The following is a 70,280-nucleotide window of genomic DNA, read 5'->3' as shown; positions in this document are numbered from 1 at the left end:
CTTAAGCAACATAATGAGACCCCGTGTCAACAGGAAAACAAAAAACAAGAACATGTAACAGTGTTTTAGACCATCTTGTGTATTCTCTGAATCTAGTGATTTCTCCAGACATAGATAACTTCCCTTTGTTTGGAAGATTCTATGTATTTGAAAAGCAACATTAAAAATGGCATTGCAGGGGCTGGGGATTTAGCTCAGTGGTAGAGCGCTTACCTAGGAAGCGCAAGGCCCTGGGTTCGGTCCCCAGCTCCGAAAAAAAGAAAAAAAAAAAAAAAAAAAATGGCATTGCAGTCCCTGCCTGTAATCCCACCATCAAGAGGTGGATGCAGGAGAATCAGAATTCAAGATGATCCCCCATCTACGTAGTAAATTGGAAACCAGCTTGAGATAAATGCGATTCTTTCTCAAAAGAACCAGAGCGAAAGGGCAGGGATCAGAAATAATAGATTCAAAGTTCGAACACCTGTACTATTTTCCCCATTAAAACTAACATCGGGGGTTGGGGATTTAGCTCAGTGGTAGAGCACTTGCCTAGCAAGCGCAAGGCCCTGGGTTCAGTCCCCAGCTCCTAAAAAAAAGAAAAGAAAAAAAAAAAAAACTAACATCGACACCAGGCAGTGGTGGTGCAATCCTTTAATCCCAGCACTCAGGAGGCAGAGGCAGACGAATCTCTGTGAGTTCAAGGACAGCCTGGTCTACATAGTGAGTTCCTGGAGAGCCAGGGCTACACCGAAAAACCCTGTTTTGGGGGAAAAAACAAAGATAAAAAATTCCCCCATATTGATAAGCAAACAGGTCCTCACTCTGTGCCTGACTGTAGGTGCTTACCTCAGTGACAAATGGTATTTTGCTCTGAGTGAAATCACCCTAATAATAATAATTCACCCCTATAGGCCTCGGGAGGACACCTCACTGCACTGTAGCAAGGATGTAATTAGTCACACAAGATTTTACACTTCCAGTCATCGTTCTTTGAAAAAAAAAAAAAAGAGGAAAAGGAAAAGGTGAGATTAATTTCAGCAATGTATTTTACTTTAACAAAAAGACTATTTCTATGTATCTAGTGTGAAAATTTGAGATGTTTTACATCCTTTTTGCATACTATTTTCATATTTACACCTTTCGTACCTCTCGCTGGGTTCTGACGGTCATAGTCCAAACTCATCAGCTATGACCAGTTTCTGCTACATCAAAATGGTCTTAAAGACTTTCTCTGTGTTTCTCTTTCGACCTTCACAACACTCAGCCATGGGGTTATCACTCATATTTACAGATAACATTTTTTCCCCAGAGGTAACCCTAAGACACATGGCCGTAAAGGAAGAGCCGGGCTGGAACCCAACTCTCCTACCAGTGTTCCCCAGCCCACAGGCCAGTGTCCAGGTATGGAGTCAAACAGAGCTGGTTTAGAATCCTGTTTACGACATCTGCCAGCTGGCTTACTTGGAACACACGCTGTCACACTGACGCTTGGTTCCACCGCATGAAAAATGGTGATAATAAGAACCCTGGTAGATTATTGCAGGATTACGTGAGGTACTGCATGCAAAGTGCTCAGCAAGTACCCATCCCGGCAAGTGCTCCTCAGAACACGATGGTTATTACCGTGACAACCAGCCCGAACTCGCTCCATCTTCCACACAGCTTGCCAGGAGTTTTCCCCACCACGGTAACAAGGTTTATTGTTGATGTGTGACTTTTTACAGAAAAACCAGCGACCTGGCTCATTGTTCCGACTCCCAGGCCAGTCTTGTCCCTCCTACACACCATTGTTATCTCCCAACACCAGAGTGTGAGACGTGACCAACCACAAAGCAAGCCTGGAAATGTTTGAAGTCAGACTACACAGTTCCATTCTGAGACCCCTCTCAAATCTGCCTCACTTGGTGATGGGTTGGCTATCCCTCTGTCCCCTCTGAAACCTTCTGAGGCAGAGCATGCAGAATGTCCCCAAGCAGGAGCTGGGTGTCCTTGCAGCCTACTCCCTGCCTGCCACCAGTATCCTCACTTCTCTGTACTGCTGGTAACATGACCTCTTCCCCCAGTGCCAGGCTGAATGCCCACAAGCCAGTAACAGAGTGTGTTTACCACCCTGAAAGAAATACTTTAATAAAATATGTAGTGGGAGTATCAAACCCTCAAGTAGAAAAATTTGGGCACTCCTTTCTGTAGTAACTGTCCTGTCCCTCAAAGTATTTTATCCTATGTACCTTCGGATGATAAATGGGTTATCATAGTGAATCAATTATAGTTTCAGTGGCACATTCGACAAACGTCTGCTGAACCCAGATGTGAGACCTGCTGATCCACAGCCCAGGGTTAGGAAGAGTTTGGGCCAAAGGAGAAGGACAGAATTGCTGCTTTCCTTGTTCTTATCCTCTGGGGGGATTGTAGTTAGCCATCATACATAGAACTACAAGCTGCAGTTAGAGCTACAGAGGAGAGGAGCTCCATGATGGGGCACACGGTACAGATGTCTGATCTGCGGGAGAGAGGAGGAAGGCTGTTCTGAGAACCCTGCGAGCAGCTGAGGGACACAACACCTGCGGTGCGGTGGCCAGAGGGGCAGGGGAGTGATATCGAAAGGAGGATCAAGTCAGTTACCTTGGGTCCTGAATTAGTTGGCAAATGACAACATTTTTCTCCCCAAGACAAGGTTTCTCTGTATTGCCCTGGCAGTCCTGGAACTCACTCTGTAGGCCAGGCTGTCCTTGAACTCAGAGATCTATCTGCCTCTGCCTCCCAGAGTACCGGGATTAAAAGTGTGTACCACCACAACATGGTTTTATTTTGTTAATTATTAGCTTGTGTGCATGTGTGTATTTTGTGTGTGGCTTGTATATATGGTATGTGTATTCAGGGCTCTGTGTGTGTGTGTGTGTGTGTGTGGCATGTGTGTGAAGTATGTGTGTATATTTTGTGTATGGCTTGTATATATAGTATGTGTATTCAGGGCTCTGTGTGTATGTGTGTGAAGTATGTGTGTATATTTTGTGTATGGCTTGTATATATAGTATGTGTATTCAGGGCTCTGTGTGTATGTGTGTGAAGTATGTGTGTATATTTTGTGTGTGACTTGTATGTGTGGTATGGGGGCAGTGTGTGTGTGTGTGTGTGCATGTGGTGTGGCTTGTGTGTGTGTGTGGCATGTATGTCAAATATGTATTTTGGGTGTGACTTGTATGTGTGGTATATGGGGGATTTTGTGTGTGTGTGTGTGTGTGTGTGTGTTACAAGTGTGAAAGATAACTTCTAGGAGCCAGTTCTCTAGCTTTCCCCCTCCATCCAGGAATTGATCCTGGGCCAACAGGTTTGTACAGAAAGCATCTTTACCCACTAAGGCTTAGGGACAAAGCCACCGCTTCCTCCTGGAAATAGCACTGAGACAACTCAGAGGTGTGATCAGAGAGGCAGGGTGTGGTTTTAACCCAATGTAGCCATAGCCCTACTCCCAAGCACAGGGATTTCAACAGATGTGGCCAACAGAGAGGTCAAACATGAAGCCTACAGGTGCCCAGTGGAAGGAGTGAGTCAGAGATCATTGGCGACCCAGGGAATAGATGTTTGGCTGGGAGGCTGGAGTCAAAGACTGAATAGAGAGTTAAGAAATGGGGACACTGAGTGTAAAGCCACTCCTTTCAGAAGCTTGGTTAGCAGAGCATGCGACTGAGATGCTAAAGCCTCCGCACTATAATCCACTGAAGCAAGTGTCATATTTCAATGGGAGGAGAGCCATCGTTTGTCAATGAAAACCCACAGACGAAAACAGAATTGCTGCCCCTCCCAGAAAGAGCAGAGGAGCTCCGATTCTGGGAGGACTGCTGCGTATGTATATCAAGGAGGCAACAAGACAAATGTTCTTCGTTTTGGGTATGCACCTATGAACCTAAACAGCATGATCTGTGTGTGCAGATGGTTTGGGAGACATTTACTGAGCCAGGGCTTGTTTTAGCCTGCTGATCTACTAGGAGGAAGTGGTAGGAAAGCAGACTAATCACCGTGATGGATGCCTGCATCAGAACTTGTGACTCACAGCATGCATCAGCACCCGGGGCTCCTAACACTGCCTGTGACACTTCAAACTGTGCTGAGGCCACCAGAAAGCCAAGAGGCAGAGTCTGCTCTGGAGGCACAGGCACATGATGCTCAACCTAAGAACTTAGGGGGTTGGAACACACACTAACGTCATGGCTTTGACGTCCTTTGCCAGAGCAGGCTATGTTGTTAGTCTTAATAGATCTCTAACCTCAGACATTTTGACCCATTTGGAGACACAGATGTCATTCACTTGGCATGAAACAGAAACCAACACATTTTTTTTTCTGATCTGTGTATATATGTCCAAATTTAACCCTAATGTTTGACGTCTAAAACCTTCATTCTGGGGGCCTGGGCTGTAGCTTGGTAGAGTGCTTCCCCAGCATGCCTGAAGTTCTGGGCTCTATCTGTGGCATGCTGTTTTGATCCCCAGTACCACAGAATATCATACTGGTGTTCATATTTATGGAATCAGGAGGCTAAGAAATTCAAGTTCATCCTCAGCTACCCAGTGGTTGGGGGCAGCCTGGGCTAAATGAAACAAACAAACCAAACACACACACACACACACACACACACGCACACACACACACACACACACACACACAAAATCAGATCCAGATAAGTTGATACAATTGTTGGGAGGATAAAGGCTGTCTGAAAGTTTCCCTTTTTTGTTTTGTTTTGTCTTGTCTTGTCTTGTTTTGTTTGGTTTGGTTTGGTTTGGTTTTCCCCAGACAGTGTTTCTCCGTGTAGCCCTGGTTGTCCTAGAGCTCACTCTGTAGGCCAGGCCAAGGCCTCAGACTTGCAGAGATCCACCTACCTCTGTCTCCTGAGTGCTATTAAGGGTAAGTATATCACATATGAGACACCCCAACAAGAGCAAGATTACTGGTGTTTCCTTAAAAACAACTTTAATCACAGCTCAAAGGCAGAGGCAGGTGGATCTCTGTGGATTCGAGGCCAACCTGATCTACATATCAAATTCTAGGGCAGCCAACGCTACATAACGGGACCTTGTCTTAAAACAAAACAAAACCAAAAACTTCACTTTGGACATACTTAAAATGCTCTGCTCCCTACAGCATGTGGCTGTCAGAGAGGGTATTCTGATCTGAGGGTTAGTTGGTGCCTTATCTATGATCAGACATCTGGTGCTTGCTTGCATCACCCCACTTGTGAGCTCCTCCTTCAGCTTACGAAAGACCCCAGGCTCTGGCACACAGCATGGTAACTGCCGTTATCAACAAGGATAACGTCCATGTATTCTACGTTTGAAAGTAGATCTTGTGTTCTTACCACACACACACACTCACACACACACTCACACACACACACTCACACACACACACTCACACACACACACACAAAGGTATATGAGATGGTGAATATGTTAATTAGTTTGATTGTGGTAATAGTGTATATATAGTTCAGGCATCTGTAGATCAAACCATCATGTCATGCTACACATACATATACACAGGAGCATATGGCTTTTTGAGGCAGTATCTCGATTTGTAGCAAGCTGGCTTCCAAATCCTGATCTTCTTGCCTCTGCCTCCAAACTGCCAAGGTCACAGGCGTACACTACCACCCTGCTCTACAGACAACTTCCATTTGTCAGTGACACCGCAGTATAACTGGGGTTGGGAAGATACCAGCATTTGCATATCTCTGGAGGAGAACAGGGAGTACAGACCAACAAAGCAGGCTGTCCATGTGTGGGCTGGAGCAGATGACCTGGACTCTTCTGGGAGAGCCATTCCTTACCTGGGGAAGACAGCAAGCTCTAATCAGGCAAGGGGCTAGCCTGGGAGCAGAGTCAAGACTACCTGACTAGAGAGGGGGACAAAACAAATTACACCCACAAAAGTCCCCCAGAGGACTGCAAAGGGAAAATACCCTAGCTAAGGAACTAAAGATAAGGTCAGGAAAAAAAGAGGCAATTCTGCCTTCGAGGAGTGTTTTTCCTCAGGGATAGAGGATGTTTCCAGAAACCTGCCTGGGCCTGAGGGGCCGAATGAAAGACCGGTGGGGAAGCAAAAGGGGACACAGCAGAAGCATAACCCATGTTTCGGCTTTGGCTCCTGGCTGTGTCTGAGAAGTAGAGAGGGGGAGAGCAAGCATGGGTCTGGGGTAGGTAGTTCTTCCTGCCTGGCTGCTTTGTTAGGGAGGAGCCTGGGGAGCTGTTGGTCCGTGGCTCTCCGTGTTGCTAGCTACAGGCTCTGGTTTAAACCACGTCCAGCGTCTCTGTGGAGACAATTGTGTTAACATCTTGAGACAAAGCTCACATTTAACATAATTTTAGAACTCTCTTTACTTTCTCAGTCAGTTCTTCCTCCCACCGCTTGGGTTACCGGACAAGGACTAAGATTCTATAGAACAGGATCCTACCGGTTTAACAGCAAATGCCTCCACCCACTGAGACATCTTGATGGCCTCCTATGGCTTTTTATGAAAGAGACAATATAATCAATCCAGTGTTTTAAGACAGAAGGTCCTGGAGCTGCAAGACCAGGATTTAAATTCCGGCTCCTCTGTTTCCTAGCTTTGTGACCTTGGGCGGGAGTTACTAAACCCCTGGGTGTTCCACTCTCCTTGCCTGTAAAACAGTTGTGGTGATTGCGTTTGCTTCAGGAGTTTTTATGAAGAGGAAGGGAGATCGCCACAATAGGCGAGGACCACCCCTGGCATGTAGTAACACACGGTAAACGTTGGCCATTTCATATCTCCCCGGCTCCCTGGGATGGTCTGTGCTGATCTTTCCTGCAAGTTGGTGGCCGATCAGTCAGGTGGGGATGTGGACAGGCCCTGCTCCAGGCTGGATGAGATCAGTGGCTGCTGGGTTAGGGTTCAGCTCCATTCACTCCATCCATTTCTGTCCCTCTTTTCTTTTGGCTGTGCGGTGATTGACCTCAGGGCCTGGGCTACACCCTCAGCTCCGTCCTTTCTATTTGCTTCACTAGTTGGGGTGCCTTGTTTAAAACATGCTTCGTCTTCTGTTTGACTGCAAAGATAAAACTCTAAGCTTGAGTCTTCTTTCATTTACTTGCTTTCAAGCTGTGAAGACCAAACAGACTGCTCTCATAGTCCCATCCAGTCACTCTCCTGTCTTGATTACAGCTGTCCTGTCTGGCTAGTGGGAGCCTTTTCTGGTAGTTCCTGCATTGTTTTCAAGACTTTGGCCAGTAAAATAGCATTCAGGCTTATATTGTGCATGGATTATGGAAGGGAGCAGAGGCAACCTGGGTGTTTTTGGTATTTTGGTTTCCCTTCCAAATTAGACCCCCTCCCATTTTTCCCTCCCCAACTTTACCCCCCTGGAAGGGGCTGATTTCTCTCTCACAGTTGCATTTGAATTTGTTCTAGCTTTTGTCACAAAGCTTTGTTTAAACACAAAGATCATCATGGGCACAGTAGGGAGGAAATCAGAGGCCTTCCTGCCCCACCCCCTTGTTTATCCAAACTGTAAATAATCCCCTTTCCTTTACCAATTTTTCTTTCCAACAGTGACTTTGTGGCCTTACCTCAGCAAGTGTAACTGAGCTGCTCCTTCTGGAAGTTCTGATTTCTATGATAGGAAGTGGAATCTCAGGACCACAATTTGGGTGGTGCACTTACTGCTTCCTTGCTGGGATGCTGCTTCTAATCTCTTCAAGTGACTGGATAGCAGACAGATGTGTATATCAATTGATCTACTGATAGATTCAAAATAGCTTGTGAATTCCTATGGATACGAATCCAGATCTAAAGGGGAGTTTCTGTTTGTTACTTGAGGCAGGGCCTCCTGCAGTCCAGGCTGGCTTTGAGCTAAGGATGGCATTGAATTCGTCCTTTAAGCTTCCGTCTCCTATGTCCTGGGATTACAGGCAGGCTACATCCAGGTACAGTTGCTATGTACATATGTGTGTGGGTACATGTGACACAGTACACATAAGGAGGTCAGAGAACTTTTGAAGTCAGTTCTATTTTTCCTTCCTTCTTTACACGGGATCTGGGGCTGGAACTCACATCATCAGAGTTGTGTGGCAAGGGCCTTTATCTGCTGAGTTATTCTCTCTGGTTTCTATAGTCATGCCATATGAGTCTTTGGTCTTTAAAGACAAATTTTCTTTTTTGATCCCCATGTTTAGTTCTGTGTGCCACTGTGTATTTAATACTTCCCACCAGTCCTCAGCTTGACATTTCTCTAATAATTTTGACAGTCTTAATGAGTTTTTAGGACTGTCTATTAAGGTTATACTAGTCAGTGTTCTCCAGAGAAGCAGGATCAGTCTGATACAGGTATAGTATAGGCAGGCTTAGCACAGCAAATCAGCCCATGTGGTCATGAAGCCAAGAATCTTCGAGATCTGGATGCGCTGGAGACTCCAAAGCTGAAACTACAGCTCTGGACCAGGTCCAAAGTCTTGGCATGTGGAGGAGGAGCGGGAAGTCCAAGTGCCAGCCAGCCCAGAGGGAACAGAGCTGGTGGAGTCTGAAAGCAGGCAGACTCACTTCTCTGAGGGTAAGACCACAGTTCTGTCCATTTGGGCCTCCCACTGATTGGCTCAGAGCCCCACCCACCCACCAGCTACTCAGGTACAAGGGTTAATGTCCTCCCAAAACATCCTGCAGACCTGCCCAGTGTGATGTTTGACCACTCCAGCCAAGGTGGCACACAAAATTGGCCAGAATTGAGTTTGTAATTCACTGATAAGAATGTTTGGCTAGCAAGCATGAAGCCTTGGGTTCAATTCCAAGTACCAGCCCCTCAAAAATAATATATATTAATATATATATCACAAAATAATAAATATGTGTGCATATATATATTTATATATGTCATAAAAGTAGAAGCAAGAAAACTTTGATGCTGCCCAAATCAAGCTGTCATTAACCCCACCTGCTAGGTTAGAAGGTCTGCCATGGAGCTGGTAAACAGTCCACACAAATGGCTCACCTCCGTCTCTCACTGTCTATATGCCATTGGCATCACTGGCCGCTGAAACTTGCCATCGTGGGAGCTGCAGGAAGTGAGGGAACCTGAAGGACAAATGTGAACGTGGGTCTACTGGCTCAGCCCCCACTCCCCTCCACTCTGCTGCAAATTCTGGGAGGACAAGGTCCACAGCAAGAGGAAGGCGTTATCTACTCTGTAGTCTATGATTCGCAGAGAGATCTGTACAGACATTCCAGGCCCTGCAATCTCTGTGGATGCTTTGGTAGGGTAAATCCTCAGATGTAGGATGGCAGATAAGGGAGAGAAGAATAGAGCAATTTAAAACTTCAAGATGCTAGTTTTTCCATTTCTTTTTTTTTTTTTTTTTTTACTTTTTTCTATTTTTTCGGAGCTGGGGACCAAACCCAGGGCCTTGCGCTTCCCAGGCAAGCGCTCTACCACTGAGCTAAATCCCCAACCCCAGTTTTTCCATTTCTTGAACCAACAAATGATGGCATTGGGATTGTCAGTGCCATGGTACATAACATCAAAGAAAAATGTAATAGAAAAAATTGTGCAAGCAAAAGATCCATACAGCGAAAACACAAAGCTCCAGCTGTTTGAGATGCTGAGGTAGGAGGAGCCATTGAGGCAGGAGTTTGAACGCCGCTCCCCTGACAGCAAAGTCTACTTCTTTGTTGTGGTTGTTCTTAACAGACATGGCCTGACTTTGTAGCCCCTGGCTGGTCTGGAGCTCACTATGTCAACTAAGCTGGCCTTGAACTCATACAGATCTATCTATTTTACCACCAAGTAGTGAAATTATAGGTGTTTGCCCTACTCCAAGAGCAACTCTACCTGTGAGCCTGTAACGAGGGATGTGGGGCATGGGGGAGGTGGAATTAAAAAGGGAAGAAAAGGGTTGGGGATTTAGCTCAGTGGTAGAGCACTTGCCTAGCAAGCGCAAGGCCCTGGGTTCGGTCCCCAGCTCCGGGGGGGAAAAAAAGGGAAGAAAAGAAAGGCAGGAGCAGTGGTTCACATAATTCCAACACTTGAGTTGCTGAGGCAGGAGGATTACTGGGACTACCCAGTAGTCCTGACTACCTAGTTGGCTACAAGCCAACCTGAGGTACAAAATGAAACCTTGTCTTGAACAAATGAAACACCGAAAACCAAAACAGTGAGAGAGAGAGAAAAGCTGAACTCAACTCCCAAAAAAGTAGAAAAGAAAGAAAATAAATAGTAAATGTTTGAGGAAATAGATATATTAAACCTGGCATACATGTATATAAATGTGTGTGTATTCATCAAAACATGACATGTTACCTCAACACTTTGGAGGCTGAGGCAGAAGGATTATGAGTTTGAAGCCAGTTTGGGATGCATAGCAAATTCTAGGCCAGGCTGTGCTATGAGAACTCGTCTAAACAAACAAGCACATTTTAATCTTTTCATGTACGAATTTAAACTTTTTTTTTTAATGTATGAGTGCTCTATCTGCATGTAAACTCTCATGACAGAAGAGGGCATCAGATCCCATTACAGATGGTTGTGAGCCATGATGTGGTTGCTGGGAATTGAACTCAGAACCTCGGGAAGAGCAGTCAGTGCTCCTAACTTCAGAGCCATCTCTCCAGCCCCTAGTTTAAACTTTAAATTTTTTAATTTTTTTTTATTTTTATTTATTTATTTTTTTTACTTATTGGAAGAGGACATCAGATCCCATTCCAGGTAGTTATGAGCCACCACGTGGTTGCTAGGAATTGAATGCAGAGCCTCTAGGGGAGCAGCCAGTGCTCTTAACTGCTGAGCCATCTCTCCAGCCCCTCAAACTTTTAATTAAAAAACAAAAACAAAAACAAAAAAACCAAAAACCACAAAACAGACAGGCATAGTGGTACATGCCTTTATCCCAGCAACTGGAAGGAAGAGACAGAAAGATCTCTGTCTGCTAGCCTTGTCTACACAGTGAGTTATAAGTTAGCCAGGGCTACATAGGCAGACCCTGTTTCAAAAAACAAAACCAACAAAAAGAGCAAGTGAGCCCCCCTGGTCTCCCAGACCCATGCAGAAGGAATTCTGTAGCCAAGTCATGAATGTTCATTTTTTTTTCCTTTATCTTTTATTTTACTAAAGCATTTTATTAGCATACAAAGAAGTAGGTTTTATTATGGTATTATCAATACATAATTGGCTTATTTGTTATTATTTTATTTTGTGTGTATGTGTTATGTATGTGAGGTGCAGCTGTATGTGTACATATGTGTGGAGGCCAGAGGAAACCCTGAATATTGTTCCTCAGGACCTATCCATCTTATTCATTTGTTTTTGGAACAGGGTCTCACTATGTCGCTCTGGCTGGTCTTGAACTCATAGAGCTCCACCCGCCTCTGCCTCCCCAAATGCTGGGATTGAAGATGTGTGTCACAGTACCTTGCCTGTCTATTTTGTTCTTTGAGACAGAACCTCTCACTGGTTCGTGGGGTTTACCAATTACACTAGGCTACCTGGCCAGTGAGCCCCAAGAATCCTTCTATCTTTGCCTCCCTAACACCAGGATCGAAAGCACAAATCACTATGCCCAGTTGGGTGGTTGTTTTGTTCTCTTTGTTGTTGTTGGTTTGTTTTTCTGAGATGGTGTCTCACTGTGTAGTTCTATCTGTCACGGAGCTTACTAAGTAGACTAGGCTGACCTTGAACTCACAGAGATCCGTCAGTCTCTGTCATTCAAGAGCTGATGTTAAAGGTGTTCATCACCATACCTGGCCCACGACCAGCTTTTTACATATGTGTTAGGGATTGAATTTACGTCTTTATGTTTGTGCTCCAAGTATGCTACCCACTGAGCCATATCCCTGGTTCAATCAGTTATTTTTGTTGATCCTCCTCCCCTCCCCCAACCACCTTTCCTTCTGTTTATGCCCTTCCACTCCTCCCCCCAGAGTAGAGTATGTTTTACCCAAATGTGTATGACATATTAGCATATCTGAAAAACTTCAAGCAGTAATCTCCTAAATTCAGTGTGACTCTGAGTTTGTCCTGTGTCTCTGACCCCTGAAACTTGTCACTAAGCAGGTCACTAGATTGCAGCTCACTTCTCTGGAGAAATCGAGTGGATTCCTCCCTGATCCCATATTACAGCTGCAGTCATGACCCAGATAACCTAGTCTGTTGATAAAAAGTATCTCTAGCCACCTGAGTAAAGTGTGACTCAAGGGAAGGGACAGGGACAAAGCCATAGTTACTGTTACCAAAGCGAGGGCACAAGACAGAGTCAACACATGCTGAGCAAAATCTGCTTTGTTGGCCCAAAGAAACATTAACTTCATGTTTGCAACTCATGTGAAGGTTTCCAGAAAGCAAGGTGTGGTGGTGGTTTCAATATGCTTGGCCCAGGGGAAGTGGCACTATTGAGAGGTGTGGCCTTGTTGGAATAGGTGTGGTCTTGTTGGAAGAAATGTGTCACTGGGTAGGTGGGCTTTGAGGGCTCCTAGTGCTCAAGCTCCACCCGGTGTGAAATGAGACTCTCCTCTTGGCTGCCTGCAGAAGAAGGTCGTCTTCTGCTGTCGTTGGATCAAGACGTAGAACTCTCAGCTCCTTCTCCAGTACTAAGTCTGCCTGCATGATCCTATGCTTCCCACCATGATGATAGCGGGCTGAACCTCTGAAACTGTAGGCCAGCCTCAACTAAATGTTTACTTTTAAAAGAGTTGCCTTAGTCATGGTGTCTCTTCACAGCAATAAAACCCTAATTATGTCAGAAGTATCAGGTGGATTAGGAAAAATAAAATCTAAAATTATGTTACTTGACACTTAAAAAATAGATCATATTAATTAATTAATTTTTAGACAGGGTTTTTCTGCGTAGCCCTGGCTATCTTGAAACCTACTCTGTAGACCAGGCCAGCCTCAAACTCACCGAAATCTGCCTGACTCTGCCTCCCGAGTGCTTGGATTAAAGATGTGCACCACCATCCTCAGCTTATTTTTAATTTATGTGTGTCTGGGTACATGAATTCTGGCGCTGGCACAGGAAGTGTGTGACCTACACATGCCCTGGAGCTGGATTTACAGGTAGTTGTGGGTTGTCTGACCTGGGTGCTTGGAATCCAGCTCAGTTCCTCTGCTAGACAGTACGTATTCCTAACCACTGGGCCATCTCTCCAGCCCTTGACTCATGTTTCCACAGGCGGAATCTCATCTGCGACTATTATGTTAGCAATTATTTTTTTATGTATTTGTTATCTCATTAGCTGATTAAGATGCTGGGGAGATGTGTGAACAGGTTGTATGGGACAGTGTGGTAATACATGTTTGCAGTTCCAGCACTCAGAGGTAAAGGAGTATTGCTTTGTGTCTGAGGCCAGTCATTGCTACATTGTGAGTTAGAGGCCAGCCTGAGCTGCATAGTAAGATACTCTTTAAAGAGAGAAAGAGAGAGAGAAAGATGTGTCAACAGATTGTGAAATTGTCCCCTAGGTGTTGCTAGCTTGCCTGCCATCTGTTTCTTGTTAAGATGTAAGGAGCTGAGAACTGTTCCTCATTCCTCAGCCATGCCTACCTTGCCCTGATGAACTGCACCCCCAAATGGGAGTGTGATAGTCAAGTCCTTCCTGCTAGAATGGCCTAAGAATATCTGAGAAGACAGCAGACTAATCCTTGCACTTTTAAAATCTTATTTTCTTTTTATTATTACTTTGTGTGTTCACAATGTACGTATGAGAGATGCCTTCCACAGTACACATGTAGAGGTTAGAGGACAACTTTGTGGAATAATTTCTTTCCTTTTACATTTTCAAGGGTTTGAGGGCTCAAACTCAGGTCTCCAAGGCTTGCAGAGCAAACACCTTTGCCTGCTGAGCAATCTTGCCAGCTTCTGGAAGCTGCTCTTCTTAGATATTTTGTAACAGCAACGAGAAAGGTAATAATTAATGCCACTGTCAAAGAAACACAAAACAAGAGTTGCAAAAGCTGAGGAGGAAGCAGAAACCTTCTGCACTCTTTGTTGACGGGACTGTAAAATAATGCAGTTGCTCTGGAGACCAGGCTGGCCTTGAACTCACAGAGCTCTGCCTGTCCTGCCTCTAGAGTGCTAGGTGTGTGCCTCCATGCCATCTACATTCACTGGAGTATTATCTATTCCCATGGCCGATGTGGAGACCCCTATTGAGTGACTTGATAGGAGAATATGGTGTGCACATCCATAAGAAGGTTATTGAGCCCAACCAAGAGGCCCTCGCGATGGCACACATCTGTAATCGCAGCACTTGGGAGCTTGCAGGAGGAAGAATGCAAGTTTGAGGCCACCCTGGGCTACCTAGGGAGACCTTAGCTCAGAAACAAAACAAAAACCAAACCAAAACACAGAAATCCCATCAAATGCTACTTTGATGACATTCTGCAAAGCGAAATGAGCCAGCTACAAAAAGATAAATACAGTGTGACTCCATTAACATGAAGAGGTCTCAAGTAATCAAAGTTACAGAAACAGAAAGTAGGGCGGTAGATTCCAAGGACTGGGGACTGCGAGGGGGGGCTGGGGCACAAATATAGGGGGGCAGTGAGAGTAGGGCCAGTGGTAGGGAGGGGAGTAGGAGATGTGCAATGAGATTAGAATTTCGTTTGTGCAAAATGAGGCCATTATGGAGTCAACTCTGTAACAGTGGCCTACAGTTAACACTCTGCTGAACGTTTATTGTGTTGCAGGCTTTTTTGTTTGGACAGGGTCTCCTGTAGCCCAGGCTGGTTTTGAACTCCCTATGTAATTGACGATGGCCTTGAACTTCTGATGCGTCCTCATGCCGAGTGCTGGGATTACAGCTATGCATCACCATAGCCTTGTGGTTTTTACAATAATAGCCATGGGAAGAAGAGACAGCAGTTCTGGGAAGATCGCCGCAGCTGCCTTGTGCTTCTCCAGCAGTGTCCTCCTGTCAGACCCCTGAGAGACTTGTTTTCTAAGCTCCTTCTAGGAAAGGAATGTAAAGCTGCGATTTCTGGGCCCTTTGGATGCTGAAAGGCAGAGGAGAGCCAACCAACTTTGAAGGGTGGTACCTCAGGGCCTTGCAGGTACAGTCAGGTCCTGGCAGGGCCAGGGAAGAAGGCACTCAAGCCAATGGGAGGAAAGAATAGCGGGGAAAAGTACTGTCAGGTTCCCAGAGACACTGCCCTCAGAGTCATAATTTCCAGGGCTGAAGTCCCAAAGGATCAAAACTCAGAAAGTAACCTGGAAGGATGGCACAGGCCTTTAATCCCAGCACTTGGGAAGAGGAGACAAGCAGGTTTCTGTGGGTTCAAGGCCAACCAGGTCTACATAGTGAATTCTAGGCTAGCTAAGGCTACATAGTGAAACACTGTCAAAAAAAAAAAAAAAAAAAAAAAAAAGAATAAGAAAAAGAAAAAGAAAAAAGAAAAAAGAAAGAAATGAAAAATCACATGTGCTTTGTGCATGCGTGTACATTTGTGGAGGTAAGTGTGCATGTGTGTACAGAGGTAAAAGTCCATATGTCCTCCCAAATCACTCTTCTCCCTGTACTTTGAGACAGGGTCTTTCACTGAGCCTGTAGTGTACGAGTTCCATGAGACTAGCTGTCCCCCAAGCCCCAGGGATCCATTGGTATTACAGATTGTCCCACTGTGTCCAGTGATTCTTTTTTCTTATAATTTTTCTTTTAAAATAATTTTACTAGTTTTTTGAGAATTTTATGCAATGTTTTGATCAATCATAATCACACACGTTTTCCAGCTCTTCCCAGACCCTACTATGTTCTGCCCCGCTTCCCCATTCTGATCTTTTAGAACCTAATTGAATCCACTTTGTGTTGCCCAGATACTTGTGGGTGTGAGGCCTGCCTTGGAGCTTAGAAGATTTATCAGGGATCACACATCCTTAAAGAAACTGACTGTCCCTCACACTACAGCTATCGGATGCTAATAGCCCCTCAGCTGGGGACTTGGTGTTCACCTCCCCTTCCCCATGCTGAAATTTGTTTACTGGGCAGGCAAGTTTTATGTCAACCGGACCCAAGCTAGAATCATCAGAGAGGAGGGGGCCTTAATTGAAACGATGTCTCCATACAATCTGGCTATAAGTCATCTACCTTTCTTTCTTCCTTTCCTTCCATTCTCTTGTTTTTTTTTCTTTAACTTAACTTTCTATCGATTCTTTGTGAATTTCATGTTATGCATCCAAATCCCACTTAACCCAACCCCTCCCACACCCACCCTCACAACCTCCCTCCCAAAAGAAAAAAAAGCATCATTGTAGAAGTTGTAGTATGTCTCATACTTTTTATCCACACTTCTTTGCTTGCAAATACTCATTGAAATTAACCATTCTGGTTTGAGGCCTCTGGCTTCTACTACATTACCGCTACTGGATCCTCACCAGGACTCCTCTCAGATTTCTTGTTGTTGCCCTGTATCCTGGATATCCTGTAGCTTTGGACCTGTAGAACTGGCCCCATAAACAGGCTCCAGCAGTTGAAGGATGGGTTAGATATTGGACTGGACCTACTCAAAGCCCTGGATCTGGGTGGTAGTTGAGCCGGCCAGCGTGGCAGCTCTCCCGAGCCCGCACCACCAGGCGAGCTCTCTAGCACTCCTTGCTCATCCAGCGCCACAGCTGGCAAGGAGCGGAGCCAGCTCTCCCTATCTCCTGCCTTCGGGGGCTGGCTCACCTACAACCCTCACAACCAGGGCTAATTCTACCTTGCTGCCCTGGCAAAGTGTGGAGCCAGCTTTCTGGAGTGCTGCAGCAGGTGAGGGGTGGTGGAAGGGCATCTTTCCCTTGTTCATGACATTCCATGTTATTGCCCAGGCTCACACCTTCCGGAAAACCCACAAGCAGGGCCAGCTCCTACTTTGCTTCCCAGGCAAGGTGCATGCCCTCTGCTCCCCACTCCCGAACCTTCTGTCTCACCCTCCCTCCCCTGAGTGTTGGAGACAGTGAGGAGCGGTGCCAGCTAGCTTACTCTCGTGACCTAGGGCCTGCTCTCCTGCCTGCCATAGGTAGCAAAGGGCGACATCTCTCCCTCTCCCACACTGCCACATAGCATACAAAGTGGTGAGGCCAGCTCTCCCACACTCACACCCTTGGAGCTGGCTCACCCACAACTCGGGCAATCAGGCCAGCTCTACTGCCCTTCCTTGGAGAGGTTTGGGGCACTCTCAGGAGTCCTGTAGCTGGCGAGGGGTGGGGCTGGCTCTCCTGCTGTCATGGGTAAGGCATTTTCTTAATTAGGGACCTATGGGTCATTGCCCAGCCCATTGCAGGCGGTTCTATATCTAGGTGGGTTGTTTTGGTTCTGTAAGAAAGCAGACTGAGCAAGCAAGCCATGAGGAGTAAGCCTCTAAGCAGCATCCCTCCATGTCCTCTGCATCAACCCCTGCCTCCAGGTTCGTGTGCTTCTTGAGGTCTTGTCTTGCTGACTTCTTTCAGTAATGGACTAAAATGTGGAAGTGAAAGCCAAATAAAGCCTTTCCTCCCCAACTTACATGTTTGCAGTGTATCGTAGCAGCAGTAATCATAACTAGGACAGAAATTGGCACTCAGATAGTGGAGTATTGCTGTGACTGGCCTGTCTGTGTTGTTTTGGGGAGGATTGTGGAAGGACTTTGGGCTAGAAAAGCCATTGAGTATTGAAGCTTAGTGAGCTGTTTTATGGGAGCCTGGAAGATAAGAATGTTGACAGCAGTGCAGGCGATAGAGGTCTGGCTTGTGACGTTTCAGAGGAAGCAAAGATTGTATCAGGCCATTCAAGTGAAGAATCTGTGGTGCCTGGTCAACTGGAATTGAAGAATCATCTATGATTAACAAGAGACCAGAACCACTAAAGTAAAACCTTTGTTTTAATGGGACAAATAATTCTGGGTTAGCCGGAGCTGAGAAACAAGGGATGATTAAGAAGAGACCAGCATCACTGAGATGACATCTTCCAGGAAGTGTTTCCTGAGAGTCAGCACATAGAAGCTGTGGTTCTATGCAGAGGTCACCATGGTTTACTTGTCTGGCGGTGGAACGAGGTGATGTAAGAGTCACCCAGGTGGTGCTGGTTTTAAAGGTATAAAGAGGTCTTGGAGAGCAACCGAGGCTTGGCACTGCTCGCATGGAGCAAGTCAGTAAGCAGCCTCCAGCCTGTGCATCAGCTCCTGCCTCCTGACCTGTTTGAGTTCCTATCCTGGCTTCCTTCAGTGATGAACAATGATGCAGAAGTGAAAGCCCAATAAGCCCTTTCCTCCCAACTTGCTTTTGGTTATGGTGTTTCAGCACAGCAACGGTGTGACCTGAGACATCTGGCAGGTCTTGTGCCCGCTGTCACCACTGCTGTGAGTTCATATGTGCATCTGTCTCGTGGTATCCAGGAAACCGACTTCTTGTATTTTTTTCTGCCAGGCTCTTCCTTGACGATCCCTGAGCCGTGGGAGAGGGATATGCGTTAGAATCCTATGCAGGATGGAGCACCCTGCAATCTCTCATTCTCTTCACACTGACAAGTTGTAGGTCCGTGTTAATTGCCATCTAATGGAAGAAGCAGCTTCTCTGATGAGGGGTGAGAGACGCGCTGATCTACGGGCGCAGCGATAAGTCATTAGTGGTTTAAAACTGTGTCCATCTGGGAGAGTAATGGCTTCTCCCTAGGGCTTATGAGCTCTCTAATCACCGGTTCGTGGCCCTGATAATGGGGGCAGGTATGGATTCCATCTGGTGGAAGTTTGCTTTTCTGTGGGTGCTAGGGATCTGAACCTCAGATTCTTCTGTTTGCACAGCAAGACTTTACTGACTGAGCCATCTCCCCAGTCTCCCCCACCCCTGCCTTTTAAAAAAAAAAAGGTAACTATTTCCGGGGCTTGAGAGACGGCTCAGCAGTTAAGAACACTGCCTGCTCTTCCGGAGGTCCTGAGTCCGATCCCCAACAACCACATGGTGGCTCACAACCATCTGGAATGGGACCCAATGCTCTTTTCTGTGTGCCTGAAGACAGCGACAGCGTACTCACATATAAACTAAATAAGTCTTTTAAAAGGGGTATCTATTACATTTGCAAAGAGGATTTGCTCAAGATACACAAAATTAAAAGAGAAGCAACAACAACAACAGTAACAAAGCCCACTCTCCAGGGCATTTTGTACAATAAAACAGATAATAATAACGCCCACCATAAGCACCGGACAGCTACAAGGATACGGGCTATGAGCATATAAATGGTACTCAGAAAGAAATTCCGAGACTCGAAATGTACAGACTCCTATACATCACCATGGTTGGTAACCGTGTGCACCAGCCTTGTGCTTTTGTTTGTTCTCAAGACAGGGTCTCACTGTAGTCCTGGCTGGCCTCAAACTCAGAGATCCAGCTGCCTCTGCCTCCTGGGTGCAGGCATTTAAGACTTGAACCAGCATGCCTGTTTTAACTGCACTCATTTGAAACACCATGATAGACAGTTTTATAGTCTTTTGATGAGATCAGCCGAAAAGAACTTTCACAAATGCAGACCTGCAAAAAGAACATCTCTATTTACTGAGGAATTTTCACAAGATCAACACTGTCGTGATGCATCTTTGGAGACAATTTTGAAAAAAAAATGGTATATGATATATTAGAATACCATATATGACTTATGCCTTCAGGGTTGGAAATGAGGTATGATGACCTGTAAAAACATGCTGACTTCAGCCATACTGTATACTTACCTGCAGTGCTAATTATCAGGAAGGAGGCTGAGGCAGGAGAATTATCCAAGTTCAGTTGTTCAAGGCTCGTCTGTGTAATACTGCAACCCTGTCTTAAAAGAACAGCAAATAGGACTGGAAAGGTGGCCCAGTGGTTAGGACTTATCAGCTGCTCTGCCAGAGGTCCTGGGCTCGATTTCCAGCAGGTACCTGGCAGCTCACAGCCATCTGTAATTCCAGTTCCAAAGGATACGAAGGACTCTCCTGGACTCTGTGAGCAACGTGTGTATGTGGTGCAGCATGCAGGCAAAACATCCATACATGTAAAAATAAAAAGAAGACAGAAGAAAAGTGTGTGTATGTTGTGGGGGTGGGGGTGGGGGTGGGAGCAGACAAACAAAAAACTTCTAATACAGTATCCGAAAAAGTATAAGACTAGATTGTAATCAGTCACCTGGAGGTGACCCACCAGCTCTGCTTTTAGTCAGTAATTAACTGTATTTGGAAGTCCCTCGTCAGAGTGGAATAGCTGCTTTTTCCTGTTAGGGCGGGGCTCTCTTTGGAAAACGCACTTACATTCCTTTTCCATGTGGCGCTGCTCCTTGAGACATTTTTCTCGTTTGACACACGGGCACAGGAGCGTTCCCAGTTAGACTTCCCCTTCTTCCAAGCTGGGCTGCTGTGTCGTCGTTGTGGGTGTGCAGAAATTCATTCCTTGTGCATGCAGATGCAGACCACAAACTTGGCATAAACAGTCCGGGTGGTGGGAGAGCAGTGCCCGCTGCTTAAGTGTTTTCTTAACCTACTGCATGCACGATTATTTTTCAAGGTATACAGTGATTTTACCGATTTCTGTGGGCAAACGTGGCTTTCATTTATTAAAAGCCCCTGGAATGTCACCAGCCAACGGAATGCCAACCCAGGAACAGGACACATTTTTAAACTGAAGTTTTTCTCATTGCCGCATCGCATGGTTCACCCAGTCATCTGAATTTCCTCTCAAAAATATTGGGCTGGGTGGGGGAAGAGCTTGCTGATAACTAACATTGACCTTTAGGAGCCTTGTTTGCACTTAATTACAAGCATATCATCATAGTCTGGGGTTCAGGTGGCACACATTTTCTTCTGCAGAGTCTATAAACATTCAAATGAGTGCTTATAAACGGTTTTGGTTTACTCAGTCATTAACCAGCTCTTAAACGATCAGATAAGTCGCCGAACTTTCAACTGGGCATTGTGATGCCACCTTCAATGCCAGCATTCAGGAGAGCTGAAGCAGGTGGACCTCTATGAGTGTAAGGCCAGCTAGGGTTACATAAGAGTTTCAGGACAGCCAGGGCTACATAGTGAGACCCTATCTAAAAAAAGAAAGAAAGAGAGGGAGACAGAGACAGACAAAAAACAAACAACAAACAGAAAAACAAACAAACAAACAAACACACACACACAACAGACTGAGCTTTCTGATACATTGTGGAGTTTCTGATTTTCTTTTTTCTCTTTCTTTCAATTTTTGTTTTGTTTTGTTTTTAATACAATTTTGTAACTTTAATTTTTTCTAAACCTATTTTTAATGATGGTTCTTAAACGCTTTAACCTCCCTTTTAGCCCCACCTACCAGAAGTAGTGGGAAAGTAAGGATACAAGGGTGGGGGGAAGTGGACCTATTTAGGAAGGTTCTTTGGAGCAACTCCCAACTGTGTTGTCTGTAAATCTGCAGTTTGGTTCTCAGGTTAGCAGCAGCAGCTCGATCCACTAGCTAACACTTCACAGATACACCAGCCGTCCAGTTTGGTAGAGCCGGGATAGCAAACACAAATCAGCAGCGGTGGCACGACCTAGCAGAGGCAGCCAGGCCTCAGCCTCAGCACAAGTCAGCAGCAGGAGGGGCCCTGAGGAAGCCAGAAGCTCTTGGCTGTGCCTCTCTCTGCGAAGACAGCAGACCTACAAACATTGCTAGCTCTGTAAGCAAGCTGAACTCAGCCCCATCACTGTTGAGTCCTATTTATATCCTCCTAACATCATGTGTCCTCCATGTATCTTGCCTAAGCATATGTCTTGCTCCAGCACCCTGAGTCTGTATCAGTTGACATCACTCTGACAATCAGCCAGAGTCCCAGGAAGTGACAAGGAACGGCAGCACACCACCAGAAGTTTTTGGTATGCTTCTCTCTATGGAGTCTTAACAAATGCAGCTCAACTATGCAATGTTAGGCAGACCAGTACATACATGCTTGTTGTTGGCAAAGAGTCCTTCCTCACATGTCCTTTCACATGCTTGCTTTAGCAGAACATCCTTTCTTTTCTTTTCTTTTTTTAAGATTTATTTATTATATGTATATTAGTACACTGTAGCTGTCTTCAGACACACCAGAAGAGAGCATCACATCCCATTACAGATGGTTTTTAGCCACCCTGTGGTTGCTAGGAATTGAACTCAGGACCTCAGGGAGAGCAGTCGGTGCTCTTAACCACTGAGCCATCTCCAGCCCCCAGAACATCCTTTCATCTGTTTCTGCTTCAGCTAAATGTTCCTTTACCTGTTTGCCCCAGCAAAACACCATTCAATTGACTTTCCAAAGAACCCTTAAGTTTCTACTTCAAGGTTTCATTGTGTAGCCCTGACTGTCCTAGAACTCACTTTGTAGACCAGGCTGGCTTCAAACTCAAAGATCTGCCTGCCTCTGCCTCCCAAGTACCAGGGTTGAAGCCACCACTGCCTGGCTCTGGCTTTCGTTGTAACAGTTAAAAGCACTACTATGAACTAAAAAACATATATGTGACCACGTAACTATAGGAAACATGATTTAAATACTTCCCAGAAGTGGAAAGGAAGAGAGAATACTTCATGAACACCGTATGTAGTCCAGATTGTTCTCTTGACCACATGGCAGTGTGTACCCACTTCATGGTTAGTGCCACAAAGACTCTGCATTGTGAGGAAGTCAAATAGTCTAGCGGCCCTCGCTGGTGTTACACTGCCTTGAGGCTTCCATTCTTGAAGTCTGAAAACCCAGCTTTTGATAAATCAAGAAACCACATACTTGACATCTCCAGAAATGATCTAACCTTGCATCGGAGAAGTTTTTGAAACAGCCACCAAATGCTCAAGACCCTAACTCTTTCCTTCTTCAAAAGGAAAAGAGGGTGGAGTGCAGAGGCGGCTCGGCAGTTAAGAGCCCCTACTGTTCTTGCAGAGGCCTTGAGTTCAGTTTCCAGCACCCATATGAAGACGGTCACAGCAGCCTGTGACGACGATTTCAGGGACTAGATAGATACCTTTGGCCCCTGCAGGTGAGCATGTATGCACACACATACAGACATACACACTTTAATTAATAAAAATAAATACTTTAAAAAGAAAGCTAGGTGTCATGATTCAATTCCATAATCCCAACACCTGGGAGATTTAAGATTGTCATGAGTTTGAGCTAGACTAAGATCCTGTCTCAACCTCCAAAAGGGGGCAGGGATCGGCACAGAGACACAAGCTTGTAGTCCTACTTATTTTGGAGATCCAGTCTCCTATTGAAGAGAAAGATAAATTTAAAAGTAATTTCAGGCTGGGTGATGGTGGTGCACACCTTTAATCCCAGCACTCAGGAGGCAGGGCCAGGGGCAGGGGCATCTCTATGAGTTTGAGGCCAGCCTTGTCTACAGAGTGAGTTCTAGAACAGCAAGGACTATATGGAGAAACCTTGTCTTCATAAATAAACAAAACAACAACAAAGAATATCTGTTGGTATTCTAAAAGTAGCTTCAATATTCCAGAGGCAGTATAGGAAACACACACACACACACACACACACACACACACACACACACACACACACACACACACACACAAAACCAAAAGCAGAAACTAAAATTATAAAGGTGATGGGCAGCAGAAAGAGACAGAGAAACACCAAGAGTCGTGGGTAAATGGCCCAGCCCAGCACTTCACCCTCAGTGAGCACAGTTCCAGATCTCTGCTGTAGGCTTGTTTTCCAAGTAACAATAAACATGAAACTAAGAATATGTATGCGGCAGGGTGATGCGGTACATGCCTGTTACCTCAGCCCTAGAGACTCTGGGGCAGCAGAATCAGAAGTTCAAGGTCGCCCTTGAGGCCAGCCTAAGCTATGTAAGATGCTTTCTCAAAAAACCCACCAGTGAAGTAAACAACAGAAATACTGTATGTATTCCATCATGAACGCAGTAGAATTGAGCGTCAGTCCTAATAGCTGCCGTAGTTCCTGGGCTGAAAGTGTGGCTCAGGTGTAGACTACCTGCCTAGCTTATGTGAAGCCTGCAGTTTAATCTCCAGCACTGTAAAACTAATTCCCACAATGTCTATGTAGTGGTCAGCATAATTGGTATTTTTTTAAATTAATTTTATCATTTTTTTTTTTACTTATTTACTTTACATCCCGCTCACTGTCCCCCTCCTGGTCACCCCTTCCCACAATCCTCCCCCCATCTCCCCTCCCCCTCTCCTCTGACAGGGTAGGGCCCCCCACCCTGGCACTTCAAGTCTGCAAAGCTGAGTGCTTCCTCCCTCACTGAGGCCAGAAAGGCAGGCCAGAGAGAAGAACATATCCCACACACAGGCAAACAGCTTTTGGGATAGCCCTTGTTCCGGTTGTTTGGGACCCACATGAAGACCAAGCTGCACATCTGCTACTTATGTGCGGGGAGGCCTAGGTCTAGCCTGTGTATGTTCTTTCGAGTGTGGTTCTGAGAGCCCCAAGGGTCCAGGTTAGTTGATTCTGTTGGTCTTCCTGTGGAGTTCCTATCCCCTTCAGGGCATAATTGATATTTTATCAACTGTAAAGTGGTATAGAAATTCGGTGGTAACCATAGATGACAGCCATGGATTTTACGAATATTCGCAAAACCATGAATTTACTAACATCTCAGAAATGTATAAAAATTGTGTAGCTTTCTTTGAAATTTACCCCTTTGATTATTTCCAAATCTCCTAAGGGGTCCTGAGGACCCCAGCTGAAAAACCATCGACCCTAATCCTAAAATAGGTAAAGTTTTCGACACACAGTCAAGATTAGCTGATTCTCTGCTTCTGTGCTAAGACCAGGGAAGGACCTGTTCTGTGAGTTTGGATAATTGGTACAGCAAGCTTGGGTGATTAAGGATGTACCCAGGTCTCCCACAGAGGAGCATGGCGGAGACCCAAACCCTGAACCCTAGGCAGCCTCCAAGGATGGCTAACTGAGCCTGTCCCTGCATGGTGCAATTGACATCTGCACCTTCCCCTGTAGGAATGCTGCTTCTTCACTGCAGGAATGCTTCACCGCCTCCTCCATGTTCTCAGACTCCCGTCCCCAGGAGGAGCCCACATTCCAAAGTGCTGTGTGTCTCTCAGGCCACAAGGAAGGACCCCGAAGACACTGCTTGCCCCTTGCGAGGAGGAGGAGAGCTCCCCTTAATGCAAGAACCTCCCTGTTTGTTAGATTGCTGGCCCTGTGGAGACCCCCAGAGCAAGGAGGACCTAGCCACTCATATTATCACCCCCTCCACCCACCCTGTGGCTGGAAAGGGCTGAAATGTCCTGGAGTTGCTAAGCAACAGGACAGAATTCAGTGATGACTGTACCCAGAGGATTGCTACACCCTCAGCGTGGTGCGGTATGTAATATAGCGTAGCTAGCGCTTTCTTTCCTTAGAGGTCTACAGAGGGGGTGGAGAGGAGACGTTGAAGGAGTCAAGGCAGGCAGCCATGGAGGCCAGGCTGACTCCACAGAGTAGGCTGGAGATGTCTCCTCCTCCAGCACACCAGGGCCTGTCAAAACCTGTGGTGTCTCAGCAGGAGAAGGCGCCTGACACCAAACCTGATGACCTAAGTGTCATTCTCACGACCCACGTGGCAGAAGGGAGGCCTGACTCCTCTAAGTTATCTTCTGACCTCCACATGCCTGTGGTGATGCGTACACGCAAAATAAATAAATAAAATGAAATTTAAAATCTATGCCTTCGGTCACAACCAAAATGCTAAAAAGGAGCTGTTAAAAACAAAACAAAACAAAACAAAACAAAACAAAACAAAACAACTTGGGTTGAAGAGAAAGATGGTCTGGTCCTTAAACTCAGGGTCCTCATGCTTGCTGCTTGAGTGTGAGGACCCGCGTTTCCTTTCTAGCACAAATGAAAGCTGGGAACTGCAAGCTGTGTGTGTAACCACAGTCCTGTAATGGAGGATCCCCGGGGCTCCCTGACCAGAAAGTCTAGCTGAATCATCTCGCTCCGGGTTCGGTGAGAAATCCTGTCTTCAAAAATCAGGTGAACAGAAATTAAGGATGACACACACAGGTGACCTCTAGCCTCCACACTCCTAATACACATAACAGGCACATATACTTCAACACACTTGTGTGCGCGTGTGTGCTCTCCCCTCCCCCCACCTCAAACCCGTGTGCTGGGAGTGATAACCACAGTACGGGGGGAGGGGGGGATGAGGCCCAAGGATTGCTGTGGGTTTAAGGCCAGCCTGGGCTAAATAGTAAGACCCTATTTCAAAGAAACTAAGGGCTGGAGAGGTGGCTCAAGGGCTCTTAACCAGAGGACCCAAGTTCGATTCTCAGGACTTACACGGCACCTCATAACCATCTGTAATTCCAGTTCCAGGAAATCTAATAGCCTCTTCTAACCTCCAAGGGCATCAGGCATGCATGTGGTATGCAGACACACATGTGAGCAAAACACTCATGCACACAAAATACAGTTAATAAATCTAAAAATGAGAGAGAGAGAGAGAGAGAGAGAGAGAGAGAGAGAGAGAGAGAGAGAGTTAGTTTAATGGGTAAAGGCATCTGCCACTGAGCTTAACAATGTAAGTTCAATCCCAGGACACATGTGGTAGAGAGAGAGAGCACTGACTCCAGAAAGTTGTCTTCTGACTTCCACACTAATGTAGCAGACATGTGCACCCTCACACAGACAGAAAAAAATAGGTAAAATGTAATAAAGAAAAGTTGAAATAAGCCAGGCGGTGGTGGTGCACGCCTTTAGTCCCAGCACTCTGGAGGCAGAGGCAGGCAGATCTCTGAGTTTGAGGCCTGGTCCAGAACTATACAGAGAAACCATATCTTGAAAAATAGCAATAGTGAAACAAACAAAATTTTTAAAAATTAAATTAAAGAAGACTAGGAAGCTATGTCAATAGAGCATGAATCCTTGATGCTTTACTGGATTTTTTTTAAAAGTTGTAATTTTTTTTAGACAATTGGGAAATTTGTATGTGGGATTATACAGTACTGCTGTGTTGGCTACAATGTCTTAACTTTAATGACAGTAGTGAACTGCACAGCAGAATGTCCTTTTCATGGTCGAGGGGATCTGCTGGAGTTGTGGGGGCTGAGCACTAGCATCTAACCTATTCTGAAATGGCTTAACAAAACATACATATTCCAGGAGAGAAAACAAAAGCACCCAATGTTAACTGGGGAATCTAGGTCATCGGTGCTCATTGTACTATTTTTATAGCTTTTATGTAGGTTTGGACATTTTCAAAATAAAAAATAAAGAAAAGCTCAAGGCTTGGCACAGGGAGCCAGTCAGTATAAATCAGCTCCCTGTTGTGTGAGTTGATCTTTGTACCTGTATAAGGATGAGCAAAGAAATGCTGCCGCTGAGCAGAAGAAGGGAAAGAGGAGCAGGAAGAGGAGCAGGAAGAGGAAGAGGAAGAGTAGGAAGAGGAAGAGGAGGAAGAGGAAGAGGAGGAGGAAGAGGAGGGAGAGGAAGAGGAGTGGGGAAGAGGAAGAGGAGGAAGAGGAAGAGGAGGAGGAGGAAGAGGAAGAGGAGGAGGAAGAGGAGGAGGAGGAGGAGGAGGAGGAGGAGGAGGGGGAGGAGGAGGGGGAGGAGGAGGAGAAGGAGAAGGAGAAGGAGGAAGAAGAGGAGGGAAGAGGAGGAGGAAGAGAGAAGAGGAGGAGGAGGAGGAAGAGGAGGAAAGAAGAGGAAGAAGAGGAGGAAGAGGGAAGAGGAGGAGGGGAGAAGGAGAGGAGAAGGAGGAAGAAGAGGAGGGAGGAAGAGGAGGAGGAAGAGGGAAGAGGAGAAGAGAAGAGGAGGAGGAGAGGAGGAGGAGAGGGAGGAGGAAGGAAGAGGAAGAGGAAGAGGGAGGGAGGAGAAGAGGGGAGGAAGAGGAGGGAGAGGAGGAGGAGGAGGAGGAGGAGGAAGAGGAGGAGGAAGAGAGAGGAGGAAGAGGAGGAGGGAAGATGAGGAGGAAGAGGAGGAGGAAGAGGGGAAGAGGGAGGGAAGAGGAGGAGGAGGAAGAGGAGGGAGGAAGAGGAGGAGGAGAGAGGAGGAAGGAAGAGGAAGAGGAGGAAGAGGGAGGAGGAGAAAGAGGAGGAGGAGGAAGGAGGAGAAGAAAGAGGAGGAGGAGGAAGAGGAGGGAGGAGGAGGAAGAAGGGAGGAAGAGGAAGAGGAGGAGAAGAAGAGGAAGAGGAGGAAGAGGAAGAGGAGGAAGAGGAGGAAGAGGAAGAGGAGGAAGAGGAAGAGGAGGAAGAGGAAGAGGAAGAGGAGGAAGAGGAAGAGGAGGAAGAGGAAGAGGAGGAAGAAGAGAGGAGGAGGAGCAGAGAGAAGAGGAAGATTGTTTCTGCCATGGACCCGAGAAACAGAGGCCTCCATTCCTCTGCCCAGCCTCCCAAAGGGTATGAACAGCATTGCCAGATACACAGAGATCTCCTTCCACCATGGGTGGCAGCATCATGCTTTCCACACTGAGGGAGGAAGAGGCAGCCCAGGTCATCAACCAGGTTCACAGCCTGGTCTTTTCATGTCACCTCTGTAGAAATTAAAATATAAAATGCCAGGGGTGGAAAGGATTCTCTTAGTTCTCAGATCCAGGTGATGGCAGGCAGCAAGGGAAATACAGGAAGAGAACCTGTGCAGGAGAAGAAATCAGGAATCACTGTGGAGTCTGGCATTTGGCACATTGACTTAAAAGGCAATGAAAGCCAGAAGGTAGTGGAGGTGTTTCACACATCTATAGTCACATAAACACACACACTCACATCCTACATGTTCTATTCTATCTGTCTGTCTGCCTGTATATCTATCTATCTATCTATCTATCTATCTATCTATCTATCTATCTATCATCTATGTATCTATCACCTACCCAACCACCTGGTCTTCTACCTGGTCAATCTTTATTGAGCATTTAGTATTTACCAAATACAAGGGACACTAGGCCTTGGGCAGGACCCAACAAGCAACAAGGTGAGTTAAACATTCTCCTTAGAGTGTGTGGTGCGTGTGTGCTAGAACCACAGCTATCAGAAAAAGGGGCTCCATGGTCAGAAGGCTTCAGGGAGGGCTGGCCTCTGAGCTACACTGGGACTCTTCATCCTTCTTTTCCATTTGTGGCTGTCACTCGCCACATTCCCCAGTTAGTCACTTAAAACCACTTGCAGGCGCCTGGTTGAAGGCAGTTTCTGTGAGCAACGATCAAAGGTCCCTTCCCAAATGTTGGTAGGGGGTGACTTTCCTGCCTGAGTGACATCATTGCACCAGGCTGTCCCTACTTTCTTCTCTGTCCCTCTCTCCTCTCCTCTTCTTTTCTCCTTTTCCTTCTTGTCAAAAAATTTTCTTTTTTATTTCCGGAAACTTCCACTCTGGTAGCTAGAGGGGCAGGCCTCAAACTTGTGATATTTTGCCTCAGCTCCACGACTGTCAGAATTATAGGGTACTTACTCTTCCAGTGCTTGGACTTTTCTGTACTTACAGATTTTTTGTTTTGTTTTGTTTTGAGACAGCATCTCTACATAGCCCTGGGGGTTTTGGAACTCACTATGTAGAACAGGCTCACGCCAACTCGCCTGCCTCTGCCTCCTGATTATACCTGGCTTAAAGGTTTATTTTATCCCAGCACATGGACTGCTGAGGCAGGAAGACTACTGTGAGTCGGAATCTAGCCTAGACTACATAGTAGGTTCCAGGACAGCCTGAGGTACAGAGTGAGACCTTGCCTCAAAAACAAACAGATGGGGGTTGGGGGTTTAGCTCAGTGGTAGAGCGCTTGCCTAGCAAGCCAAGGCCCTGGGTTCGGTCCTCAGCTCCGGGGGGAAAAAAAAATGTCAAAAACAAATAGATGAAAAACAAATGAAACCAAGAGCAAAGATAGCAATTCTCCATTGCCTTTAATACCCTGGCAGAGGTCACAGGGGCAGCCAATTTCTCAAGGGCTGGGAGGAGCAGTGGTTAGGTGAATGTCTTATTGTATGCTCCTGTGCCCAGCGGTTGTACAGTTAGGGGTTGGTTCCCTCCATCTGCAAGCTGGCCGTGAGGCAGTGGCCTAATATGAGTCTGGGACACAACAGGCTCTTGACAGGAAATGCATCACAGAAGATCCTCTTTTTTTCCCCTGCTTCTCAGAGTCCCATATCCCAAAGCCAAGGCCAACAAAGCTTTCCTTCTAGAAGGTTACAGGTTACTGAGTGACCTGGCTTATCCACCCCACCCCCACCCCCAACCTTTGATGTTCTTTGCTTTGTGGGAACTTTTCTCTGGGTCAGGCAGAAAGGAGCTGAAGAGCTGGGAGAGGTGCTACTAACTAACAGGCTTTCAGCCTGGTGGTGGCACACCTGTAATCCCACAAGGAGGTAGAGGCAGGTGGATCTCTGTGAGTTTGAGGCCAGCCTGGTCTATAGAGCTAGTTCTGCACAAAGAAACCCTGTCAAAAAAGAAAGAGAATAAGTTTTCATATATGTGTGAGCCCCTGGGTGCTGTCTTTGGGGAACCTCTCTTTTTTTTCACGTTGCCTTGGAGTTCAAGTCTAGCTGGAAGATCGTATTTGGGGGGAGCCGGGTTTAGTAGACAACGCCAGCCTCTGAACTCACGGTTATCCTTTCCAGCTGATTCTGCCCTCCTCAACCCAGCTGTGTGTGATGGAGGGGCTGGGAATGTGGACACCACCAGAGAGGTTGAACACTAATGACAAAGACACAGTCCAGATAACGGAAACCTTCAGTTGGGTAAACTGGGAAAGGTCACCCCAAGAAGACAACGGGGCATTTGTGAATGCTGACTGTATGTATCCTTGAATGCCCACTAGAAGGGCAATGACAGAGGGTGGTATAAGGCAGGAGACAGGGGGGTTGGAAAGATGGTTAGGTGGTCAAGAGTATGCACTGCTCTTGCAGAGGACCTAAGTTCTGCCCCCAGCAACCATCTCAGATGGTTATAGCTGCCTATAACTCCAGCTTCAACTGAATCCAGTACCCTCTTCTGGTGTTCTTGGGAGCCAGCACACACGTGCGCATACATATATGTGGACATACACATAAACACAAATACAGTATTTTAAGAATAAAAATTGGAACAGCTAAGAGCTTGGTGAACAAAAGCTGCAAGACCTGAGTGCAAGTCCTCGCTATCCATCTACAGCTGAGCATGGTAGTCCTTGTACCCCTCGGAAGAGACGGGAGGTGGAGACAGGGCAACCTCTAGAAGCTCAAAGGCCAGCTGGCCTGGCACACACAGTGGCAAAACAACAAGGGACCCTGTCACTGACACATCTTGCATAGACCCACACTCACATACACAAAGCGCTCTCTCTCTCTCTCTCTCTCTCTCTCTCTCTCTCTCTCTCTCTCTCTCTCTCTCTCTCTCTCTCTCTCTCTCTCTCTCTCTCTCTCTCTCCTTAGCCTAATTAAATATTCACAAAGCAGATGCTGCAAAGGCTCGGGGTGCAGCTCACTGGTAGAGCGACTGCCTAGCATGAGCAAGACCTCAGGTCGACACCCAGCTCTGCTAAGCAAAATGATGTCAACAGAACCCAAGGGGACAATAGGCAAAAGTCAAAGTGGCACACTGGTTCTGTGCGGCAGCCATGGGATCTCACAGAATACTAGCATCTTTCCGGGAGAATGCTTTTGGCTGACAAGCACCCTACCCACCGCCCTCGGCACCTCTCTGTGTGCCTCAGTGCTCATGTTTGCTGCCTGCTCCCAGCATGGTGGTGCCAACAGTATCATCCCATCCCATCGTGTTGATTACCTTCGGATGGGGTTTCTCTTACAGTCCTGCCATAAACAGACTTAGTGGATTCAGGATTCTTTCTGGCTTTTCATCTTACAGCTGCAGGGTCTTCCTGACTCCCTGTTACTCACCTGGCTGGTTTGAAATTTGCTATATGGTTCAAAATCACAGCAGTGTGCTAGGATTATAGACGTGAGCTACCATGCCAACAAGTTTTTCTTTGCTTCTCCTCCCTCCCTCCATCCCTCCCTCCCTCCCTCCGTCTCTCCCTCCCACCCTCTCTCTCTCTCCCTCCCTCCCTCCCTCCCTCCCTCCCTCAAGAAATTTCAAATTTCTTGCACATCGAATTCTTTTTTATTTGTTTGGTGTTTGTTTGTTTGTTTGTTTTTTGAGATAGGGTTTCTCTGTGTAACCCTTGCTGTCCTGGAACTCACTTTGCAGACCAAGCTGGCCTAGAACTCAAGAGATCCACCCGCTTCTGCCTCCCTAGTGCTGGAATTAAAGGCATGCGTCATCACTGCCCAGCACATCAAATTCTATATTCACAACCACTTGAAAAATGTGAACAGATTGCATTTATGGTCTTGGACTAGCAGCAACCAGAAAGTTGACCTTTGGGGTGGGCAAGCCTGGGGAATTTTGTCAGATTTGGAGAAGTCCATGGATAGAATCAATTGTACAGTGTTAGAAAAGAAGACTGAAAAGGGGCACAAAAACTCAGGAGAAAACCGCGGAACACGTGCTCACAGCCCACACAATGGACGGGGTCACCTACGATGCTCACAGACTCGCTCTCAGGAGGCAGAGGCTGATCAGCGCTAGGTTTTAATCCTCAGGCCGATTTCCTCCTCCCTAGCATAAAAACAGGATTCTTCTTACTGTACTGAGTTGCAAGGATGGTCAGGATCTCATGACTTAGAGCAGCCATCGTCACTTACTATTGTTTTTAGACTCTGGGAAGCAGGTCAGGCAGAAGCTGGCTTGAGAAAGAAAAGCACTGGGTCCCTCCTAGGAGAGGGCTTGGGAGTTTGGCTTCTCTGGTGGTTGGATCCCCTAGAAGCGAGGGTTCTGTGTTCTCCCAGAGAGGGGGGGTCAGCAGCTCTTCTGCCCTTATTATGGCTTCCTGCAGGGTCCTGGATGGCATGGCCTCCTGCAGAAAGGGGAGTTTTTGTACAGTGCCTCAGACAGGCAGAGAAACAAGCACTGGAGCTTCAAAGTGGGATCAGGGTCCAGACTCAGAGAACCAATCCCATGGGCCCTTCTCCCTTTTCTCTGCCCTTGGCCCCCACCTGTAACAGAAGTTAAACAATGCTAGTCCCTTCACTCTGCGTCCAGGGGACCTGAGTTGTCCTGGGTGGAGTTCCTTTTAAAGGGGCCCTTGTTCTCCTAGCAGCCAGCCTAGAGCAGGGGGTTGGGCTCTGAGTGGGAGTCACAGCTGACCCAGGGAAAGGCAGGGATTCTCAGAAGATGCAGCTTTGGAATCTAGTCCATGAGGAGTCTCTTCTGGTGATCCCGAGCTCACAGCACTTGGACTCTGGCCTGGACATGAGGGAAAGTCAGTTCCCACCAGAATCAGCTGGGCCCCACAGCTCTCTGTCATTACCTCGTGGACCTTCTTTAGAAGTTTGTTTCCTGGAAAGAACGCTTAAGCAAAGGCCCAGCAGTGCCGTTTGTCTTGCTCTCTCTGCTTGTCCTTCCACTCCTCCTACATCGCAGCTGTCCACCTCTGGTCAGCAGGATGCTCTGTGGCCCAGCATCCCTTTTCTGCCAGATGGACAAGAACCAATATGCTAATCAAGGACTTCTTTTGACCCTCCCCTTTCCCCTTTAGAGCAGTGTTCCTGACCAACCAGTTAGGCTGGGTTCAATTCTTTCCAAATCAGAGTGGGGAAATTTTGCGAAAGGCCTCTGCCCACAGGCCCATCAGTAAGTCCTGCTTTCTCGTCCCTGCTTCTGTCGACTCCCACCTTCCACAAACTTTCTCCGTCCCCCAGTGTGGTCAGTTGGCCCATCTGTCTGTGTGTCTGCCCTTTCCCCTCCTACCTGAGAAGCATGTACACCTGGAGTGGACTCTTTGGGTGACTACTCACCCTCTTTGGGCTGATTCCCACCTCTGTAAGACAGGATGGCACGTGAGGAAACTGAACTCCTCAGTATTAAATGGAAAGAAGCAGAGCCTACAGCTGGGCCTCACACTCTCTGAGCTTTCTAGGCTGCCTCTGCGCTAGTGGCACTGGCGAGGGGGCACCATTGGCTGACACAGGTTTGGAATTGCTATAAGCCCCACGTAAGAAACAAAGAACAAGGGAAGGGCTAAGAATGGCCTCCCAAGGTCCTTGAAGCTCACAGGACTTGTTGACAATCCCTTTTCGTAATTCTCAATTCTCCCCTTGCTCACACAGCAATCCCTTTTATGTTGTTTGAAATTATTGGGGTGGAGGAATCCTGGGTTAAGAGGTATTCCTAGCAGGCATAATGGTAGGCACCTACAATTCCAGAGGCTAAGGCAGGAGGATGGAATGTTTAAGTCTAGCCTAGGTATAGTAAAGCCTCCCACCCTATTTCAAAACCAAAAATATAGTGAGGCCACCTTACTTTAAAAAAAAAAAAAAAAATTAGGCCTGGTGGCTCATGCCTTTAATTCCAGCACTCAGGAGACAGAGTCAGATGCATCTCTGAGTTTGAGGCTAGCCTGGTCTACATATCAAGTTCTAGGGCAGCTAAGGTTACACAGAGTCAGGATTCTACCTCAAACAAACAAAAAACCAACCAACCAACCAACCAAACAAACAAAACAAAACAAAAATAACGTAACACAGAGCCCGTGCCTCTTCACTCCCCTTGAACTTTACTTTTCATCATATGTACATGTGTATATCTGTGTGAATGTATACCATGTGTGTATGGGTATCCACAGAGGTCAGAGTCACTGGATCCCCTGGACCTAGAGTTACAGGCAGCTGTGAGCCACCTGAGGAGGGTGCTGGGAATTGAACTCAGGTCCTTTGGAACCTAACTGCCAAGCCACCTCTCCAGCCTTCCTTCCCTTTAATCTGCTTAGGTGCGCTGTGCACCTGATTCCACATTGTGTGTCCCTGTCTGGTTTGGAACTCCCTGCATACACCAGGCTGGCCTCAAACTCACAGGGACCGTCTTGGATTAAAGGTGTGTACACTCCCTTCCGCTGGCTGGTGTCACCCTTGACAGGCCGTGCCTTTTAAATGGCATCTTAGAAACTGAGTCTGTGAGCATGTTAGAAGTCCCAAAAGACTTGATGATGTGACAGGGGCCACTGGATCTGTTTAAGCAGGTTACACTGTCTTATTGTTTCTACCTGCAAGCTTTCTCTTTGACCTGGGGAAACAAGCATGGTGAGTCTCCAGCACCATTGAGAACTGAGGGGAATTAAGGAGATGCTCATCTTGTATACAAAAAAGGCTTTATTAAAAGTCAGCCCTGACAAGGATTCTATCAAAATATACACATTTTAAATAAATGCATTAGACAAATGACATGAGCCACACACCGTCTCACATAGTCTCAAAGGTTTGTAGGGAAGGGGGCTTATTGAAGATGCTCCACGAGCCCTAGGAAGAGGTCAGGCACAGGGGTCTTTGGATACTTGAGGGGCTGGGCCTTAGAGCTGTGAGGTAAGGGCCCTACTTCAGTTCTTCTTTCCTTAGAAAAATGATTCAGACCGAGGAAGAGGAGGAAGTTTAAAGTCTGGAATAGAAAGGCACAAATTTCATTTCTACAGCACCATAGTTCACTCCAATCCTGAGGTCCATGGTGTGGGTGAATGGGAATCAGAACCATTGGTTCTAGCAGGGTCATGTGCTTGGCTAGTGCCATATTTGGGATTTGGCCACAGGTTAAATTACAACGGACCAGGTGGTCTACATAGACCCAGCAGCCAGGGGCCTGGAGTCAGTCTTTAGATCAAACATATGGCTTTAATAACCACTGGTTATTAAGCCACTTGCCCTGCCAGACAAGGATGCCACAGGCCCCTGAGAGAGTCAATTCACCAGTGAAAGCAGCAGGCCTTCTTTCTAGATCTGTCCTCTGAGTCACTGTGTACAAGGACCTCTGAGGACAACCCCTACCACTGAGATATGGTGACACCTGGAGAAAACAGGAAACCCCAGAGCCAGGAGTTTCTCTGAAAGACACCTCAAAGCTGGTGTCATTAAGCCCAAACTCCAAAAGGTGTTGGCCCACTGTCACTAGCGACAGGCTTCCTTGGTGACATTGGGCAGTGGGTAAGCAAAGAGGGAGAAGTCTAGGATATACTTAGGTAGCACATCTTGAAGCAGGGCCCGTGGGGCATTGCACAGGTGGTAATGTAGACTTTCTGGGCTGGCTGGACGGTACCAGGCCTGGCGAGCTGGGAACCGGACATGGGATGGGGCCCGCACCCACTCCAGCACCTGGTTGGCATCAGCTTCCAGCCTCTCATAGGAACCCACGAAGTCATAGTGCACAGCACATGGTTGGCACAGGTGGTACACAGGCATCCAATGCTCATTCATATGCTCAGGATCTTCATCCACCAGATATCTCAGGAACTCTGGGAAGGTAACGTCGTCCCCCGCAGGGCTGGGGCCAGCTCCAGCCCTGTAGCGCCTGACAATTTCGGCCCCATAGCGCTGCTGGTACTCTCGGATCTCTCCAAACTTGTTGCGGTAAGCAGACAGGAGGCGTTCCAAGGGGTCTCGCACAAACAGGAACTTGAAGTAGTGCTGCAGACGGTAGCGAATCTCCTCAGGCCGCAGGTCTGCCAGAAACACCAAGTCACTGCGGTGGTCCATCTTGAGGCGGACATCCACGTTGTTCAGGACGCCTGCCAGCACCTTCAGCACGCGTTTCCAGTTAGAGCAGGCCACTTTGGGGACGTAGCAGTAGAGGAAGCGGTAGCGGTCACTTACGAGGATGTGGCGTAGCAGGGTGCGCCGCTGTCCCACCGGCAAGTCCCAGGGGTCCCGGGGCATGCCTGGTTGTCCGCACACGGCCCTCAAGGTCCGGTTTCGGATGTCCTCCCGCACTTGCAAGTCCGAGTCCTCAGCATCGAAGGATAGGCCTCTAGGCTTAGGATCTGTCCCGCTCCAGGCCGCGCCTTTGTGGCTGGGAGGGTGCATGGGAAGGGGTTTCATCTCCGATAGGATGCCCCGCTCGATCATGAGCAGCAGTCCGCTGGACGCCACGATTACTGCGAACATCAGCATGGACGGCAGTAGCAGGGGCGGCCCCCCGATCCCAGCCCGGGCCCTGCCCAATGGGGCCCGCTTCGGCGTGCGGGCCAGGGTCTCGGCGCTTTTCGGAGCAGCTAGTGGGGTCAGAGGGCGGGGAAACATGGTGCTGAGGCCAGACCTCGCCGACTTCGAGGTTGCAGGGAAGGCGACTGCAGCTGGGGCTGGAGGTCTCGGGAGGGGATGGATAGTGGGTGGCCGGCTCCCGAGGTGCAGCCAGGGACCAGGGCCGGATGTCCCGCCCGGCCGCTCTCCTCTCCCCGCCCCTCCTTGATACAGGCGCGGGGGCGGGCCCACGTCGGGGGGGCGGGGAGAGGGGCGGGTGCCCGAGTCCTAGGAGCTGTTTGCGGAGGCCGCAGGCGGACCCTAGCCTGGGAGAGGACACATGAGCCTGGACCACTCCAGATCCCCTGGGCCTGGAGACAAAATGAGACCTGGAAAGCAGGAGAGAGTAACTGAGGTCCTGTGTCTCTTTAACACGTGCCCTCTTGGTGCTGGATGTAAGATTTGCACCCCTCCATTCTGCATTAAACTGCTCTGGAATCGCCGATGCTCCAACTGTGATCTGAAGGCAGGACAACCCACTACTCGGTCGGTCTAGACATAAGGAGATCTGTCTTGCCTGGAAGCATGGTCCTTAGCCCAGGACAGGGCCACTCTGTCAAGCTCTGACTAATGTCTCCATGGTGATATTTTGCTTTAGTAATTCCTAGAGACTATAGTTCTTATCTACTGAGTAATGCTTGCTTATCTGTCTGTAAACTGAATCTCTCCTTCCAAGTCTGAAGCAGTAGGCTAACTGGGCACTCTGGTCAGAGGCTATGGACATGTACTTCGGGACCATATATAGCCAATATATATTTCAGGGTCATCTGAAAGTACAACGCAGCAACCACACAGAAAGCCTCTTTGCCTGGAGCCAAGATGTGCCCAGCGGCACCAGATTGGCCACGTAGTAGACAATAGGCAGCTCCCAGAGCACTTTGAAGGGTAGCATTCAACTAGCCCTAGGCACTGAAGTTTGATTTCGTGTGGGGCCCCAGCAAGACTTGAGACAACAGGATTGGGGACCAAATCTTAAAAGTTTTACTACTTCCTTTAGTCATCAGTCAAGCAGATCCTGTGGATGTTCCCATTGTAGACTCTGGGGTAACTGTAACTACAGGATTTCGTTCTGTAGACATTGTAAAGGTTTCACTGGATAGCCAAGGCTCACCTTCAGATCTTCCTGCCTTACTCCAGGGTGCCTACTTGATAGGCATGTTCCACTCTGTCCATCTCTGTTGATCTCACTCTAAAACAATCTCTAGTCACGACAGCACACTAGATGGGAGGAGGAAGTACTGACTTCGGGACAGGTTATACCCAGAGAATGATGGAAGGACTGGGTGATAATGGTGGGAAGATGAAGCTGACTAGACAGATGAGGGGGTCTGAGGGATAGAATGGTGTGTGTAGCCCTCTAGACACAGCCACACAGAAAATACGGGTAAGGGTCAAAACCGGGAGGTTCACTGGCTTTCAGACTGGATGCTTGGGTGCATCTCAGGCTACTTCTGACCCTTCACTACACTGTTGTTTACAGTCAGTGTGTAGATTTCCGCTGGTGGAATTGCTTGGTATATCTGTAAAATGACAGCTCTTAAAACACATGGACAGCAGCACACTGATGCTGTCCATACCAAGGGCTAGCTTTCCCATATCATTAATAGAGTGTTAGGGATGAAAGCTCTGATCTCACCATCACTTTTCTTCACCATGGATTTGGACTGAACTAGCAGGTGGGGGGACCGAAGCACCCCAGAATGAGAGGGCTCTAGAGAGGTTCATACTACTCTAAAAGTCAAATCCTGAAACTCAAGATGCAGCCCTACCTCACAGCACAAAAGGAGTACCAGCTGCAAGAAGTTAAGATGGAGGTTTCTAACCAGCCCAAGGTTATGATACAGTTATCTTTATGCATCTAGATGAACCAATTCCCACTTACATCACTGACCAAGTCAGAGCTAGCAACCCAAGAACTTCACAAACCCAGAAGGCAGCTGTGGCTACCTTGATGTTAACTTCGAGACCCCATTTCCTGTCTCTTTTTACTTGCCTTTTTTCCTAGCTTTGCACCTTCTTCATTAGCCTTAATAAGCACCTTTGTTGCAAGGAGTAATTAAGCAGGATCCTTGAAACAAGAACAGTGAGTCTCTTCATATTTACTCCCTAAAATCTAAACCAGCCTCCCAAAATAAAACCAAGCCAAAACCAAAACAAGACACAGAAAATAATTCTTTTCTAAATCAATACAATTTCTCAAATTTATTTATTTTTCTTAAAGAAGTACTTCTAATCTCTGTCAAAAGGGAGGTTAGGAAAGGTGCCCCTCCCTTGTAAACACTGAAATACAGATCTGGGAAACCAGGATCGACACACACAAAAAGTGCATTTTACAAAATATCAACTAAAATATATTTTACATGGATTATACTTCCATTGAAATTCTACCAGCTGCATTTTCATGTTCGAAAAAATATTTCCACATCTAAAGAGATTCCAAAAGCATTTAACATCTGGGCAGCAGCCCTTGCCTCCTAGGAGGGCCTTATCTCCTCTCCTGTGGGCGAGGCTGGGCTCCTTGGCAGCACTCTAGCAGGAGCAGGCGCCAAAGGGGTCCATCTCCACTCTTGACAACTTACTTACGCCTCGCTCTTTCAGACTGATGCCTTCCTCCAAAGAGCTTATTCAATGTGAAGTCTTCACTTTGGGTTTGGGACAGGGCTTTCAAAACAAAAGAAATTAACCCAAGAGGCCTGCAGGCCTCATCAGCCCAATTACCCATCAGGAGCAGTTTATCTTCTAAGGATCAGGGTCTGGACCTGGGGTTGCTAGGTCTTTGCCGCCAGGGTTCACTTCCACCTCCCAAAGTAGCCTGTGTCAGACTATCCTTACCCCAGTGCCATGTCCTCAGAATGATGCCCCCAAAACACGCCCTTGTAGAATTGCCTGGGTGACAGGTGGCCAGCGCTGGGCCCAAACCACACTTCCCTGCACTGCACCTTCCCTGATCCCATGCTCCTCTTTGGTACAAACAAGGTACAAATAGTCAGGCTTCAGCCCCTCAGCCCAGGACCACAGGGCACTGAGCCTTCTGATCAATCAATCACTTGTGGGGAGCATGAGGCTAGAATAATCTCTGGGCAACAGGAATGAACTGAAAAATGCAGGGCCTAGCTCCTAGAGGAAGTGGCTGCAGCTCTGGTCTGTGGACTGATACAGTGTTGGTTTTCACTGGGATGTAAATTAGTGCAATCTACAAAAGACTAGGGTAAGGGGTGGCAGGGCAAGAGGAGCCACAACACTCCTTTGGTTTGACTTCAGGTGGGTGTGGCTTGAAGAGTCACATGTGAAGTTCTGCAAGAGGTTTCCCAGAACCTCCAAGTATAAGGCAAGAGGAGAAATCTTCAACAAATCAGGTAGCAATTTTCCTTGTCCCCTGCCCCCACCCTCTCCCAGCACGCATCTGCTCTTCCAGACATGATGAACTCCATGCTGACCAGTATTCTGGGAAGCCAGACCTGCTGGGTGACCCTTAATGGCAAGCTGACATGAGGCTGACACCCAGGGGTGGGCAGGGTCAACTTGTGCCAGCACCAGTGGCTACTGCGGTGGTAAAGGAAGAAAGCCAGGGAAAAGCCTCGAGTCCAGGAAGAGGAAGTCAAAGCTCGGCTCTCTTGACTCACTGGAACAAGCCAGAGCTGTGCTAGAATCTGCAGAGTCTGGTCCCAGGCTGACAGGGAAGCAGCGGGTCACAGTGGGTGAGGTAAAGCTGGCTCCTGCTCCCCTTGGAAGGCCTGAGAGAGGCTAGAAAAGGGCCTGGTAGGCCTGGTTCTGGAAGGACCTTACCCCTTCTACTTGTCCCTGCCCTTCTTTGGCCATGTCCCTCAGGCTTGACCCAACCTCAGGGAAGACCAAATCTTCGGGATTCTCTACCCTGGGGTGCACAGATGGGCACCCCAGGCCAAACTGAGGGTTTAGATACCTTTCTCATATCCTGGCCTCCCTTTCTCCCAAGGGGCCCTGAATCTATAGGGCCCCTGCCCTCCCTCCCCCCAGAGAGAACCACAGGCCAGCAACCCATGGCCCCTTAACCAAGTGCTGTGCTTCAAGCAGTGCCCCCCTGCCCCAGGCCCCATCTTCCCGAAGGCAGCCCCACTATGAGCATGAAGAGGCTACTGGGGGTTCTTGAGGATGCGGCCATGGCGGAAGTCATAGACATGGCGGCAAAGGAACACCAGCTCTGGGTCTGTGTCCTCCGGCACTGTGCGGTGTGGTGGGGTGGAGTAGTCTGCAGACGGGGGCACCAGTGCTGTCTTCCGGCTGGGAAGGCCCTCACCCCGGCGCTTGGCCATGGCACAGAATCTGTAGTGATACACCATAACTGCCTTTAGTACAATCACTTTTTTCAAGAAAACCAACTCCTTCCCCACCCTATCACTGAGCTGGACCCGAGAGATGACATGCTTTTACTCTTACTACCAAGGCTGTGTGCACCTGTCAACTTCCAGTTGACTTCAGCCCCTGGACACATTCAGCTTCCAGGGCTTTCTCTCTTAAATACCTCTCTCCCATTTTCCTAGATTTCTCTCAGAACGGTAGTGGGCTACAACATGCTCATGAGGACTGGGTTAAACTGTACTCTCTAATTACCTCAGTAGGGGACAGTTCTGCTAATTAAAAAAAAAACAAAAACAAAAAACAAACAAACCCTAGCCAAGTGTGGTAACACATGCCTTTTCTTCTAGCCCTCAGGAGGCAGAGGCAGGTGGATCACTTGGAGTTTGAAGTCAGCCTGATCTATAGCATCCAGGACAGCCAGGACTATCAGTAGCAAACCAAACCAAACCAAACCAAACCAAACCAAACCAAACCAAACCAAACCAAACAAAAAAAAGGTGTTAGAGGAAAGTTTTAGAAAAGAACACTCTGCGTCTTTAAGACTCTTGGCCTAGAGCATAGTTATTCCTTGAAACTCCATGCAGCTCCCCCAAATCACCCTAGCTGAGTCTGAGGGAAGAGGCCAGGTACTGGTGCAGAGTACTACCTACCTGCAGTACTCAGCAAAGGTTAGCACATAGCACTTCTCTTCAATGCAGGCCACACTGTTCTGGTCCTGATGTCTCGACGCAAAAACTTCATTCTGCAAAGGCTCAAGGAGAGACAGGAGCAGCTTAGTTGGTTATGGGAGCTAGAAAGAGGCACCTAACTCTAGGAACACGCTGGCCTTCGCCACCTTCAGCAAGCGAGTCAGTGTAGTCTAAGTCTTGACCCGACTGCCCACACCGATCCTAAGAGGAAAGGAGACCAATCTCTCTCCCTCATGAAATGAAACATCCCGCCAATGGGGCAGTGTTCTGGTGTATGCCTTTAATCCTAGCAGTTGTATCTCAGTGAGTTCAAGGCCAACTTGGTCTACCCATATCAAGTGCCAGGCTAGCCAGAATGATATGGTGAGACTGTTTCAAAAACAAAAAGCAAAACAAACAAACAGAATAAAAAAGAAAGAAAAAGAAAAAAGTTTTTGCAAAAGGAAAGGAAATAAAAGGTGCATTTGGCCCACCCTCAGCCTATGGGCACTCAGCTCGGAGGTTCTGAGTGTTGTAGGTACTTAAAGGGGCTAGGTGAACAGTGCTACCTCACCATCCTGTGCTTAGGACCTAACTACTCACTCCCATTTTCAAAGTTCCTGGCCCTCAAGTGTCATTATTCCCCTTTGGAACACAAGTTGGGACAGTGTTTGGGAGGGGCTAAACCCCAGGGACTTGGCTGTCTCCTAGCTGTACCCTCCTTATGCCGTCTTTTAATGCCACAACCTCTTGTTCTGCCCCCTCCCCTGCCAGGCAGCTCACCTCATGCATGCTGGGGCTGCGGCCTCCCTGTAAGTGCTCAGGCCTGTAATACCACAGGAGGCTCATCATCAGTTCTCCTAGGGGGGACAACAGACGAGGTCATGCTGGAGCTGGCAACCCTGCTTATTTAAGACAGGCTGGCCACCTGCCCTAGAAGTTTGTCCAACCCCAGCTACTGGCCCAATCCTACAGGCTCTGGCCACCTGTGTCCTCTGACGGAGGCCAAGCATTCAGCAGCCTGGAATGCTGTTAGACATGGAGAGATGGGAAGAAGGCTCTGGCGGGTGAGGTATGGGGCAAGTGATCAGGCTAACAGAATGAGTGCACAGATTCAACTCAAGTCACAAGGTTGCTACAGCCTCCGCAGGAGACAAGACCCCAGATGAAGGGTCAGCAGACTCTGCCAAGAATGGTGCTCTTGTGCCAGGCCAAACTCTAGGCAGGGGCCAACTGAGGGCAGCTGTTCCTTTGGTTCCCAGTCTGAGGAACAGGTACCTGACTCAGGGTTCTCCCAGAGGGCAGAGATCTTGGCCACATAAGGTGTAGACGTCTTTCTTGGACCTGACTTGAGGAGGACAGTGTCTCGGACTCGGATTGTCTCTCCATGTCGCTCAACTGCCTGGTAACTCTTTCTGATGGCAGGTTCTGGCTCATCCTGGGCAACAAACCAAGAACAGAGATACGAGTTCAGAGCCACACTCAGCATGAGAATGGAGGGAAGCAGGGAACGATATCCACTTCCCTTCATCTGGGCAGTCAACCCACCATGGGGAACTCCTATGCTTGGCAAAAGAGTGACTGGTGGGAATGTAGCTGAGTCTCTAAGCATCTGCACTAATGGTGTGGTCTGAATTTGAACCCTTAAATAATCAGTTTAAGTGGCAAAGCCTTGGTCAATTTACCTAGGCCTCAGTCTCCTTATCCACGAGACCGTGGAGTACACGCTACATATGGCAGTGGAGAGCATAAGGCACAGAGTGCTCAGCTTGGTTGGTTCTGATATCCAATTTCGGAAGCGCTCAATGCATTTTGGCTGATAGCGTTTCCACTTCCCTGGGCTCTTCTATCATTTAACACTCCTTGTCCTCCCCGAATCCTCCTAAACACTCTCTCCAAAGGATCCCTACTTCAGTGTAGGGTGGAAGGTGGACTGAACAGGGATAAGAAGCTGGAGATTGAGGTCACTGAGAATAGGTGACAGAAACTACTAGGGCATGTGGTACAGGACTGGAGGAGGGGAAGGGGGCGGGGTGGGGGGCTGGGAGCAACATATTTGGTTCTTGAAGTGAACCAAGTAGCCAAACCCATCTTATTACATGTCCTGTGTCCTATCGCCCCGACTTGTTCCCACCAGCTAAGCACTAACACTCACCAGGACATACACTGCCTTCTCGCAGGCAGCACCTACAGGCACCCAGCCATTAGTGCGGCGGCGCCGGCGGCGGCGAGGACGTGGGCGCTGGGCACGTGGCTGCTTGGGGTGGCTGGGCCTGCGGGCAGCCTTGCTCCTCACAGTGTGCCGGCAGCTGGAGCCTGTGCGCAGACCTGACTTGGAGCCGCTTGGAGGCTTGGCGCTCTGAGGGCACGCCCGGGCTACTGTCTGGGGCTCCGAGATGGGCGTTTGAAGATGGGGGATAGGCTCTGCTGCAGGTGGCACACTGGGTACAGGGCATCCCAGGAGGGGGTGAGCAGGTGAGGCTGGGTGGCCAGCTTCTGGGAGAGGAAATTCCAATTGGCCGAGTGACCTGCAGCCTTCTAGAAAAGGAGAGTGGGTCAAGGCAGGTAGGATCAACAGTGACCCCTTTAGGATCTGCTTTCAGGTCTCAAGCCTCACTTGGGCTCTTTCTTCACCTTGGAAACTGGGCTGCAGACATTTATGTGTCCCTTTCTAACTGGATGGAGTGACAGCAAAAACATCTTCTTTAGCTCTGACTTAAGCTTCTCTAGGGTTTTCACAGTACTGAAGAGCAGGGGTTCTGGAGTCAGATTGGAATGAGTCCCACACCTACCACTTACCAGCGATGTGACCCCAGGCAAGTCACTCTGGTCCCTCAGAGAAATATTAAGTAGTGCTTTCAAGTATGACACAGAATTTCCTGTTTTCCTTATTTACATATTAACTCATTTCACCCTTACAACAAGTCTGAGATAGGTACTAACATACTTTACAATGAAGAAAGACAGAGCAGTCACTGGCTTATCCAATGGTCATGGGGTATGGGTGCATTTCAACCAGGGACTTTGGCTGAGTCTGCCTAATTACACGCCTTGGTGACTTGTGTGTCAAGCACTCACACGGTGCTTACTGGGGGGGTGGGGGTGTCTTACTTATCAGAGTGAGGGTATAAGAGGAAAAGCCAAGACACAGTGTGTTCTGGTTTCTTAGGACTTGATTCATGCTAGAACCTGACATAACCAGTCTGGCCAGAGTCAAGTGGTCTATAAAGTTGTTTTATAGACCCCTACATGAAGGGGTGTGGGGAAGGAAGGAAGATCATGGAGAAGGCCCAGCCCTCACCTCTCTCATACAGGGCAGACCTGCTGGTCAGGATGGCTTTAGTCACCTCATTTCTACCCAGAAGCTAGAGAAAGCAGCCTGGAGAGACAGATGTGGACAATCTTTCCAGTCTAATGCTGTTCATGTTGGGCATGAACCATGCCGATGTCTGATCCCACTGTGACCACAGCAGAGAGTACTGCTGGTCTCTTCTCGGATGGCCACCTACCCTGTCTACACACAACTGTTCACACATACCATGTCTGTGCACCTTGTCTTTCTCAAAGCCTGCACAGCCGGAGCTCCCACCACCCCCGAACACCTTCCTGAGCCCGTGCGCTTCCTATGAATGCTCAACTCAGCCAGCATGTTTTCGGTCTCTGGAACACGAAGAATGGCAGATTTCCAAGGGAGGAGGGAGAGCCCAGGGCAGAGCGCACGTAAGAATGGCTTGGCAAAACCCTAGTTTGATTCTTTCTCCCCCTGACTGGGGACTGAACCCCATGCATACATACCAAGTCAACATTCCTATCATGGCTAAGCCCCGAGTCTTCTTCTATTTTTGTTAGAGATGGGGTCTCTTTCTGTAAGTCCTAGCTGGACTTAAAGCACGAGTCAGCCTTCCATGTAGCTGAGCTTATAGACTTGTACCACAGTTTTACAGAAGACCCTACCTAACTCCTGTAACTAGGAGTCTGAGGGGAATCCCAGTATGGGAGGAAAGACCTTTCTGTCCCATTCCATGGCAATGTTAATTAACTTCCAAGTTGAGAAATCTCACTGACAGTCTAGGCAAAGCAGGCCCTAAGAGCTAACCATGGGGCACTTTCCTGGGGCTGTTCCTAGGCTGAGAACACTATCTAAATGAGCAGAGATCTCCCTTCTCAAAGTTCCCTGCCTCCCTGGCGGCACATAAACCCAACAGAGCCTCTGTCCAGAGCTATATCCCAGCCTCCTAGGATGCCATGTATTAAACACCCCGCCCCAGCACACCATGTGTCCCCACAAGGCTTACCTGCGGTGAAAGGCATTTTGTAGGGGCAGCCACCACAGGTAGTGCCAATATGAGTGAGAGATAGAGGCAACACTCCACAGATGCTGTAGCCATTTGCTCCAGTGTCCTCGCTGGAGCAGTATCGAGATGCGCTCCAAGGAGGGTGCTGGAAAGGAACACCAGAGGGCACTGAGCTTGGGGCCATGAGCAGCCCCTCATTGGGGGCTGCCACCGGAGACAGCTTGCCTTCTGGGAGCATGGGGCAAGGGGAGTAACTCCCACATTGCAGCCCATCTTGGCCACAGTACAGGTAGAAGCTGCCCAGTGCAGTGAGCTCAGGCCCTCCACATGGACCACTGTAGTCGGCTGGGTTGCCAGGCATCGGCAGCGGAGACAGCTGAGGTGCAGGGAAAGAGGGCTGATGCAGTTCCTGCTTGGGGGCAGGTGACTCCTCGCCCGGACGCCCAGGCTCTGGCTTCAGGGCTGCCTGCCCACCCATCAGCAGAGGCAGGTTGGGGCGCAAGGGGTTCTCCAGAGCTTTGCCCGGGGCCTGGTGAGATGGCTGGATGGGTGGCCCTCGAGGAGGAGCAGATGGCCAACGCTCCTCAGGTTGCTCCTGCCAGTTGGGGGGCCCCGTGGCCTCCCCGGAGCCAGCCCCTTGCCGAGCCTTGGGACAGTTCTTGCCATTGACCTTCGGCCGCAGGACTTTGGGCGCCAGGGGCTCAGTGGAGCGCCCATCTGCTTCTGCTTGGGCACGAGAAGGTCGAAGAGGTAGCTCCCGCTCCTGGCTGAGTTTTAAGAAGGCAGCGGCATTTAGGCTAGCCAGTCTCTTAGGAGCTGGGTCTCCATCTCTACGGGCACCTTCATCTGGGGCTAGCTCTGGGGACAGGTCCCTACTTCCTTCTTCAAGATCTCCCAGCCGAGGTCGCTTCTTAGAGAAAGACCAGGACCCTGTGGCCCGGTCCCGGCTGCGGTGAGGGTCCCCACCTCTGCTTCGGCGGGCACCTGCCAGGCTGCTGGTGTCCTCCCTCTCCAGCAGCAGGTTATTAAGGGCCTCTGCGTTAAGGGAGGCTAGGCGCCGCTTGCGGGGCTGCACAAGACCAGCATCCTCACTGGATGGGGTTGGACTAGGGGCCTTGGGCAGGTCAGGGGGCAGCTCGTCAGCCTCATCTGCACTTCGAGGACCAGCCACATTTTCCAGGCGAGTCAGCAGCACTTTGCAAGCTTTGGGCTTCTCTGGAACCAGTGAACGTTTGCGCAAAGGGTAGTTCTTGCGGCGTCCTGTAAGGTATCCAGGGCTCTCAGGCATGCCTGGCTCCACGTCCTCCGCCCCCTGCTCCACACTGCTGTCTTCCATCTGCAGGGGCTCCCCTCGGCCAGTGGGGCCGGAACTCAGCATAGGAAGGGACTTCCTCCGAGTGTGTGTCATGGAATCCCTCCAAGCTGCAGGACAGAAGGCAGGCAATGAGAAGACCTGTCACTGCCCCCTTTCCTCCACTGCGGCCCACCCACCTCACCCAAGGCGACTCCGGCTCACTCCTGCTCTCGTCCTTCACTTGTAGTTTCCTAGGGTCAGCCTTCCAGATGCATGCGGGAAGACTCAGTAGCTGTTCAAGGACTGGCTCCCTTCTCTCCTTCTAGCACCAAGTCCCCATGAAATAAGTCCAGCAAGCCTGCGGAGTGTCCCAGAAAACGGTGCCAAGGCACAGGAGGAGCGAAAGCGACGACCAGACCACTTCTTTTCTCCCCACTAGACACTCAAGAGGAGCTGTGAAAACACAGCCAGAATGGGGCTAGGTGGTAGGAGCATTTCAGAAACTCGATCAAAGCACTGCTGACTGCTCCCTCAACCCTGGACTAGCCACGGGATGAAAAAGATGGGCAGAGTTGAGCTGAAGAACCTGCCTGCTGGCAGGACACTTTACATGACACATAAAGCAAGAGGGCCATAACTGAAAATCTAGAAAACCTCTAAGAAAGCTGAGGCCTGAGTGTGACCCCACATAATTTGGTTCAGATTCTAGGGAAAGGCAGCTCAGAGTGCCACTACTGGTAAGGCTATTGGGCTAGGGTCAAAGCCAGTAAGGAGTCAAAGCAGTGCTCCTTCTAAGCTTTGCCCTGTTCCTCAGTTTTTCTGGATAGGCAAGGTGTCAGGTAGTGGGCAGAAAGGAAGCCTGAGGATACCCATGACCAGGCCTGATCCCTAACTTGTTTGTTGGTGACCCCTGTCCACATGTGGGGCAGCCCGATCCCAAGTTCTAAGGCACAAAGGCCACACAGAGCTAGCTGAGCTGTGCACTGCACACTTGCACGTGAAGACAATGCACAACTGCAGGGGTGAGGGAGGGTGGCCAGCCTGCAGAGCCCTTCACTTCCCATCGAGTCTCCAAAGCACAAAGGCTGCCAAGTGAGGTGCCAGACAGTGCACGCTCCTCCTCAGGCACCTCAGGAGCCTTCCTCACACTGCAGGCAAGGCTTTTCAGCTTAGTTTCCCGCTGTTGTTATTCATTCTGAAGAAGTCCTTGATGGGGCGGCTTAGCCCTGAAAACCCAAGCCTGAGGATTTCCAGGCTTCACCAAGTTTCCCCCAGTTAGTTCTGTGATCATAGGCTAGTGGCGGGGCTCCCTGGGTGCCCTCTCTGTACAGACACGCTGCACTAGCATAGACAGGGTGCTGAGAAAACTCAGCTGAGAGGGCAGTGTAGACAACCCTCAAGGAGAAAGGACTGGGAAACCTGCGAAAGGGAAGAAGCAATGGCTCGTGCGGGGATCTGCCGCTGTCCAAAACCAGGTCCCAGGCATGTCGGAGTCAGAGGAAGCAAATCCATTCATTCCTAAATGGCAGAGCTCTGAACGAGCCCAGGGCTCTGTGGAGCTCTATTCTGCTTTGAATCGGTGACCACTGCCCTGGCCGCTCAGCATCCTCACCAGCGTGCCCCTTTCACGCTCAAAAGCACCCGAGTGTGACAACCCACACACCCCTTCCTCAAACCAGAGTGCCCTGTGCTGGCAGTGGAACAGCCAAGAGCAAGCACCACTGACTACAACAACCCTATCTGCATTTCCGGACAAAGCAAAGTCCTACTTCCCCATCCCCGAGGAGCTCAGAGATGAAGGATGAATGATCAGACAATACAGCTAAACATGGGCTGAAGCCCCTCAACAGGCCCCAAGTTGCCAGAGCAGCTGGGCCGGGGAATGGCTGGGGGCCAAGGGTGAGGTCACCTGGCCCTGTGGCCTTTGAACACATGGATATCAAGTACAGAGCAAAGGGGGGTGGGGAAGGGCGCAAGCCCGAGAGAGCAGCATGGCTGGTGGAAGGGCTGTGGGTGGGAGACTGGCTGCCTGCTGCGCGTTGGTTACCTGGGAGTGCTGACTGTCCTCAGATATACTCACGTCTTTCCCTCTTAGCACCCTAAAGCTTCCAAGCAAAGTGGTGGGAAGAAAAAGCAGTGGCCACTTTCAGGAGACTATCCCTGGAGTGTGTGTCCCCTGCAGAGATGGCCTCACGTTTAACCTCCCATTCAGTACTCACAGACCCTCTGCACCACCACCCCCTTCTCCCCAGGGCTGGACATTCGGGAGCAAGTCCTGTTTCCAAGCCGAGCACAGGAGCCTCCTGCTAGCCTCCTCTGCATCTGCCAAACCTCCTGTCACCGGCTGAAGACTGCCAGGGCCATCAAAGCACATGGTGCAATAACCCCCAGCTTTCATGTGGTGCCTCAGTGGCTGAGGAGAGGCTGGGGTCTCTGCCGGCGGCTCTTGCTGCACTTGGCTATTAGAGAGCTGGTGTGAGTCATGCTCAGAAGCACCTGTGAGAACCTCAGCAGCAGCTTTTCCCTGGGGTGGGGCTGGGTGGAGGGGCTTGCAGCTTGCGGGGGTTGGGGTGGGGTGGGGGTGGGGTGGGGGGTGAGGAGTCCTTCAACTGGAGGGAAGGAAATCCCAGGCATGCAGTGGGCCTGGCCCCCATTCCAGAAGGAGAGACGTCTTGAAGGCTCTCTCATTTACACTAATTCAACCGGGAACTTTCTATCGCTGACAAGTGGTGATGCTGTGGGTACTTGAGCACTGCTCTTCTGCTCTCTAGAACAGCCTACCTCTGCACAACCACGCTGGCCCCTTGGGAGAAGGAAGCCCCCAGGCAATTACCTTCACTGAGCTGGTATCAAGCAAGCTCCCACTGGGGAAAACCAGTCTGACTGTCATCAGCTCTGAACAGCTGCCTTGAAGGACAGTGGCTGGCCAGAGGGCTTCTAGGTCAAAGACCCCACGAGTTAAATCCAAAACCCCCATGAGTATACACTAATCTGGCAAGCCAGTGATTTCCACTCTAGGTACATCAAAGGCTCCACACAGAGGGGGATCTGAAATGTAAGGGTGAGCAAGTAGGGCTAGGCTTCAGTTTGACTCAGATCTGCCTGGGGCTAGCAGAAGCCCTCCCCACCCCCCAGAAGCAGAAAGGCAAGATGTTCTGTCTCTTGTGTACAGATCACCACACACCATCCTGACCATCCTGTGATGCAGTACACAAGCAAAGTGCTCTGTGTCCATCTGAAGGCTCCAAGCAAGGGAGGTCAGGGGATGGCTGAGGTCATAATACGAATTACTCCCATAACTAAATCTGCCCTTGGATAGGAAGAGAGCCTCAGAACTGACTCTTGCTCCCCTTACTACAGTGCCCCAATCTTAGGGCCGGAGCTGCTCCACCCCTGACAGGAGTTAACTATTGTCAGAAACACTGGCTCTCTTGAATCTTCCTACTGGAGAAGAAGAGCAACAACCATGCAAAGGCGGAGTCTCCCTCCCGTGTGCACGTGTAATGGCACCTGGGAGAACAGGCGCTCCTGCGCTGGACTACTTATGGTAAAGCCAGGCAAAGGTACTACACTGCTCCATTCTCTGGTGAAAGACAGCACCTACAGAAGGTAGACCGGGCCCGACTCTGAGACGGACATGTTTTTGATTGCTCTTAGGTCTGGCATCCATCTGAGGAGTCACACCTGCCATCCACAGGCGGCACCAATACTGTTGAGTCCCTATAAGACCACACCTGCTCCTCACAGGTCACAGTGTGGCCTCTGGGACCCCAGAGACAGAGTGAATAGCAGGCAGGACCTGGTTATGCCAGCTCAGCTCAACCTCAAAGTCAGGACTGACTTTTATCAATTCCGATGACTCCAGCATGAGAACCCACAGGCCAAAGCCAGGCAGCCCCCTTCCAGTAACTATAAAGGCACACAGATCCACTGCGGAGTTTGGGGGGTGTTGGGGGGATGATACAGACTCCCATGTCTGTCGGAGATCAAAGTTTTGGGTAGTAACAACAGAAATGCTAAGTTCTTGATGGTCAGAAACTGCCAATGCTTCAGTGTTGAGACAAAGCCCCAACAGGCAGGGGCTGAAGGGAGAAAAGACAGCAAGCACCTTTCCTATCTACAGATTCCTAAACAAGGAGAGTGGGCAGAAAGCACCGTGCTTTAATAATGTCTATGTTCTGTTCCATGTGACTGACAAATTAGAAGGTAACCACATGCAATACCAACTAGTCTTTTGGGGCTTTCTTTAATTTTTTTTTTTTTTTTGGTATGTGCATATGTGTATGAGTGCATATGCCAATAGAACTGTGGTGGTCAGAGGACAACTTGTGGGAGAGTTAGTTCTCTCCTTCTGCAAGGAGGGTTCTGAACATTGAACTCAAGCTTGGCAGCAAATGTCTTCACCCACGAGCCACACTGTTGGTCTTAGGGGATTTGTTTAAAAGTCCAAGCCTCTACCTTAGTCAATTTACCCTCCCCTAGCTCTTCCTGGTGCTCCCAAGAGCACTCAGAGCAACTACTGCTCATACCCAGCACCTCTTACAACCTTTGTCCCCACCGTCAGCCCCACACAGCAGAGCTGAGACCTGATCAAGACTGGAAAAAAGCCTGAATTCCATGTCTTGCTTGGTTTGCTTTTCAAAGCAAGACTTTGTTTTTAGGATTGAGTAAGAACATGTATCGAGTGCTGAGTATACACCAGGCACTTAATACAAGCCCATTCTTTCTTCTCATTTTTACAAATTACCTTGTGTGTACTGAGTGTTTGACTGCATGTATGTGTACCATCTGTGTCTGGTACCCACCAGAGTCAGAACAGGGCATCAGAACCTCTGAGACCGGAGTTACAAACAACTGTGATCACTGTGGGTGTTGGGAGTCAAACCTGAGACTGAGCCACCTCTCCAGCCCTAGCCCATTCTCCCCTCTCCCTCCACAAGTACCAGGCTAAGGGATGAAAATAAAAGTGCAAAAGGCAGAAACTGGAGCGTGTGCTAGTGGACTGCAGGGGAGCTGGGGTGAGGGAGGACCAGCTATGAGAAGGATATGATGGGGGGTGGGGGCTGGAGCTGGCCGAGAGATTTGCAGAGAGCACTTCTGATTCAACTGAGGGCCTAAGACACACCAGGTGCGTTGTGAGAACAAAAGCCCAGCAGGGAAGGCAGTGCGAGCCATCCCTAAGTACCAGGATGCAAGAAGACAACAGATAGAAGAAACTTTCCCTATATTCTGCCTGGTGGGTTCCACAAGGGCTATTCCGAGGTGGGGGTACAGGATCTCCAGGCCAGGTTTCCTCAAACCCCACTACCATATGCCACACTGCCCAGGCTGGGTTAGCAGAAACAAACTTATGCTTGGGGCACAACCCATTGCTCTGAGCAGCTGTTTGGAGACAGGAATAGGGACAGCACTTCCCGTATCTCAATAATGGGCTTTTAGCAACTAACGAGAATACCTTGCATTACTGATGCAGCATTCCTTTAAGAGTCCACAGCTTACCAACCTGTTCTTCGAGCCTGTCCAGGAGGAGTAAAGAATGTGCACTGGTTCAGTCACCAGGACAGTGCTCTGGATGGACCTCAGAGGGAAAGCATTTCCTTGCCTAACATTTGCAAATCCCCAGCAGCAGTAAAAGAAAAAGGGGGAGGAGGGATTTTTAAGCCGTGCTCAGCTCGAGAGTTTCAAATCAGCCTGGGTAAGACAGGGAGACCCCAGTTGCTTGCCAGCTACCTCCAGGTCCTGAACAGAAGTGACCCACCAAGTCAGAAGGAGAGCTCTACCCCAGACCTTCCCAACAAAGAACCTCCTGAACATGGCTGCCACAAAAAACAAGTCCCAAGGCCAAGCCTTCCAAACATGCCACCGAGGGAGGGAGTCACTGGCAGGCTGCGACGTTACCTCAACAGGTCGCAAGCCTGGGGGAGGGTTAGGTAGGATGACTTCCCCACTACTAAATTCCAGCCACAAGGCTTACCTGGCTGCTGGCTTGACTCGCAAGGGTTGAAAACTCCTAATTTAAAATGCTTGGATCTGTTACGTATTTTAGATTTCTGGGTATTTTCCCCAGTCCATTTTGGAACGTGTACATGTACATGCTTTACCAGGTACACAACTGAAACCCAAAAGACACAAAGTAGGGTACGCTCCCAGACAAACTGCTTTTGAAGCAACCCAAGGACTTCACATAGATTAGGGATCCCTCTGGCCTTCAACTTTCCCCCTCATTCCTGAGTCCACTGTGCCTATTCAAACTCACATTCACTAACTTATATTTACTCAACTCTTTCACGACCCTCTCTTTCTCTCCCCCAATTTGCCCTAGCTACCTCAAGGAAAAGATTCTACTTGTTACCTCCCACCAACCATTAAGATTAAGTGTATGTACGTTTATGACAAAAGAATGCCCAGGCTAGGCTGGGGATAAAGTATAGTGCTTGCCCGATGCTGGCCCAATGCTGGCAGTCATGGATCTGATCCCCAGCACTCTGGGGTTGGAGGCAGGAGGATCAAAAGTTTAGAGTCATCCTTGGCTACACGGTAAATGTGAGGCCTGCCTAAGTTGCATGAGAGACCTTGTCTCTCAAAATAAACCCAGAAAAGATGGAAAGGTGTAATCAGCAGCCAAGAGAACTTGATTCACCAGAGCCTCCTGCTCTGTCAGGAATGCTATTCTGTATTCTGGATACCCAGAAACACCTAGCACATGACAATCACTGCATCTATCCTCACAACAGTTCTAGGAAAAAGTCGTTACCATCACATCTTCAGCAGATGGAAACAGATACAAAAAAGTTCATTAAAAAAGAAGAGGAGAAGGAGGAGGAGGGGGAGGAGGAGGAGGAAGAAGATGTATGGATTGAGTGTGTGTGTGGGGGGGCTCTGCAGGTAAAGGCACACACTGCCAAGGTTGATGATCTGAGTGCACATGTGTGCTCACTCGCACGTGACATGCACGTGGCACACACGCCCTCCCTCCCCCCACCTCACCTCCTATTTATTATAAGGGCAGAGAGGCAGGGTCCAGATGGACCTCAAAGCCCACACTTCTACGCTGTTACCATGCTGCCGCTCTCTAAGACCTCACAGGCTTAGAGAGGTCACAGCCCAGCGTAAGAATAGTTTTTCTTGAATTTTCAGTTTAAAGAACTGTTCATACAGACAGATGTGTTTGTTCACACATCTGTAATCCTAGCACTCAAAGGGAAGCAAAAGGAGGAGTGTTCCAGGTAGGCTAAGCTACACAGGATCCTATCTCAGACAGACAGACAGACAGACAGAAAAGTTGGCTCCGAGTTGGGCATAAACTCTTATAAGCATTTTCGAAACAAACCCAATTTATTATCTAGAAAGTGGTGTGTGTTCTTGAGAGATCAAATTTTACAGTAAACCCAGAAAAAGAGCTTTTCTCAGCACTGACACCAGTCTGCAGGCCTGAAGGAAATCCCTTTCTCCTGGCTTAGTTTGCAGTGGAGACTCAGGGTGGGCTATCGTGGTGTGGACACCCACTGAAAACTTATGGAGACAGAGTAACTGCTCCTGGCCTCCTTTCTTCAGAGCAGACAATCTCTACTACCCTCGATCTTCTCTAAAGATTATTTCCTCACCATCTAATTCTTTTTTTCTGCATTCAGTGGAAACTGTGTGAGGACCTACAGGTACAAAGCAAGGGACACCAACCCAAGGCTGGGAAGGCCCTGGTTGACCCTGACAGTTCTGTGCTTCTCACAAACTTTTCAGGATCTCAGGGTATCAAGTGGCACCCGGACAGTAACTACCCTAAGAGCACACTCTGAACCACCTGGCCACACAGAAAGCTGATAAATAAATCGTGTTATCTCAACACTCTGGACACGGGACTACATGTGAAGGACCCATTCCTCAGCAGGACACCAGAAAAAGTTGTATTCACAGAGGCAGAAATTGAATACATTCCTTTACTCCAGGCTAGGGAATCAACAGATCTGTCCTTTCCAAATCTCACAGAGCAAGAACAGAGGCAAGAGAAAATAATTAGACCCAAGAAAGTCCTTAACCAGTACCAATATCATTAACTTTAAAAAAAACCACCTGTCTTTTCATTCAAGTAACTTAGTTATGGTACTTTGGAAGTTACCCACTCGTAAAGCCAGACTTAGAGACTAACTCTCATTCTTCCCTGGCAGATCAAGCCTGAAGAGGTCCCTCCACATTGAATCAGATAAATAACATAACTGCCCTGTGCAAAAAGAAATGTAGTAACGTGATTCTAGGACAGTGACTACACTCTGGGTCCTGTTCTCCTAACCCAGTGGCCTCTCACCCCCAGCTTTCTCACCTAGATGCCTGGGAGAGCTGGCTACCTAAACCTATCCTGGGACCCCAGAGCTGGGTGTTTGAAACCCATTGCTTCTTCTATCTCTTTTAGACAGCTTATACCTCATTAGCAGCAAAACCAGGAGATGGGCTGGAGAACCATATAGGAGCTGACTTCCAAACCAGTCCATTTTATTCCAGCTATGTGGCTCCCATAAAAACTAGGCAGGGTCTCATCATCTAAGACCTCCCAGGCCTGATGTGGAAGATTTAAGGAGTCGGAGGGGTCAGGAGCTACAGAACCTAAGAACTAGGTGTCAGGAGCCTTTGCTACTAATTTTCATAAGTTCTGGACCACACATGGTATTTCCCATCTTTTGAGAGCTAAAAGACAATGTGTTGGTCCATCAAGACAAGGAGAGCGCTGAGGCTGCATCAGAACCAAAGTCCCTCCAAAGTCACAAAGCAAACAAGCCTTGCAGACAGACTGTGCTAGCAAGCTCCATAAATACTTGGGCTGGGGTAGTGCTGCTTATGTGAAATGCTTCCCCATTGAGAGATGCTGCTTTATTTACATTCTTCGCAACCCATTCATAAAAAGGAGGCCCTTTAATGTTGGGCTGTTCATATAATGCTCCATAAACTCAGCAGCCTCGGCTGGCAGCTTCAGTTCAACACAGGCTACTTTTCAGCTCTGGGGATTTTCCCCCCCCTTTGGATTTTTTTCTCCTCCTTAATGATTCACCTTTCGACAGGGCACTGAGGCCAGATGTTGCCTGAGCAAGGCCAAGAGGAACAAAAGTAGATAAAATGAAAACATTTTAAGTCCTCCTAGCTGCTACGATGGAGAGGTGGGGAGAAATGAAAATAATTAGCCAATTTTCACTGAATTCCAATTTCAAGCAGATATGCTAGGCTGAATTCCTTTCAGGTCTACTGAAATTTCCTTTTTGACTGCTACCCAATTCATGTTTCTAAACACTGAGTGTAAGGAGCCACTTCCTCTATCTCTACAGAAGAGAGAAGGGTTCTTTCTGGATTGTAATTTGCATTATGGATGAATAAATTAAAAGGTTGTTTCCTCTTCTGATGGTTCTAGAGCTGCTGGCTCCAAGAGGGGCAAAAACTGCTCAAGGTGAAGAAATTCAAGTGATGTCCCTGAAGAGGGAAAGGACTGTGTTCCCAGATGCAGACAGCACAGGCAGAGGAAGGCACTCAGGAGAGGCTTTCTGAGGTGGCTTTTCTGTTACAGTAAAAGAGAAGTAGGATTTTTTTTTTCTTAATTGATGGGGGAGAGGTCTGCATTGCCATGGCAACTGTGAGGGGTGGCCTTCCCGATTGGAAGGTAAATGCTTGTTCATTAATCATCAAACTGGGGCACAACTGAAAGGTTTGGGGGGAAGAGGATGGGTGCAGGAGGTATCTTTCTTTATCCCCTATCTCCAAGCCAGTCTCTTCTCCCATGCCCCCATGGTCTAGGCTTGATTGTCAACACACCAACTTCTCAAACAGCTGGAACAATAGCATTCCAAGGCTCTACCTTGGGACAGATATAGCCCCCAAAGCCAGTCAAAACACTTACTATAGAAGGAACCCTACAAATCCGATCGAAGGGACTGACCCAGGTTCATTTTTCTTCTGTGTTCTCCGAAGTGTTTTCTCCCTCACTGACACCCAGACAAGAGGTAAACCATATGGATTCATGCAGCATAGACAACAAGTAAAATTCAAACACACGGCAAAGCTGGGTACAGAAAGAGAAGGTCTAGTGGGGACAGGAGAACAGGATCACAGCCCCTTTCCAACTCTTGTCTGTGTGGTGTCATGTGAACAATCTACAGGCTGACTTCAGCAGCAGATGGGTCAGAAACGGCAGTTAACATGCCCATGGCCAGAACCTCACAGACATGCCCTATTTTTATATACCTTTCGCAGAAAAGGGCAGAGACCTCCAAGGACTAAATCCATACTGAGCATTTCTAGAAGAGCCAAAGTTCCCCTCCATCCCCACTGAATTCCGCATCACACAACACAGAGGAAGATTAGACTACCCTCAGACACACACGTTCTAGCTCACTGCCCTTCAGAACCTTCCAATCTATGAAACACTTGGGAAGACACCATGTTAGACAGCCCATTTTCACAAGCTCCCGGGCCTGAGCAACACCAAGATAATGGACAAGTGGGAGAGAAGGAAGGGTAGGAGCTGGGGAGCAAGGGCAGGGAGAGACAAAAGTGCTCAGCAGGACTATGGAATAGCCTTAGGGACACTGCCTAGGGTCAGGCTGCGGGAAAAAGAGGCAAGCACAATTTCATGAGTAAGAAACTGACTGGTGAAAGGGGTGCTTTGGGAGAAAGATCTGGTAGCTGTGTACAGACTGGATCAGAAGAGCCAGAGGAAGCAAGAGGAAAATGACCCCGGGGAACATGGCAACAGAAAGGAAGGGAAAGAGACACCGAAAAGAAGACACCAACGCCAGCAATGGTAGCACACACCAGGAGGCAAAGAGAGGATACTCCCTGCAAGTCCCAGGCTAGCCTCAGTTCTGGAATGAGGAGACATAGGAGAAAGCAAAGAGCAGAGGGACCGAAGAAATGCAGAGTGAAAACACATCTCTTTAATGGCTCAACTCCCCAGAGCCAGCCGTCCTAAACATTCATCTGACAGACAAGTATCTCTTGCCAGGTTAAGCCCCCGTCACAGAGGGAAATGTTATTTTGGCAATTCCCACCTTCCAGCAGCCAAACCAGGTCACCCTTCTGACTGCCACCAAAAGAAATCTCGTACAGTACAACCCCAGCAAAAGAGATTCTCCAGCCTTCTCTGGATTTTAGACATACAATTAAACTCTCTCAAACAAACTTCAGTCTCTTGTGTGAAGTAATACCCCCCTTTCCTCACAAGCCTCGACTCCACCCAAACTGGGGTCCAGACTCTCCTGGGGAGAGATGGGGTGCTCTGAATGAACTCCACCCCCTGCTGTTCCTGCTCCTTTGGCAGACAGCAGCTTCCTAAAGGTGGGCTTAGAGCCAAACACAGCCGAGTGCTGCTCTTGACCAGTCCCAGTGGTGTGCCACTCCAACCCAGATTTTTCTCAGCAAAAGGCCATGTTCTCAGCTGTTATCAGCCTGAGTCTCCTCTCTTCCTGTTCCCAACCCAATCACATGAGGAGGGGCACGGGAGCCGAGTGGATTCTCACAAACGGATAAACAGCATACAGCCTAGAGCTGCTCACCGCTGGGGTTAGCAGTACTCTCACAGCTTAAGCCAGAGATTCCAAAGTGTCCTAGGACAGTGGTGTCCCCGAGAAATGTGGTCCCCCTGAGGCTTTTTCCTTTTTGGTAGAAGACTATGGAGGTGTAGAAGCTGGGGAGAAACGTGTCAGGTGGTACAAAAGAGAGCTGGAAACCTTATTTTATGTCATCAAATTTCTGCCTCAATTTATGGACTCAGCTTATCTTGTCCCTATGTGGGTACCTTCTTGCCTAAGGAAAACTGCTACAGCAATAGTGAAGGCATCGCCAAGCACAGTGGGTGTGTGTGTTGGGGGGTGGGGTCCCTTAGTCCCAATCCAAGTAGCCGTCTGTGCTCTTAAGATTGCCGACAATGGGCCACTAGGAGACATCCCAGGTGGAGTTAAACCTCTACCGATAGGCAGACTTGCTGAAAGCCTCTCACTGGTAGCAGGCTCTGCTCGCCTCTGAGTCCACCAGCCCATTCGCCACCGGCCAGGGCACTCGGTGCGCACACCCCCCAACCCTGCCCCTCCGCCTTGGCTAAGTCGACCCCACTCTTCCCGGAGCCGCGAGGATATCTGCGGCTACAGCCCAGAGCCAGTGCCGCAGCTCCTCCCGGTGGACGCCCCGGCCCCCGCAGTCCCCAGGGCAGAGTCCGGCCCCGTGCCCGCCCCTTGGGGTGGGTGCCCCGGACTCGCTCCCCTCCCTGATACCACTACCTGCGCCCGCTTGGGCGCCGCCTTTGTCCGGCTCTTCACCGCCGAGCGGGCCCCTTGGGCCCGACCTGACCCGGCCCCCGGCCCCAGAGGAGAGGCGGCGGGGCTGGCAGGGCACAACCAGGCCGGGCCTGGAGCACCGGGTCCCGCTGTCACTTAGAGGCGGTCTGACAACTTCGATTCCCCCCGCCCTACCTCGGACTCGGCCGCCGCCCCGCACGGTCCCCACAGGGCCTCCCGCGGCCCACACTCGCTGTTCGAACCGGTCCCCTTCCGTCTTCGGCGCCTCCCTTCCTTCAGCCCGACCGGATCGGGTCCACACTACCCCTCGCCCTGACGCGGCCCCCATCCCCACCCCCCCTCCGGCAATTGCCGGTCAGCTCCCAACCCTGGAGGGCGCCCCCCACCCCGAGAGGGCGCTCCCGCGGCGACGCCCCCAGCAGCGGCCCCTAGCCTCGGGGACCACGATGGGGGAGGGGGCTTGGCGGGGGCCTTGCCGCCCGCGCACTCGGAGGCGAGCCGGCTCCGCCGCGGCGAGGAAGCACCCCGCGTCCTCCCGCCCTCCGTAGCCCGGGACGCCCGCGCCGCCGCCGCCCGGCCAAGCTGCCACCCTGCGGCCGCCACCCACCCCGCCCCCGGTCTGCGAGGCGGGCGCCCCCCGGGGGCTGTCACCTCGAGGCGCGCAGTGCTCCCCGATGGCGGGACCGCAGCGCCGGACCCGGGGAGGGAGGCGGCGCGCGCGGGCGGGCAGGCAGCCGCACCTGCTTCTTGTCGTCCGTCCGTCCTTCCCGGGGCTGGCGGGGGGCGGCGCGGCGCGCTCGGCGGGGCGCGCTGACGGGCGGCCGGTCCTCTCCCTTTTGCTAGTCCGCCTACCTAGCTCGCTCGCTCGCTCGCTCTCGCTCGTTCGCCCTCCCCTTCCCCCTCCTGGATCCCAGCTCCTAGCTCACCGGGACGAGCGGCGCGGACGGCGCGGCTTTGGGCGCCCGCAGGCCCTGGCCGGGCTGGAATCCGGCGGCTGGAACCCCGGGGGCGCTCAATTCCCGGGCTCCACGCTGCTGCGTCAGCGCCTCCTCCTCCTGGGGGCCAGGGCCGGGCAGGCGGGCAGGGGCCGCGGTCGGGCAGGGCCGTCAGGGGGGGCAGGCGCGCCTGGCCAGGGCGGGCAGACGGCTGGGGCCGGACGGGCGGGGCAGGCGGCCGGACGGGCGAGCAGCAGGGGCCAGGCTCCGGGATCCGCTACGCCGCTCGCGGTTCCCCACAAACTCCCCGAGCGGAGCCTCCGCCGCCCTCCTTCCTGCTTCCTCGTCCCCAGCCAATCAGCGGCGCGCCCCTCGGCAAGCTCCGCCAATCAGCCGCCCCGCCCTGCGCTGGCCCCGCCAGCCAATCCGGCCCTCGGCTCCCCCTCCCGGTCTCCAACCAATCAGAATCGTGGGTCGGTCGTCCCGACGCAGGGGGCAGCACGAGGCGGCCGGGGGAGGCGGTGCGGGGAGTGGTGGGGCCTGGGGGGAGGGGTACGGTGCCAAGGGTGGTGGCGGGGGATGATTTTCTTTGCCGGCTTCTTGTATTTTCTCCTGGTCTTTGGAGCCTGAGCCACTATCCCATGGTGACCTGACCCTGAAGCCCCAGCACCTCACTGCAGACCCCCACCCTGAAAAATCTTAGCGCGCCCCCGCCCTGACCATCACCCTTCTACATCTCTCTTCCCTCGTAACCTCTCCAGCACCCGCTACAGTAAACTGAGGGCCGAGGGGGCACCCCACCCTCCTCAGGCTGCTGCCCCCATGGCAAAGCTTCGGGAAGACCAACCGAAAAATTCAAGCAAGACCAACACCCCCTTTCCTCTGAAAGGGCCCCAGACTCGCGCGAAAGGGCCCCGACTGCTAAGAAGCCCCTCCCGCCCTTGCCTCATCTTTCCGACTTCCCTGCTTGCCACGTCTCCTTTCCTTCCTAGCAAGGTCGGTCCTGGCTCCGTAACCCCTCACCCGCATCTCTTTTTCCTCTTTCTGCCCTTCACCTACCGCCCCCCACCCTAGCTCCCAATTCGCCCTCTTTCAGAAGCCAAGTGTTGAACCCTCATCCATTTCCAGCTGACAGCAGAGCCTGGTCTGTGAGTCCTTGACACCCACACACCCTCTACCACCACCGCGGGGAACATCAGAGCTCTCCGGGGGAGAGGGAAAGGGGCGGGCAGCCCAACAGGCGCGGCTGGACACACTCCTTCGCGTCCCCAAGCCTGGGTAGAACCAGTGCAGACACTTACCTAGCTTCCCCATAGTCACCTTATGCTGTGGCTCCGTCTCTCACACCCACAGACGTGCTTTTCCAAGCCTGAGCACGCTCTCGGGGTCAGCTGGGTGGGTGGGCAAAGCAGGCTGAGGTCATACGAAGGGGTGGGAAGTCCCTGGGAGGTGCGGGAAGGGGCCGTGTCCTGGACACCTTGTAGCGTCAGAGCCAGCCCAGGACTTCACTTCAAGGAGTCGTAATGTGCACACAGTAGGTTCTTGAGAAATACCGAGTCCACCCCTGAACAAAGCCTCATTCCCAATTCAGGTGGGGGAGGGGCGCTTTGGGAGGTAAAGGAGCAGGAGCAGAAAGGGTAGTGTCAAGTCACCCGAGCCTGGGAGCAGCCGGGGAGGGGCTGGGCCCTGGAACGCCTAGGGCAGAGAAGCGCCCAGAGTGCTGAAGAAACCTGGTTAGTAAGCAGGAAAAAACGAGCCTTGGAGAGTGGCTTAGGGGCTCCTCCTACACTCTATACAGTTCCCCACCTTTCCTAGACCGTGCTACTGACGCGCTGACCCGAGCAGCTTTTAAGATAACTAGGGCTACCAGCCTCTGTAGCTGGGCAATGAGACTTCCCTCAGGAGAGAGGGAGGAGAGAGGGAGGGGGAGGGGGAGGGAGGGAGGGAGAGGAGGGAGAGAGAGAGAGAGAGAGAGAGAGAGAGAAATGAGAATATGAGAATATGAATGAATGAATAAGAACTGCCCCGGGGTCTCCTAGACTACCTAGCTAGTCTACAGGACATGGTTTACCAAGGCCGTGCTAAAATCATAGTGTGCCAACTTCTCAAATGGCCAAACTCTTAGTACCTCTTTCCTTCTACTTCCCATCCTTAGGGAAGGCAAAATCCCAATCCTCGGAAAGTAGGGCACTTAAGGACTCACTGATCCTCCTAAGGCAAAGGTACCCTGCAGTGCTCCCCAGCACACACAGGCCAGCTATACTTCCCATCTCACAAAGTTAGCCCCTCCCCTCAGCCAAGTCCATTATCGTGTCTCAGGATATAGACCCCAGTCCTCCTCAAACTGGGAGTAGAGGGTACCTCTGGCCACTTAGGTGAACAGGTAGAAGAACAGGCTCTCTGATGATGGGGGTTGGGGGTGGGGTGAGAATGTGAGGATCAAGAAGACAAATGTTAACTGGTCAGAGGGGAAGAAACTCAAGTAGCAGCCCATGTTTAGCCTGGGAACTGAAGAGCAAGACTGCTGATGGGGGCTTCTCCCTGGAAGCTTTGGGTAAAACTCCTGATACCAGACGAAGTTGACTTATTTGGGACCCAAGGGGAAGGGAAGAGAGAATCCTGATGGAGGAGAAGGACCCAGGAGCTACTTAGAGTGCCCATCCTGCTGGATAGCCAACGGAATTCTGCCCTCAGACCTCTCCCTATGGCTGACTGGCTCATTTGCCCCAGGAGGCTCTGGCTCAGTGGGCTTCTGGCTGGGGGTAGAGTCTGGAAGGAGGAGGACAGGTTTTCCAAAGGCACTTGATGTTCCTCCTTTAGCAGCCCATTGCTCTCCTGGGTCCCCTTCTCTCTTGCTTCTTAACACTGGTCCACCAGCCAGCCAAGAGGAGGCCAGAGTTTTAAACAGGTTGCTTGGTGCTCCTAAGGGAGTTTGTGGCCTCCTGTTCTCTTTCACTCCGTTTTCAGGGACCCCTGCATCTGGACCACCCTCCTTCCCAATTCAGAGCCTTTCTGTTTTAGAAATACTTAATCTCAATCTGGGGTTTCTACCCGGCCTTTGACCATTTAGTTCCCGGATAAACACACACACACACACACGCACACGCGCGCACACACACCACACACACACACACACACACACGCACGCGCACACACACGCACGCACACACACACACACCCTTTATCTTTATAATAAGCCTTAATCAGCACATCTGGAAAAGGCTCCTGCTCCCATAGTCTCTTCCTTAGTACAGGCAGCTCCCATCCCACTCCACCAGAACAGCTGTGCCAGTGCCTGAGGGCTGTCACCTTTCCTCTCTCTCGCCAAAAAAGGGTTTGTCATTTGATCTGGAAATGGATGGATTGATTCATCAGGTCTCCACGACTAGCCCCCTTAGCAGAGGTTTGCTCTACCTGGGCATCTCCAGACCCATCAGAAAGGGTTAGCTCCCTTGGAGCAAGAAAGCCGAGAAAAGGAGTTAGAAGCCAGCAGAACATCCAGGGCCAGAGAGAACGTGCTGCACACCCTTCCCCCACCACGTACAACCAGACTGACAGCAGGGACAGACTGGATGCTCTGTCATCCCCAGTTCAGCAGAGAGGCACCTCCCCCACTGCCGCTGCAGTCCCAGCAGACCGCCTGCCCTGAGATCCAGCCACTGGCACGGGGCAGGGAACCCAAGCCCGCAGCAGTTTCTGTGAAGGTGGCACTTACCACTTTCACCTACCTCCATGTCCTGCCCAGGTGTCTCCTGGCTGAGTGTGGGCAGGCATCCCTCCCCTGTCTCACCTCAGACCGTCCAAATTCCAGGTTCTTCAACACTGAAGGACCTGACCCTCAAGCCCCACTGAACAAGATGAAGGAATGGCTCTCTTCTGGAGGGACTCCTTCCTCATCATAGATTAAATTCATCATCAATACTTGCCCCTCCCCCACCAAAGGAAGCCCCCAGGGGTGGGGAAATAAAGTCAGACTTTTATAGTCCTTTTGCTGGGACCTGCTCACTCTTAAAGGGATCAGAACACCCCCTCCTTAAAGGGACCTCCGGAAATTATTTACCCCCAGGCAAAGCCAAGTGTAGAAGTCTGGTTTTTACCTGCTGTGGCTTCTTTCCCTAGGGATGGGAGAGTCAGAAGTGCTCTCTTTGTAACTAAGCCGAAAGGGCTGGGCCCCCTCCTGCCACCAAGGAGCCAGTTGTTGAGTACCCATCAAAGAAGAGGATTGTTTCTCTTCCCTAAGGGCCACGGAATGGTCTGTGGGATCAAGGTGATGTAGGGGGTCTGTGTGGGACCAGTCTTCCTATAAACCTCCAGCGCTTAGACTTTGGGGACCGCATTCCATGATGCTATGTCCCAAACCCCCATCTGTCCAGCGCTACCCTGCAGATTGCTAGCCAGGGAAGTCTTGGCAGGCTGCCCCTCCCAGCGAAAACCGTTTCTGTATTCTCCTTCCCTTTGACACAAGACTTCGCCTCGTTGGGTCCCCTGTCCTTCCTCTTAAGATTCATTCTCTACCCCACAGGCGAGTTGCCTCCCTGCAGTGCCAACAACTGCTGCTTATACCTATTTCAGGCTCCTTCCTGCCCTAGTCGGCGTCCCTGGGGTCCGCCTGCACCCCCACCCGTCAAAGGCTGGGGGATGGGCACACCTCGGCTCCCTAGAGCGCAGCAAAGCTGCATCTTCTCTCCGCCGCTTACTAGGCACATAGGTTCATTCAGCCCTTGGGGCTGGGGGGGGGGCATAAATGGCGGAGAGGGGCCCGAGGGCGCTTCAGCCGGAGAGGAATAGTCACAAGTCGCACTCACTAAAGCCACCTCTTCTGCATTTTCCCTTCGCCGGTGGAGGGTCGACACCGCTGGGAGACTTTCCTGACGCTTGGGAACCGGCCAAGGCCGCCCACCCTTGCCACTCTCAGGAGGAGACTCCCCCCCAGGGCTGGAGCAGTGAGCCCCCTCCCCCTCCCCTGTAGCTGCAGCAGCCTCCGGCTGAGGTCAGGCTCCACCTCCTTTCTCCGGATGGAGAGCGCAGAGGGTTGTTTGTTGTTGGGGTGTGTGAGGGAGAAGGTTCGAGATCACCTGGCTAGGTGGGCACGCCTTTGAGAGTCGGAGCTGAGCCGGGTGGGCTGGGTTAGACTGGAGCCTGCCTTGGAGGGCGAAGTACTAACCTCCCCCCGCCCCCATTCCAAGGTTCGGCGTGAGCTGCCGGGTCTGCCTCAGCTTGGGTTCTGCACCCGTCCACGTCCCTCCCCCCCGTTGCACTCCATCCCTTAGGGAGTGATCTGAATGTCCCAAGGCAGAGGCCAGTAGGAGAGTGACTTCCTACTTTCAAGATGCTTCCAGTCCGGCACCCGGATGGGTTGTGGGTAGAGGGAGGAGGAGACTGAAAACTAACTTTCTGAGAACATCGTGTAATGGCTGCTGGGGAGGGGCAGGTGCCAGGGTCTGTTCCCGGGTGTAGGGTTGGGAAAGGTGCGGGTGTTCTGACAAGAGTCCACGACCCGAGCTTACTTTGCAGAGGAGTCAGCATTTTTTTTTTTTTTTTAAAAGGCCGACCTTCGGGAACTGGAAAGATGAGGACACCCTTTTAGTATAGGCAAGGAACTGTGAGATCGGCTGAGAGTAGGACCCGAAGCTGGAGAGCTATTGGGGCTCCTCAAGTTTTTTAAGACACGCCACGTCCTGCCCCAAAGGCGTTGGGGGGCACTCCAGATCATTTAAGGAAAAGGAAATCCTGTCCTGAGATCCAAAATGCAAACTGATTGAACAATAAGATCCCTTCCTGCAAGGGTAGTCGGGTTGCCCCTCGATTTCCTGGTAGTTTAACTTTTGGGTCTCACCTTCTATCCCAGGTAAGAATTGGGTGGAAATGGTTCCTTCTGGGGTACGGTGCCATCAATGATGCTTTACCCCTTACAGCTCCTACTGCTGCCCACCATATCTGGGAAAGGTCGAGGAAGGCAAAAGCGACTTGCTTTTATTCTCCCCACCAAGGCGCCCAGCCTTACCAGCCCTCAACCCTTGTTTACTGGAGCAACTACTGAAAAAGATGCCAATGTGGAGGCCAAAAGTGCTTCCTCCTACCCCTACTCTTTTTGAGATTAGAACTCTCAGGCTATAAAAATCGTAGAGACCAGCATTTCTAATCCCATCCCTTGGTACCATGGGAATTAGAAGGCAAGTGAATCTCCCCGAAGCCAGCCTGGTTTACATCGTGAATTCCAGACTAATTGGGCTACTCTGTGAGACCCTGTAAGGGGCATGCGCGGGGTGGGGGGTGGGGGTCGTATGTAAATGGAGAAAAGTGAATTAGTTTCTCATTCTTACCACAATCCCACTTGAGATGCAGTTACTGTGGATGACTCACAGATGAGGAAACCCATGATTAAAGCAGTAAGTGCCTATTCCTAGTTACAGAAAGGAACTTGCGTGTCTCTTGACCTCATAAGTCAGCCCTCAGCATCTACCTGGAGTTGTCTCATTAACCCTAGCCCACAGCACTGCCGCCTTCCCACTACACGGGCATGTAGGACCTTGTTTGCGGGAGCTCTCCCACCTGCCCCCAGCTGGCTTCATCTCATTCTGGAAGTTAACCATGACAGTATGTTGGTATCAAGGAAGCCCCGTGCTATACCACCGCCTTTTCCATACAGATTTTAACCTGCATACAAGTTCTTTGTGCACAGGTCATGCCTACTCATCTGTTCATTTGCTGAGACCAGGTCTCACCAGATAGCCTAGGCAGGCTTCAGACTTGCTTCAGAGTTGAGGCTATCCTCAAACTCACCTTTCTGCCGCCCGCCCCAGGCTCCAGAGCTCTCAGGTTACGCCCTGGTGCCACGTTACTCAACTTCTGTTCATTTTACTCACCTTGCCTTCTGGAGCTCTCCAGAATTCCTGCCTCTGGAATTGCCATCTCAGAGTCAACCCTGACTTTCTGGAAAGATCTTCTAAAACTCAGAGTTCCGAGAAGTCTACATAGCTCCTTGCCTCTGCCTTCTGGGCCACCTATTGCTTTATCTGGGTCTCCATAATGAGTCTTAGGAACACCTGAAGGGCAGGTCTATGGCTTCCACATCCTCTTTTGTGATTTCCTGTGGACCTAGCACAGTTCTGGCCCCAAGGAAACATGACCATTCCTATCCCTCAGCTTTTGCCCCTGGATACAGCCTTTCACCTCTAAACCCTCCCTCAAATCCACTTAGAGGTAAATTAAACCCAGGAACAACAACCCAGCAAGCAAGTGTTGCTGGTTTTCACAGGACTTTCAGAAAAGACTAAAATTAGAAGCCAATGCTGATTTTTTTTTTTTTTTGAGACTTAAAGTAAGCTCTGATTTCTCTCTAAAAAGCTAAAGATTTGCTACTGTTGTCTCCCATTCTATTTGCAGCGATAGGCAGATAGGAAGTAGTAAGTGCCGTCTTCGTGGGTGGGCAAGCTCTAGTTTGCCCGTAGTCCCTGCTTTCCTACTTGGGATACTTTTGAGATGTCTTAGCCCCTGAAGGTTTCAAGTTTATGATTCACAGACATGGAATATCTACCTCCTTCTAGAAGCACCATCTTCATTGCCCCAGGAGCAGAAGTTCATGAAGCATACTCTGTCCAATACCCACACATCAGTCCGCTGATGAAAAGGGGAAATTAAACAGAATTTGTGGGTTCCTCCAGGTGGCTGATTACTCCTAAGAGCATGACATAACATCTGGGGATGGTAGGTGCCAAGTTGCCATTTGTGGAAGGAACAGTAAATGATTGTCAAGGCGCATCTGCATGGGAGAGAGAGGTGAAGACAAGACCATTCCAAGAAGTGTGAGAAGCCTCTGGATGTGCCGCCTGCAACTTTATCTTCCTGGGTCAGCATTTCACTGTCAGCAGACACCTTGTCTGTTCAGATATCACAGTGAGTGTGTTAAATGAGACATTTTCCTGAAGTAACTTCACAGAGGCTGTGGGATAAAAAAAAAGCAGGGTCCATACCCTGTGCTTCCAACAGACCTGTAGTCCCCGGAGAGAGGGAGGAAATCCGGATCTAGAACGGACATTCTCTTGAGAGCCTCCAAAAGCAGTGGCACTGTAGGAGGCATGGACAGGCATCCAACCAGCGTCTTTATTTAAGCCTCAGCAATCCTGGCGGGTAAGTATTATGCTCAAATGTACAAACAAACAAGAAGACAGAAATTTAAACTGTATGAGTAACTGCTAGGATCACATGGGTTTCGAGTGGTTCCAAAACATTTGGTTTTGTTGTTGTCGCTGTTTGTTTGTTTGTGATACGGCATTTAACATAAAGGGTAAGCCGAGGTCTAATCCCTGGTAGATCTAAAACCTTTATTCCTTCTGTATTTCACGCAGTGTAGTCATTAAGAACACAAGCTCTGAAGACAGAGTTCCTAGTAGATGCCCTAGCTCTTTGTCTTCTTAAAACATTTAAGTGTTTTGAACAGTGGCTGGCCCTAGCCAAGTGTCCCCAAAGCATTAGCAATTGTCAATCTATTTATCCTGTTTTCTTCCAGCCATGCCTACAGCTTGCTCTGCTTCCATTGAGTCCAGACCTACATCCTCTGTCTCTACCCTATCTGGATCCCCAGCTTCTGTCCACCCAGATGCAGCATGACCCCTTTTGGCCTCAGTCAGGCTGAGTGGCTTCCTTTGCTGGGTCTCGGTGGCTTCTCTATGGCTTCCTTCCTCCACCATCCAGCTCTAAGACTGGTTTCGTGACCTCAGATACTATCCTCTGTGTCTGGGAGATCCTCAGAGGCAACCGTGATCTCATTCCCCAGAGGCAATTCTTCCCTCTAGGCTTCCCACCAATCTCTTCAGTCTTCTGAAACCCAGAGCAGAGGGAGAATCACCCAAGGTTCTTTTGCCATCTTCCCTGGCCTTCGATAGGCTTTGCAGTAAGAGGCAGGACCAGTTCCTGGCGGTAGAGAAAAGAGTCTGGGCCACAAATACTGTGCTAACCAAGGGGCCACTTGTGCTCAGCACTGTTTGGGCACTCGGCTCCCAGCCTCGCCTCTTTGGCCCATTCTCCCATCACTTTTTGCTAAATGAGTTGGCCCAATGGTTCCCCATTCTTTTATTTTCCAGAGGTCTGTCAACAACTCATTTGGATTTTACATGTGAAGTTGCCGTGAGCAACCTTCCTTTCACTATGAGATTGGGACAAAATGTTGCAAGTGGGTTGCCCTATTTCTTTATCAACAGAATATTCCTGTGGCAAAACCTCATCAAAAGTACTCTCTCTCCCCACCCTCTGCACTCGCTCTGACACTGAGACAACAATGGGGCTTTGAGGAGCTCTGATACACCAACCCAACTTCTTACTGCAGAACTACTGCTCTCCTGCAGTACACAGGAAAACCAAGGACTCTCCAGTCGTCTTTGGCACTTCCCTCTTCCTCATTAGACATTGCCCGTCTGTCCACTAGGACTGTGATCAGCATAGCTTTCATCCATCTGTATGAATCAACCTCTCCTTCCCTCCAGCCCCAGTGACACAAAGCCCTGACCTCTGATTGCTCTTCCTAAG

The 70,280-nt window shown here is 49.7% G+C and overlaps 2 protein-coding genes across 8 annotated transcripts; both read right to left on the bottom strand.

Moving 5' to 3' along the window:
* Nucleotides 1-35,030: 35,030 nt before the first annotated feature.
* On the bottom strand, nucleotides 35,031-37,081 carry Chst14 (carbohydrate sulfotransferase 14). 2 transcript variants are annotated; one of them, XM_032902312.1, is made up of 2 exons: nucleotides 36,036-37,058; nucleotides 35,031-35,328 (listed from the first exon to the last, which is right to left on the bottom strand). In XM_032902312.1, the coding sequence occupies exons 1-2, from the start codon at nucleotides 36,957-36,959 to the stop codon at nucleotides 35,170-35,172; spliced, it is 1,083 nt and encodes a 360-aa protein (XP_032758203.1). In that variant the 5' UTR covers nucleotides 36,960-37,058; the 3' UTR covers nucleotides 35,031-35,169. The 2 variants fall into 2 exon arrangements, with proteins under 2 accessions (XP_032758203.1, XP_032758201.1); XM_032902310.1 differs by having other exon boundaries at nucleotides 35,031-37,081.
* A 2,049-nt stretch (nucleotides 37,082-39,130) lies between these two features.
* Nucleotides 39,131-65,580, bottom strand: Bahd1 (bromo adjacent homology domain containing 1). 6 transcript variants are annotated; one of them, XM_032903942.1, is made up of 7 exons: nucleotides 65,561-65,580; nucleotides 46,261-47,682; nucleotides 44,121-44,503; nucleotides 43,244-43,403; nucleotides 42,749-42,825; nucleotides 41,948-42,048; nucleotides 39,131-41,261 (listed from the first exon to the last, which is right to left on the bottom strand). In XM_032903942.1, exons 2-7 carry the CDS (start codon nucleotides 47,666-47,668, stop codon nucleotides 41,072-41,074), a joined length of 2,319 nt encoding a protein of 772 aa, XP_032759833.1. In that variant the 5' UTR covers nucleotides 47,669-47,682; nucleotides 65,561-65,580; the 3' UTR covers nucleotides 39,131-41,071. The 6 variants fall into 6 exon arrangements, with proteins under 6 accessions (XP_032759833.1, XP_032759836.1, XP_032759835.1 ...); XM_032903945.1 differs by lacking the exon at nucleotides 65,561-65,580 and adding an exon at nucleotides 60,747-60,877; XM_032903944.1 differs by lacking the exon at nucleotides 65,561-65,580 and adding an exon at nucleotides 60,747-60,845 and having other exon boundaries at nucleotides 41,948-42,039.
* Nucleotides 65,581-70,280: the final 4,700 nt, after the last annotated feature.

Source organism: Rattus rattus, chromosome 5 (genome assembly GCF_011064425.1).
Source record: "Rattus rattus isolate New Zealand chromosome 5, Rrattus_CSIRO_v1, whole genome shotgun sequence".
NCBI lineage: Eukaryota > Metazoa > Chordata > Mammalia > Rodentia > Muridae > Rattus > Rattus rattus.
This window is presented reverse-complemented; position numbering and strand designations above follow the sequence as displayed.

Excerpts from the sequence above, each read along its gene's own strand:
- Chst14 (XM_032902310.1), bottom strand. The coding sequence starts at position 36,959 with ATGTTTCCCCGCCCTCTGACCCCACTAGCTGCTCCGAAAAGCGCCGAG.
- Bahd1 (XM_032903942.1), bottom strand. The coding sequence starts at position 47,668 with ATGACACACACTCGGAGGAAGTCCCTTCCTATGCTGAGTTCCGGCCCC. Across the intron at positions 44,504-46,260 it reads CAAAATGCCTTTCACCGCAG|AAGGCTGCAGGTCACTCGGC; the intron begins GTAAGCCTTGTG and ends CTCCTTTTCTAG. Across the intron at positions 43,404-44,120 it reads AGAAGGCAGTGTATGTCCTG|GATGAGCCAGAACCTGCCAT; the intron begins GTGAGTGTTAGT and ends TTTGTTGCCCAG.